Below are 72,089 nucleotides of genomic sequence, written 5' to 3'. Positions count from 1 at the left end.
TCTGTGGTGCATCGGAGTCTAACACTGAGCCCCCAGGGAAGAGCCAAAAAACAGACTCCCCTAAACGTTACTCTCGTCACTATAAATCAGTATTGTGAATTATGTATTGATTCCCAATGCAATTTCTGTGTTTCATCGTCAATGTGATTTTCTAAGGGATGCTGTAAACATGCTGTGGTGCATCGGAGTCTAACACTGAGCCTCCAGGGAATTGTGAATTTTGTATTGATTCCCAATGAAATTTCTGTGTTTCATCGTCAATGTGATGGTCTAAGGGTTGCAGTATACCTGCTGTGGTACATCAGAGTCTAACACTGAGCCCCCAGGGAAGAGCAAAAAAACAGACTCCCCTAAACGTTACTCTCGTCAATATGAATCGGAATTGGGAATTTTGTATTCAATCCGGAAACAATTATTGTGTTTCATCGTCAATGTGATGGTCTAAGTGATGCAGTAAACCTTCTGTGGTGCATCGGAGTCTAACACTGAGCCCCCAGGGAAGAGCCAAAAACAGACTCTGCGGAACTTTACTCTCGTCAATTTAATCGGCATTGTGAATTTTGTATTGATTCCCGATGCAATTTCTGTGTTTCATCGTCAATGTGATGGTCTAAGGGATGCAGTAAACCTTGTGTGGTGCATCGCTGTCTAACACTGAGCCCCCAGGGAAGAACCAAAAAACAGGCTCTCTGAAAAATTACTCTCGTATATATGAATCGGTATTGTGAATTTTGTATTGATTCCCGATGCAATTTCTGTGTTTAATCGTCAATGAGATGGTCTAAGGGATGCAGTAGACCTGCTGTGGTGCATCGGAGTCTAACACTGAGCCCCCAGGGAAGAGCAAAAGACCAGACTCCCCCAAACGTAATTCTCGTTCAATATAAATCGCTATTTTGAATTTTGTATTGGTTCCCGATGCAATTTCTGTGTTTCATCGTCAATGTAATGGACTAAGGGGTGCTGTAAACCTGCTGAGGTGCATCGCAGTCTAACACTGAGCACCCTGGGAAGAGCCAAAAAACGGACTCTCCGAAACGTTACTCTGGTCAATATAAATCGGTATCGTGAATTTTGTATTGATTCCCGATGCAATTTCAGTGTTTCATCGTCAATATATTGGTCGAAGGGATGCAGTAAACCTGCTGTGGTGCATCGGAGTCTAAAACTGAGCCCTCAGGGAAGAACCAAAAAACAGACTCCCTGAAACGTGACTCTTGTCAATATAAATCGGTATTGTGAATTTTGTATTGATTCCCGATGCAATCGTCAATGTGGTGGTTTAAGTCATGCAGTTAACTTTCTGTGGTGCATCGGAGTCTAACACTGAGCCCCCAGGGAAGAGCCAAAAAACAGACTCTCCGAAACGTTACTCTGGTCAATATAAATCGGTATTGTGAGTTTTGTATTGATTCCCGATGCAATTTTTGTGTTTCCTCGTCAATATGTTGGTCGAAGGGATGCAGTAAATCTGCTGTGGTGCATCGGAGTCTATCACTGAGCCCTCAGGTAAGAACCAAAAAACAGACTTCCTGAAACGTGACTCCCGTCAATACAAATCGGTTTTGTGAATTTTGTATTGATTCCCGATGCAATTTCTGTGTTTCATCGTCAATGTGATGGTCTAAGTGATGCAGTAAATCTTCTGTGGAGCATCGGAGTCTAACACTGAGCCCCCAGGGAAGAGCCAAAACAGACTCTCCGAAATGTTACTCTCGTCAATATAAATCGGTATTGTGAATTTTGTATTGATTCCCGATGCAATTTCTGTGTTTCATCGTCAATGTGATGGTCTAAGGGATGCAGTAAACCTGCTGTGGCGCATCGAGGTCTAATACTGAGGCCCCAGTTAAGATCCAAAGACCAGACTCCCCCAAACGTTGCTCTCGTTAACATAAATCGGTATTGTGAATTTTGTATTGATTCCCGATGCAATTTCTGTTTCATCGTCAATGTGATGGACTAAGGGGTGCCGTAAACCTGCTGAGGTGCATCGGAGTCTAACACTGAGCCCCCTGGGAAGAGCCAAAAAAAAGACTCTCCGAAACGTTAATCTCGTGAATATAAATCGGTATTGTGAGTTTTGTATTGATTCCCGATGCAATTTCTGTGTTTCATCGTCAATATGTTGGTCGAAGGGATGCAGTAAACCTGCTGTGGTGCATCGGAGTCTATCACTGAGCCCTCAGGTAAGAACCAAAAAACAGACTTCCTGAAACGTGACTCTCGTCAATACAAATCGGTATTGTGAATTTTGTATTGATTCCCGATGCAATTTCTGTGTTTCATCGTCAATGTGATGGTCTAAGTGATGCAGTAAACCTGCTGTGGTGAATCGGAGTCTAACACTGAGCCCTCAGGGAAGAACCAAAGAACAGACTCCCTGAAACGTGACTCTCGTCAATATAAATCGGTATTGTGAATTTTGTATTGATGCCCGATGCAATTTCCGTGTTTCATCGCCAATGTGATGGTCGAAGGGATGCAGTAGACCTGCTGTGGCGCATCGGAGTCTATCACTGAGCTCCCAGGGAAAAGCCAATGAACAGACCCTCCGAAACGTTAATCTCGTGAATATAAATCGGTATTGTGAATTTTGTATTGATTCCCGATGCAATTTCTGTGTTTCATCGTCAATATGTTGGTCGACGGGATGCAGTAAACCAGCTGTGGTGCATCTGAGTCTATCACTGAGCCCTCAGGTAAGAACCAAAAAACAGACTTCCTGAAACGTGACTCTCGTCAATACAAATCGGTTTTGTGTATTTTGTATTGATTCCCGATGCAATTTCTGTGTTTCATCGTCAATGTGATGGACTAAGGGGTGCGGTAAACCTGCTGAGGTGCATCGGAGTCTAACACAGAGCCCCCTGGGAAGAGCCAAAAAACAGACTCTCCGAAACATTACTCTGGTCAATATAAATCGGTATTGAAGATTTTATATTGATTCCCGATCCAATTTCTGTGTTTCATCGTCTATATGTTGTTCGAAGGAATGCAGTAAACCTGCTGTGGTGCATCGGAGTCTAATACTGAGCCCCCAGGGAAGATCCAAAGACCAGACTCCCCCAAACGTTACTCTTGTTAACATAAATCGGTATTGTGAATTTTGTATTGATTCCCGATGCAATTTCTGTGTTTCATCGTCGATGTGATGGACTAAGGGGTGCGGTAAACCTGCTGATGTGCATCGGAGTCTAACACTGAGCCCCCTGGGAAGAGCCAAAAAACAGGCTCTCCGAAACGTTACTCTGGTCAATATAAATCGGTATTGTGAGTTTTGTATTGATTCCCGATGCAATTTCTGTGTTTCATCGTCAATATGTTGGTCGACGGGATGCAGTAAACCAGCTGTGGTGCATCTGAGTCTATCACTGAGACCTCAGGGAAGAACCAAAGAACAGACTCCCTGAAACGTGGCTCTCGTCAATGTAAATCGGTATTGTGAATTTTGTATTATTGCCCGATGCAATTTCCGTGTTTCATCGTCAATGTGATGGTCGAAGGGATGCAGTAGACCTGCTGTGCTGCATCGGAGTCTAACACTGAGCTCCCAGGGAAAAGCCAAAGAACAGACGCTCCGAAACGTTAATCTCGTGAATATAAATCGGTATTGTGAATTTTGTATTGATTCCCGATGCAATTTCCGTGTTTCATCGTCAATATGTTGGTCGAAGGGATGCAGTAAATCTGCTGTGGTGCATCGGAGTCTATCACTGAGCCCTCAGGTAAGAACCAAAAAACAGACTTCCTGAAACGTGACTCTCGTCAATACAAATCGGTTTTGTGTATTTTGTATTGATTCCCAATGCAATTTCTGTGTTTCATCGTCAATGTGATGGACTAAGGGGTGCGGTAAACCTGCTGAGGTGCATCGGAGTCTAACACAGAGCCCCCTGGGAAAGGCCAAAAAACAGACTCTCCGAAACGTTACTGTGGACAATATAAATCGGTATTGAAGATTTTATATTGATTCCCGATCCAATTTCTATGTTTCATCGTCTATATGTTGTTCGAAGGAATGCAGTAAACCTGCTGTGGTGCATCGGAGTCTAATACTGAGCCCCCAGGGAAGATCCAAAAACCAGACTCCCCCAAACGTTACTCTCGTTAACATAAATCGGTATTGTGAATTTTGTATTGATTCCCCATGCAATTTCTGTGTTTCATCGTCGATGTGATGGACTAAGGGGTGCGGTAAACCTGCTGAGGTGCATCGGAGTCTAACACTGAGCCCTCAGGGAAGAACCAAAGAACAGACTCCCTGAAACGTGACTCTCGTCAATATAAATCGGTATTGTGAATTTTGTATTGATGCCCGATGCAATTTCCGTATTTCATCGTCAATGTGATGGTCGAAGGGATGCAGTAGACCTGCTGTGGTGCATCGGAGTCTAACACTGAGCTCCCAGGGAAAAGCCAATGAACAGACCCTCCGAAACGTTAATCTCGTGAATATAAATCGGTATTGTGAATTTTGTATTGATTCCCGATGCAATTTCTGTATTTCATCGTCAATATGTTGGTCGAAGGGATGCAGTAAATCTGCTGTGGTGCATTGGAGTCTATCACTGAGCCCTCAGGTAAGAACCAAAAACAGACTTCCTGAAACGTGACTCTCGTCAATACAAATCGGTTTTGTGTATTTTGTATTGATTCCCGATGCAATTTCTGTGTTTCATCGTCAATGTGATGGACTAAGGGGTGCGGTAAAACTGCTGAGGTGCATCGGAGTCTAACACAGAGCCCCCTGGGAAGAGCCAAAAAACAGACTCTCCGAAACGTTACTCTGGTCAATATAAATCGGTATTGAAGATTTTATATTGATTCCCGATCCAATTTCTGTGTTTCATCGTCTATATGTTGTTCGAAGGAATGCAGTAAACCTGCTGCGGTGCATCGGAGTCTAATACTGAGTCCCCAGGGAAGATCCAAATACCAGAATCCCCCAAACGTTACTCTTGTTAACATATATCGGTATTGTGAATTTTGTATTGATTCCCGATGCAATTTCTGTGTTTCATCGTCGATGTGATGGACTAAGGGGTGCGGTAAACCTGCTGATGTGCATCGGAGTCTCACACTGAGCCCCCTGGGAAGAGCCAAAAAACAGGCTCTCCGAAACGTTACTCTGGTCAATATAAATCGGTATTGTGAGTTTTGTATTGATTCCCGATGCAATTTCTGTGTTTCATCGTCAATATGTTGGTCGACGGGATGCAGTAAATCTGCTGTGGTGCATCGGAGTCTATCACTGAGCCCTCAGGTAAGAACCAAAAAACAGACTTCCTGAAACGTGACTCTCGTCAATACAAATCGTTATTGTGCATTTTGTATTGATTCCCGATGCAATTTCTGTGTTTCGTCGTCAATGTGATGGTCTAAGTGATGCAGTAAACCTGCTGTGGTGCATCGGAGTCTAACACTGAGCCCTCAGGGAAGAACCAAAGAACAGACTCCCTGAAACGTGACTCTCGTCAATGTAAATCGGTATTGTGAATTTTGTATTGATGCCCGATGCAATTTCCGTGTTTCATCGTCAATATGTTGGTCGAAGGGATGCAGTAAATCTGCTGTGGTGCATCGGAGTCTATCACTGAGCCCTCAGGTAAGAACCAAAAAACAGACTTCCTGAAACGTGACTCTCGTCAATACAAATCGGTTTTGTGTATTTTGTATTGATTCCCAATGCAATTTCTGTGTTTCATCGTCAATGTGATGGACTAAGGGGTGCGGTAAACCTGCTGAGGTGCATCGGAGTCTAACACAGAGCCCCCGGGGAAAGGCCAAAAAACAGACTCTCCGAAACGTTACTCTGGACAATATAAATCGGTATTGAAGATTTTATATTGATTCCCGATCCAATTTCTATGTTTCATCGTCTATATGTTGTTCGAAGGAATGCAGTAAACCTGCTGTGGTGCATCGGAGTCAAATACTGAGCCCCCAGGGAAGATCCAAAAACCAGACTCCCCCAAACGTTACTCTCGTTAACATAAATCGGTATTGTGAATTTTGTATTGATTCCCCATGTAATTTCTGTGTTTCATCGTCGATGTGATGGACTAAGGGGTGCGGTAAACCTGCTGTGGTGCATCGGAGTCTATCACTGAGCCCTCAGGTAAGAACCAAAAAACAGACTTCCTGAAACGTGACTCTCGTCAATACAAATCGGTATTGTGAATTTTGTATTGATTCCCGATGCAATTTCTGTGTTTCATCGTCAATGTGATGGTCTAAGTGATGCAGTAAACCTGCTGTGGTGAATCGGAGTCTAACACTGAGCCCTCAGGGAAGAACCAAAGAACAGACTTCCTGAAACGTGACTCTCGTCAATACAAATCGGTTTTGTGTATTTTGTATTGATGCCCGATGCAATTTCTGTGTTTCATCGTCAATGTGATGGTCTAAGTGATGCAGTAAATCTTCTGTGGAGCATCGGAGTCTAACACTGAGCCCCCAGGGAAGAGCCAAAACAGACTCTCCGAAATGTTACTCTCGTCAATATAAATCGGTATTGTGAATTTTGTATTGATTCCCGATGCAATTTCTGTGTTTCATCGTCAATGTGATGTTCTAAGGGATGCAGTAAACCTGCTGTGGCGCATCGAGGTCTAATACTGAGGCCCCAGGTAAGATCCAAAGACCAGACTCCCCCAAACGTTGCTCTCGCTAACATAAATCGGTATTGTGAATTTTGTATTGATTCCCGATGCAATTTCTGTTTCATCGTCAATGTGATGGACTAAGGGGTGCGGTAAACCTGCTGAGGTGCATCGGAGTCTAACACTGAGCCCCCTGGGAAGAGCCAAAAAAAAGACTCTCCGAAACGTTAATCTCGTGAATATAAATCGGTATTGTGAGTTTTGTATTGATTCCCGATGCAATTTCTGTGTTTCATCGTCAATATGTTGGTCGAAGGGATGCTGTAAACCTGCTGTGGTGCATCGGAGTCTATCACTGAGCCCTCAGGTAAGAACCAAAAAACAGACTTCCTGAAACGTGACTCTCGTCAATACAAATCGGTATTGTGAATTTTGTATTGATTCCCGATGCAATTTCTGTGTTTCATCGTCAATGTGATGGTCTAAGTGATGCAGTAAACCTGCTGTGGTGAATCGGAGTCTAACACTGAGCCCTCAGGGAAGAACCAAAGAACAGACTCCCTGAAACGTGACTCTCGTCAATATAAATCGGTATTGTGAATTTTGTATTGATGCCCGATGCAATTTCCGTGTTTCATCGTCAATGTGATGGTCGAAGGGATGCAGTAGACCTGCTGTGGCGCATCGGAGTCTATCACTGAGCTCCCAGGGAAAAGCCAATGAACAGACCCTCCGAAACGTTAATCTCGTGAATATAAATCGGTATTGTGAATTTTGTATTGATTCCCGATGCAATTTCTGTGTTTCATCGTCAATATGTTGGTCGAAGGGATGCAGTAAATCTGCTGTGGTGCATTGGAGTCTATCACTGAGCCCTCAGGTAAGAACCAAAAAACAGACTTCCTAAAACGTGACTCTCGTCAATACAAATCGGTTTTGTGTATTTTGTATTGATTCCCGATGCAATTTCTGTGTTTCATCGTCAATGTGATGGACTAAGGGGTGCGGTAAACCTGCTGAGGTGCATCGGAGTCTAACACAGAGCCCCCTGGGAAGAGCCAAAAAACAGACTCTCCGAAACGTTACTCTGGTCAATATAAATCGGTATTGAAGATTTTATATTGATTCCCGATCCAATTTCTGTGTTTCATCGTCTATATGTTGTTCGAAGGAATGCAGTAAACCTGCTGTGGTGCATCGGAGTCTAATACTGAGTCCCCAGGGAAGATCCAAATACCAGACTCCCCCAAACGTTACTCTTGTTAACATAAATCGGTATTGTGAATTTTGTATTGATTCCCGATGCAATTTCTGTGTTTCATCGTCGATGTGATGGACTAAGGGGTGCGGTAAACCTGCTGATGTGCATCGGAGTCTAACACTGAGCCCCCTGGGAAGAGCCAAAAAACAGGCTCTCCGAAACGTTACTCTGGTCAATATAAATCGGTATTGTGAGTTTTGTATTGATTCCCGATGCAATTTCTGTGTTTCATCGTCAATATGTTGGTCGACGGGATGCAGTAAATCTGCTGTGGTGCATCGGAGTCTATCACTGAGCCCTCAGGTAAGAACCAAAAAACAGACTTCCTGAAACGTGACTCTCGTCAATACAAATCGGTATTGTGCATTTTGTATTGATTCCCGATGCAATTTCTGTGTTTCATCGTCAATGTGATGGTCTAAGTGATGCAGTAAACCTGCTGTGGTGCATCGGAGTCTAATACTGAGCCCTCAGGGAAGAACCAAAGAACAGACTCCCTGAAACGTGACTCTCGTCAATGTAAATCGGTATTGTGAATTTTGTATTGATGCCCGATGCAATTTCCGTGTTTCATCGTCAATATGTTGGTCGAAGGGATGCAGTAAATCTGCTGTGGTGCATCGGAGTCTATCACTGAGCCCTCAAAGAAGAACCAAAAAACAGACTTCCTGAAACGTGACTCTCGTCAATACAAATCGGTTTTGTGTATTTTGTATTGATTCCCAATGCAATTTCTGTGTTTCATCGTCAATGTGATGGACTAAGGGGTGCGGTAAACCTGCTGAGGTGCATCGGAGTCTAACACAGAGCCCCCTGGGAAAGGCCAAAAAACAGACTCTCCGAAACGTTACTCTGGACAATATAAATCGGTATTGAAGATTTTATATTGATTCCCGATCCAATTTCTATGTTTCATCGTCTATATGTTGTTCGAAGGAATGCAGTAAACCTGCTGTGGTGCATCGGAGTCTAATACTGAGCCCCCAGGGAAGATCCAAAAACCAGACTCCCCCAAACGTTACTCTCGTTAACATAAATCGGTATTGTGAATTTTGTATTGATTCCCCATGCAATTTCTGTGTTTCATCGTCGATGTGATGGACTAAGGGGTGCGGTAAACCTGCTGTGGTGCATCGGAGTCTATCACTGAGCCCTCAGGTAAGAACCAAAAAACAGACTTCCTGAAACGTGACTCTCGTCAATACAAATCGGTATTGTGAATTTTGTATTGATTCCCGATGCAATTTCTGTGTTTCATCGTCAATGTGATGGTCTAAGTGATGCAGTAAACCTGCTGTGGTGAATCGGAGTCTAACACTGAGCCCTCAGGAAAGAACCAAAGAACAGACTTCCTGAATCGTGACTCTCGTCAATACAAATCGGTTTTGTGTATTTTGTATTGATTCCCGATGCAATTTCTGTGTTTCATCGTCAATGTGATGGACTAAGGGGTGCGGTAAACCTGCTGAGGTGCATCGGAGTCTAACACAGAGCCCCCTGGGAAGAGCCAAAAAACAGACTCTCCGAAACGTTACTCTGGTCAATATAAATCGGTATTGAAGATTTTATATTGATTCCCGATCCAATTTCTGTGTTTCATCGTCTATATGTTGTTCGAAGGAATGCAGTACACCTGCTGTGGTGCATCGGAGTCTAATACTTAGCCCCCAGGGAAGATCCAAAGACCAGACTCCCCCAAACGTTACTTTTGTTAACATAAATCGGTATTGTGAATTTTGTATTGATTCCCGATGCAATTTCTGTGTTTCATCGTCGATGTGATGGACTAAGGGGTGCGGTAAACCTGCTGATGTGCATCGGAGTCTAACACTGAGCCCCCTGGGAAGAGCCAAAAAACAGGCTCTCCGAAACGTTACTCTGGTCAATATAAATCGGTATTGTTAGTTTTGTATTGATTCCCGATGCAATTTCTGTGTTTCATCGTCAATATGTTGGTCGACGGGATGCAGTAAACCAGCTGTGGTGCATCTGAGTCTATCACTGAGACCTCAGGGAAGAACCAAAGAACAGACTCCCTGAAACGTGACTCTCGTCAATGTAAATCGGTATTGTGAATTTTGTATTATTGCCCGATGCAATTTCCGTGTTTCATCGTCAATGTGATGGTCGAAGGGATGCAGTAGACCTGCTGTGCTGCATCGGAGTCTAACACTGAGCTCCCAGGGAAAAGCCAAAGAACAGACGCTCCGAAACGTTAATCTCGTGAATATAAATCGGTATTGTGAATTTTGTATTGATTCCCGATGCAATTTCCGTGTTTCATCGTCAATATGTTGGTCGAAGGGATGCAGTAAATCTGCTGTGGTGCATCGGAGTCTATCACTGAGCCCTCAGGTAAGAACCAAAAAACAGACTTCCTGAAACGTGACTCTCGTCAATACAAATCGGTTTTGTGTATTTTGTATTGATTCCCAATGCAATTTCTGTGTTTCATCGTCAATGTGATGGACTAAGGGGTGCGGTAAACCTGCTGAGGTGCATCGGAGTCTAACACAGAGCCCCCTGGGAAAGGCCAAAAAACAGACTCTCCGAAACGTTACTCTGGACAATATAAATCGGTATTGAAGATTTTATATTGATTCCCGATCCAATTTCTATGTTTCATCGTCTATATGTTGTTCGAAGGAATGCAGTAAACCTGCTGTGGTGCATCGGAGTCTAATACTGAGCCCCCAGGGAAGATCCAAAAACCAGACTCCCCCAAACGTTACTCTCGTTAACATAAATCGGTATTGTGAATTTTGTATTGATTCCCCATGCAATTTCTGTGTTTCATCGTCGATGTGATGGAGTAAGGGGTGCGGTAAACCTGCTGAGGTGCATCGGAGTCTAACACTGAGCCCTCAGGGAAGAACCAAAGAACAGACTCCCTGAAACGTGACTCTCGTCAATATAAATCGGTATTGTGAATTTTGTATTGATGCCCGATGCAATTTCCGTATTTCATCGTCAATGTGATGGTCGAAGGGATGCAGTAGACCTGCTGTGGTGCATCGGAGTCTAACACTGAGCTCCCAGGGAAAAGCCAATGAACAGACCCTCCGAAACGTTAATCTCGTGAATATAAATCGGTATTGTGAATTTTGTATTGATTCCCGATGCAATTTCTGTATTTCATCGTCAATATGTTGGTCGAAGGGATGCAGTAAATCTGCTGTGGTGCATTGGAGTCTATCCATGAGCCCTCAGGTAAGAACCAAAAACAGACTTCCTGAAACGTGACTCTCGTCAATACAAATCGGTTTTGTGTATTTTGTATTGATTCCCGATGCAATTTCTGTGTTTCATCGTCAATGTGATGGACTAAGGGGTGCGGTAAAACTGCTGAGGTGCATCGGAGTCTAACACAGAGCCCCCTGGGAAGAGCCAAAAAACAGACTCTCCGAAACGTTACTCTGGTCAATATAAATCGGTATTGAAGATTTTATATTGATTCCCGATCCAATTTCTGTGTTTCATCGTCTATATGTTGTTCGAAGGAATGCAGTAAACCTGCTGTGGTGCATCGGAGTCTAATACTGAGTCCCCAGGGAAGATCCAAATACTAGACTCCCCCAAACGTTACTCTTGTTAACATAAATCGGTATTGTGAATTTTGTATTGATTCCCGATGCAATTTCTGTGTTTCATCGTCGATGTGATGGACTAAGGGGTGCGGTAAACCTGCTGATGTGCATCGGAGTCTAACACTGAGCCCCCTGGGAAGAGCCAAAAAACAGGCTCTCCGAAACGTTACTCTGGTCAATATAAATCGGTATTGTGAGTTTTGTATTGATTCCCGATGCAATTTCTGTGTTTCATCGTCAATATGTTGGTCGACGGGATGCAGTAAATCTGCTGTGGTGCATCGGAGTCTATCACTGAGCCCTCAGGTAAGAACCAAAAAACAGACTTCCTGAAACGTGACTCTCGTCAATACAAATCGGTATTGTGCATTTTGTATTGATTCCCGATGCAATTTCTGTGTTTCATCGTCAATGTGATGGTCTAAGTGATGCAGTAAACCTGCTGTGGTGCATCGGAGTCTAACACTGAGCCCTCAGGGAAGAACCAAAGAACAGACTCCCTGAAACGTGACTCTCGTCAATGTAAATCGGTATTGTGAATTTTGTATTGATGCCCGATGCAATTTCCGTGTTTCATCGTCAATGTGATGGTCGAAGGGATGCAGTAGACCTGCTGTGGTGCATCGGAGTCTAACACTGAGCTCCCAGGGAAAAGCCAAAGAACAGTTTCTCCGAAACGTTAATCTCGTGAATATAAATCGGTATTGTGAATTTTGTATTGATTCCCGATGCAATTTCCGTGTTTCATCGTCAATATGTTGGTCGAAGGGATGCAGTAAATCTGCTGTGGTGCATCGGAGTCTATCACTGAGCCCTCAGGTAAGAACCAAAAAACAGACTTCCTGAAACGTGACTCTCGTCAATACAAATCGGTTTTGTGTATTTTGTATTGATTCCCAATGCAATTTCTGTGTTTCATCGTCAATGTGATGGACTAAGGGGTGCGGTAAACCTGCTGAGGTGCATCGGAGTCTAACACAGAGCCCCCTGGGAAAGGCCAAAAAACAGACTCTCCGAAACGTTACTCTGGACAATATAAATCGGTATTGAAGATTTTATATTGATTCCCGATCCAATTTCTATGTTTCATCGTCTATATGTTGTTCGAAGGAATGCAGTAAACCTGCTGTGGTGCATCGGAGTCTAATACTGAGCCCCCAGGGAAGATCCAAAAACCAGACTCCCCCAAACGTTACTCTCGTTAACATAAATCGGTATTGTGAATTTTGTATTGATTCCCCATGCAATTTCTGTGTTTCATCGTCGATGTGATGGACTAAGGGGTGCGGTAAACCTGCTGTGGTGCATCGGAGTCTATCACTGAGCCCTCAGGTAAGAACCAAAAAACAGACTTCCTGAAACGTGATTCTCGTCAATACAAATCGGTATTGTGAATTTTGTATTGATTCCCGATGCAATTTCTGTGTTTCATCGTCAATGTGATGGTCTAAGTGATGCAGTAAACCTGCTGTGGTGAATCGGAGTCTAACACTGAGCCCTCAGGGAAGAACCAAAGAACAGACTCCCTGAAACGTGACTCTCGTCAATATAAATCGGTATTGTGAATTTTGTATTGATGCCCGATGCAATTTCCGTGTTTCATCGTCAATGTGATGGTCGAAGGGATGCAGTAGACCTGCTGTGGTGCATCGGAGTCTAACACTGAGCTCCCAGGGAAAAGCCAATGAACAGACCCTCCGAAACGTTAATCTCGTGAATATAAATGGGTATTGTGAATTTTGTATTGTTTCCCGATGCAATTTCTGTGTTTCATCGTCAATATGTTGGTCGAAGGGATGCAGTAAATCTGCTGTGGTGCATTGGAGTCTATCACTGATCCCTCAGGTAAGAACCAAAAAACAGACTTCCTGAAACGTGACTCTCGTCAATACAAATCGGTTTTGTGTATTTTGTATTGATTCCCGATGCAATTTCTGTGTTTCATCGTCAATGTGATGGACTAAGGGGTGCGGTAAACCTGCTGAGGTGCATCGGAGTCTAACACAGAGCCCCCTGGGAAGAGCCAAAAAACAGACTCTCCGAAACGTTACTCTGGTCGTTATAAATCGGTATTGAAGATTTTATATTGATTCCCGATCCAATTTCTGTGTTTCATCGTCAATGTGATGGACTAAGGGGTGCGGTAAACCTGCTGAGGTGTATAAAATAAATAAAATAAAATCAAATAAAATATTAATTATTTTAATGTTAATTATTCTGTATGATGGTGATTGTAATTGTAATTGATATTTGCTTATCTGGATAATTATTCGGTATCAGACGCTTGACAATGGCTTTTTCGTAAAGGCAATGTTACTCGTAGTTGACCGTGAAATAAAATTGAAATAATCGGACTTCGTAGTTAAATCGTTTCCAAAGACTGCTGCGGTAGGTGCGGACTCATAATCTAAATCTCAATATTACAATAATTTGCCAGCCATGCCAAAACGTCGTACAGAGGTGATTGTCTACTAAACATAAAAAAGTTACACTGTTAGTTAAATCAGATATATTCAATGAATAAGCCTACAGTTCATAATCCTACTTACTTTTATAAATATAAATTCTTTACAGAATCGAGTGCCTAGTGTGGTTGCAACTCGCAGTAATTTTCTATAACATGAAATATGGCGGTGTGCCAGACAATAAAATAAAATACGTGCTTCTCGCACCACTTCAACCAGAGCTCTCTTTTCTTAATCAAACATACGAGTAACGTAATTGTGCTTTTGTTTTATCAGCGACACAGCGCTGCAGTTGTGTGCCATAGGCTTTATTTATTTGTCACTGATTATTTATTTAATTAATATTTCGCGTTTCCGAGGAAACTCACGCTCGGCATGCAAATGTGCCTTTATATTGCCCCCTGAATTGCGAGGCGAAAGGACACACCTGCAGGCGAGCAATTCACCTAAAGGCACAAGAAAATCTAAGTTATCTACAACTATTTACATCACCTACATTATACACATTATATACAAACTTTGAATGACGCGGGTGCCCCGTAAAAGTTCTTATGTTGGCAGATAGAGTGAGCGCATGCGCAGAAGCGTCTGTGTGACTGCCGTTATGTCGTACAGTTAGATCACGCGGCACAGTATTGCAGTTCATATTGTTCGTGTGCGCGCGTCTCTCAGTCGTTGCACCAAGAAAATATTCAACCAAGATTACATATGAAGACTACATTCTATGACAGGTAACTTAGTTTTAAATTTACAATATTCGTTATAACACAATACAACTTAGATTGTTGAATGTTCTTAGTTACATAGTATTGTTTTGAAATACTTCAAAGAAAAATGTCCGTATGTTTCAGGTGCGTTGACCTATACACATCGTGTCGTTATCACAGTTCATATTCATCTGCTGCACAATAATTTTTTACAGGTTAGTATCGTCGTGGTAAAGTTTTTTGATCAGAGTAACATCGTTGTATAACAACGTGATTAATACATAAGCGTGTCCATTTCCTATTTCCATTATAGTCGTTGTGATGCAGTTCGTTGTGAGTAAAAGCATTGCTTATTACAGATCAGACGTGACCCGCCGAGTAATTGGTCCACGTGCAGTTCGTTTTTTACATTCTGTGGAAGCTTGGTTGTGGAACCTCGGACGGCACATAGCTGGCGTCGATCCTAGGACAGTCCAGGTAAGAGTGTCCGTCACATTTCGAGAACATTTCATTCCCTGAAGTTCCAACCAAAATTCTTCCACCCGTCGTGTTGTTTTCTGGACAGGCACTTTGTGTCCATTTAATCCAGTTAACATCTTGAAGTTAGGTACTGTAGTAATGTCACTAGACGATGCACGAATTATGCACTTCACATTTTCAGTTTTTTGCTGAATATAGCTCACCTAAATGTTCGTAGTTATTAATCAAGGAAATCGTTCATCGCGTTTACATAGGTACGATGCATAATGAATGGCATTAACCGTTTCCTTCACATAGGTTTCTGCGTAGTTGCAGAGTTAGTAATGTTCGTTAATGTCCGTGAATAGAGGTTCACTATGCAATGTCTTTTTGGCACTCGTTTTGTTCAAATTTTTACATGATACATCAGTTTAAAAAAAAGTAATTAAACATACACACGTCACATATTTTCTTAGTATAAACATAATACAGTTGCACATAAACATGTTTACATCATCATTACATCGCTATAGGTTATTACATTGTGTCACATTTGATTACATGAATTGCAGATATTTACGTCCTCTTTATCGGTTTTGTGATGTCACCTGAAATTAAGATAGGTTAGACACAACATTCATTACATCAGTAGGCAAGACCAGGCGTTTTCACTACTCAATAAATATTCAAAATAGTAAGAGAGAGAAAATGTTCGATTCCTCGCGTTTTGTGCGTGTGTGTAGAGTGTCTGTGTGGCCTTGACTACTGGTAGATGCTTTTCGTGTTGAGAGATGTGCGTCTAATCTATTTCTCAAAGTAAAAGATCGCTTCACAGATGACGTCTGTCAGTTCGTCAGGTGTCATACCAAGTCAGTGGTACCTACAGTCACAAATGTTCCGTGAAAAATTAATATATCATTCACTGCTACGTAATCATAAATTTTACTTTAATATTCAGTCTTCTCGGTGGAGCCGCGGCGTTGAAAGAAAAGTTCTTCTGTCTTCAACTGCGACTCTGGAACGCTGAAATGAAAATTTCTATACTACTTATTATCTGTGTTGTAACGAGTTGCTTAGCAATGTTTTGATGGGTATGACTTTGACATTATTCAGCATGAAATGCTCTAAGATCTCGGTGTGCGTATAGCCCAATAATTTTGTTAGTTCTACGATGTTGTAACAGATACGCACCAGGGTGCGGTATGTTAACAATTATATAAGGTCCTTCATATAGCAGACGCCACTTAGCGTTGCGTCGTTTGAGTGCAACAGATTTATGATGAGTACGAAGTAGTACAAGCATTCCTACCTCGAATTTTTGTTTTCTTTTTATTATGTTTCTGTGATGTTTGTTTCGTATTTGTGCGTGATGTGTCAATGTAGTCAATACTTCTTTTATTTTCTGTTCAGGTGTGATTTCCTTGTCTGACAACTTAGGTAATGGTTCTATCCACTGATCGTTCTGTTTGCAATTGAACATGATCTCGTTAGGTGTGTAATTTGTATCGTAAATATTTAAGTTATTGTGTACGTCTTCGAAAAGACTTAGGTAGGACACCCAATTAGTATGTTTTGATGAAATATAGGTCCTCATGAATCGATTTAATTCTCGGAAAAGTCTCTCAGTCGCGTTACATTGTGGACTAAACCTCGAAATAAATATACTTTTAATGTTATTGTCCTTCAAGAAATTTCTCCATTTGTACCCAGAGTAGTATGCTGCATTATCTGACAGAATTGCTTTAGGTTTTCCCACGTGCGTCAGGTAATCACTTGAGAATCTTCGTATTATAGCACTTGCAGTGGCGGATTTTAAAGCATAAAGTTTTACATGTTTAGAAAATACATCGTAAAAAGCTAAGATATATTTGACGCCTCCAGAGCTTGCTGGATGCGGTCCACTGATGTCAGTACACAGAATTTCCAGGGGTTTACTAGGTAAAATAGAATGTAAATCTGTTTTTGTGGATAAATTCTGAGGTTTTGATTTTTGACATATGACACATGTTTTCAGTTCCCTGTAAATTTTTCTTCTCATATTGCTAAAATAACAGTATGTGCTGAGCTTTGCCAAACACTTTTTCGTCCCATAATGACCCCAAACTAAGTGTGTGTGCCAAATTAAATTACGTTCAGACTCTTCGGGAATGCATACACACCAGTTAGTAGCATTTGGATGTCGTCGATAAAATAACACATCATTGTGTAACTTGTAATACTTAGTCGAAGGATGATTGTGTTTTTCTACCAGTAATGTTATTATCTTATACCAGTGTGGATCAGATTTTTGTAATTCAGCCATGTTTCTGCACATATCAATATAATATTGGTGATACTGCTTGTCTTGCATTAAGAGAATCCTGTAGTCATTTATATTTTCTAAGTCACTGTTGGTATCATTCATACCTTGTGGAAGTCTAGACAAAGTGTCCGCAATGGTGTTGTCCTTACCTCTTATGTACTTAATTTCAAAAGAGTAGTTCTGAAGTGTAACTGCCCATCGTGATAGTCTAGGATGTACAAGTTTACAAGTTAACAAAAATGTCAGGGCCTGGTGATCGGTGTAAATTACTGTATGTTTTCCAAATAAATAATAATTGAATTTCTTGAATGCCCATACTATGGAAAGTGTTTCTAACTCAGTAGTCGAGTATGTACGCTCACATTCAGTTAAAGTACGACTTGCAAACCCAATAATTCTTATCTGTTCCTTTTCTTTATTCTTTACAACTTGAAATAAGCAACAGCCCAAGCCAGTACGTGAAGCGTCACAAGTCATACAAAAATCTAAATTGAAATCTGGATGGCTCAATATGTTAGCATTCACTAAAGCATGTTTAATTGTATTAAAGTCATTCTGGCACTGTTCCGACCAGATCCAAACTTGATTCTTTCTGAGTAGATTTAGCAGATGTTTACTGTTCAAAAGTGGTTGTGGCAAAAAACGTCTGAAAAATGAACATAGCCCAAGGAATGATTTTAACTGCTTTTTAGTTCGAGGGCTAGGAAAGTTTCTGATAGCATCTAATTTACTGGGATCAGGACGTATGCCCTGTGAATTAATGATATGTCCTAAATATTTTATCTCACTGCAACCAAATTTTGATTTTCTTAGGTTGGCTGTGACTCCAGCTTGTGCAAATTTTTCTAAAATTCTTTGAAGTGTGTCAACGTGTTCATTCCAGGATTGTGTAGCTATCAGTATATCATCTACATAGTGTGTGACTGTCTCAACTAAATCGTCGCCTAGCACGGTATCCAGGGCTGTAATGAATACCCCAGAGCTGACATTCAGTCCGAAGGGTAGAACACAAAACTGATAGGTTCGCCCCCCGAACATAAATGCAGTATATTTCCGAGAATCAGGAGTGATACCCACCTGCCAAAACGAATTAGCGAGATCTATTGTGGAAAAATATTTTGCATCTAGAAATTTCTGTAATTGCTCTTCTAAATTTTCAGGTTTTGTGTGAACCGGTAAAATTATTTCATTAATAGCTCGTGCGTCTAACACTAACCTAATGCTTCCATTTGATTTTTTGACAACAAGTAGAGGACTACAGTAAGGTGAGGTGGATGGTTCAATGACCTTCCAGTCTAACATTTGTTTTAATTCTTGCCACACAGCAGGTCGTTGAGATAACGGTACGTTATATGTCTTGTGGTAGAAGATCTTGTGAGGCTTAACTTCAATCTTGTACACATACGTGTTGATAACACCTAATCGTTTGGTAAAAACTTGTAAATATTTGGATAACACTTCCTGTAGTTTTATACGTTCATGTACACTGAGAGCTGTAGCTTCACTTATCTTATGATCAAGCAATGTTTTCAAGTCCATTAGCTCTGCGTCAGATGAGTGTGTTTGCATGTCTTGAATGTCTTTGTCAAGTACTAACTGAACCTTGTACCCTGTACAGTGTTTGTCATGCTTTAGAGTTCTCCTGTCCAAATCAATAATAATTACCCTGCTTTTATCATTTAAAATACATTTACCTTTGGAGAAGTCTATAATGCAGTCCTTCTCGCTCATAATATCTATTCCTAATATGCAATTAGTCACAAGGTTTTGTACAACCAGGAATGGCCATTGTACGGTTCCATTACCTATTTTAACGTTTACAAAAACTTGCTTCGTAACCCTACATGACTTATTACCTAGTGCAGTAGTTATTTTACAGTTTTGGGCAGGAAACTCAGGCACAGGTTCCAATTCACACATCTTTTTATAAAAATTAAAAGATAAAACGCTCACAGCTGCACCTGTATCTAGGACAATAGTAGTTGGAATCCCACCTACTACACCAGTAGTGGATGCTAAAACAATTTCATTTGTGTTTAAACGACATTGTGTACTGTCTTGTAAAAGTTCATCTGATATATTGTTATTGTGGTTGTATCTTATAAATAAAACAGGTGGTTTTTGTTTAGAATTACTCGGCATATCATTATTCTGTTGTTCAAGTGTGGTGTCAAATAACTGATTAACATTGAAGCCGCCCCCAAGAATTCTTCAGCCACGACCTGGGGCAAAGTAGTGACTGTTTCTAGTTTGTTGGATTAGCATTTGTACTAGGTACTGACACAGATTGAGGTTGTGCATCAGGTGTCATTTCTATTATATTCACATTCGGATATTGCCTATTATGATCTCCAAACTTTTGCGGTTGTTGTTGCTGTTGCGCATTATAACTTACCTGTCGGTCGTAAGGTATGCTCCAATTTTGTCCTGGTGGCTGCTGTGGTAAAGCAGAGTTTGAATGAAAGTACTGATCGTTACGAGTCCAACCTTGATGCTGTCTTGGCTCATAGTTATTATTATTTCTATTTCTGTTTGTGTTTTTGTTATTACCTTTGTATCCGTTGTTACCGTTGTAGTTATTACCGCGGTGCCTTTTGTATGGATTGCCGCATGAAGTGTTATTACTGTTGTAACTATTGTTTGTATTGGAATACGCGTGTTGATTTTGATTTCCGTACTGAGACGGCATGTGAGTTTGCTGTTTTTGTTGTACCGCGTATCCAACTGTGGGCGCGCCAGAATTGTGTTGGCAAGCCTGCATGTTTTGCATACCACTAGTGTAAACATTGTGGCTGCTGTTTTGCCGCGCGAAGCGCTGGTCTTCAAGTAACATGTCAACCGAATCTAAAGCTGTTAAAAAATAATCTGAATCGTCATCCGGGATATGTAGAAGTTTTTCTTTAATGTTGAAAGGCAATTTGGCCTTCAACGCACGGAGTATATCACGCGTTGCGACTGGTTCGTCTAAAAAGTGTCCCATGTTCAAGTATTTTTCAAAATATCTGCGTAAGTTGCCATTTTTACTGTTAAAAGTTTCAGGTTCTAAAATTTGTCTTCTGAGTCGCTCCTGGACGGATTGCGACCAGAATTTGTTCAGAAAAGCACGCTCAAACTCACTGTACGTGGTACATACGTCAGCTTGACTGTATGCCCAGACAGCTGCATCGCCTTGGATGTAACCGACAATATATGAAATCTTTTTCCGGTCACTCCAAGTGCGTGGAAATGCGTTACTAAAAGATTTAAGAAAAATCACCGGATGAATGGTTCGTTTTTCTGGGATAAAAATCTGAAATTGCCTGTGTTTCATTAAGCTTTCGTCTTCCTTTGCATTATGATATGGATTTGTCCCACTGTAATTACTGCTATGTCCAGCTGGCGAGTAATTACGATAATGTTGCTGTGGTTTACCATGATAATAGCTTGTGTTTGTGTTTGCACATCGTGGTATGTGTTGTAGTCGTGGTGCGTTTTGTTCTTGTGTATTTGTCGTGTGCGGAATGTGTGTATCATACTCGAATGTATATTGGTTTCTGAACTGTACATTTTGACTGATATTTTCGTTACATTCAGACTGTGGTCGATCGGTGAATTGTCCCATGGGTGCAGTGACGGATTGTACTGCGTCACTGATCAGCTGTTTGTTATTAGTAATGTATTGCGCTACGGAGTCGTGCACAATTGTTGGTAAATTTTCACGTAAGCATGTATCAAAATGTTTGTCTTTGTTCACTACCCAATCATTAAATTCTTTATTAATATTTTCAAAATGAGCTGTGGCATCAGATTGTAAGATGTCAGTCAGGTGTTGTTCAACATTGTCAAATTTATTCTGTACGTCAGTAATTCGTTTTTCAAGGTTGTCATGTAGTGAAGGATATGTTTGAATTTGTTCAGTAAGAACTTCACACGTGACATTAAGGTTTTTTATTTGTGTCTGTAAAAGTGCTACGTCAGTTGTAGTCTTTTCTTGTCTCGTATTAAGCTGGGAAAATTTAGTACTGAGTTCAGTCATCTGTTTGGTCAGTGTGGCGTCTATAAGTTCCACACGTTTACATAAAGTGTCATTACCTGTCTTGAGTGCTATGAGGTCAGATTTAATTGCGTCATTTTGTGTCTTTAAGGTTGCCATGTTTTCGGCGTTCTGTTTGATTAACATTTGTAACATGTCGGCAATGTTTACCGTTTGCAAGGTCTCTGCCCCCGCCGCGTCATTAGACGTGACGTCATGCATTAACATGGGCTCTGATTGAGACTTTGAAATTTTTGTGGTGGACGGCCTATTGTCAAAATTTTCGTCAGCACTTGCGTCAATGTTTGATGAATCGTCACTACCGGTTGCTGTCGTAAAGTCATTTTCTAACACTTGCCTCACGTCCGAGTCGGATTGCGTCTGAATAGTACGTCCTTGCTGTTCCATTTTTGCGTATTGTTTTCTAGTTATTACCATGCCACACGTGATATATGTTTCAAGAAAATATTTGACACTGATTTTAAAATAAAATGCAGTTGAGCATGAATCGCTCGTAGCAACAATGGCTGTCTATTAATTTAAAAATATAAACTGAATTTGAGATTATTGGTAATGGCTGCTGTCCATGTTACTACGTATCGTACAGAAGTCGGCCATATTGTACACTCGTGTATTGGTATTGTTGCATACGTTATTGTTTAGGGAAAAGTACTGAGAATGAAATTTATCACTGAAACTGTTATGCGGAAAAGAAACACTACAGAATTTACTGAAAAGCTAATACACTGAATTATACGTCTGGTCAAGCCTGCCAATGCAAGGATGCTGCGTCTTACCTTATTTTGCTGGAAGCTTCTTTGCGTCTTCCGGCAAAATTTCAGAATTGCAATGTCTTCAAATTTTGTTATCTCTCATACATTGACGTCCAGGTCCAGAAAGTTGATTTTTTACATGAAACAAAGAGAACAATGTAACAAATGACAAAATAACAAGTCCGACACGCAGTCGCCAATATAAAATAAATAAAATAAAATAAAATAAAATATTAATTATTTTAACGTTAATTATTCTGTATGATGGTGATTGTAATTGTAATTGATATTTGCTTATCTGGATAATTATTCGGTATCAGACACTTGACAATGGCTTTTTCGTAAAGGCAATGTTACTCGTAGTTGACCGTGAAATAAAATTGAAATAATCGGACTTCGTAGTTAAATCGTTTCCAAAGACTGCTGCGGTAGGTGCGGACTCATAATCTAAATCTCAATATTACAATAATTTGCCAGCCATGCCAAAACGTCGTACAGAGGTGATTGTCTACTAAACATAAAAAAGTTACACTGTTAGTTAAATCAGATATATTCAATGAATAAGCCTACAGTTCATAATCCTACTTACTTTTATAAATATAAATTCTTTACAGAATCGAGTGCCTAGTGTGGTTGCAACTCGCAGTAATTTTCTATAACATGAAATATGGCGGTGTGCCAGACAATAAAATAAAATACGTGCTTCTCGCACCACTTCAACCAGAGCTCTCTTTTCTTAATCAAACATACGAGTAACGTAATTGTGCTTTTGTTTTATCAGCGACACAGCGCTGCAGTTGTGTGCCATAGGCTTTATTTATTTGTCACTGATTATTTATTTAATTAATATTTCGCGTTTCCGAGGAAACTCACGCTCGGCATGCAAATGTGCCTTTATAGGTGCATCGGAGTCTAACACTGAGCCCCCTGGGAAGAGCCAAAAAACAGACTCTCCGAAACGTTACTTTGGTCGATATAAATCGGTATTGTGAGTTTTGTATTGATTCCCGATGCAATTTCTGTGTATCATCGTCAATGCGATGGTCTAAGTGATGCAGTAAACCTGCTGTGGTGCATCGGAGTCTAACACTGAGCCCTCAGGGAAGAACCAAAGAACAGACTCCCTGAAACGTGACTCTCGTCAATATAAATCGGTATTGTGAATTTTGTTTTGATTCCCGATGCAATTTCTGTGTTTCATCGTCAATATGTTGGTCGAAGGGATGCAGTAGACCTGCTGTGGTGCATCGGAGTCTAACACTGAGCTCCCAGGGAAAAGCCAAAGAACAGACTCTCCGAAACGTTAATCTCGTGAATATAAATCGGTATTGTGAATTTTGTATTGATTCCCGATGCAATATCTGTGTTTCATCGTCAATGTGATGGTCTAAGGGATGCAGTAAACCTGCAGTGGTGCATCGGAGTCTAACACTGAGCACCCATGCAAGAGCCACAAACAGACTCACCGAAACGATACTCTGGACAATATAAATCGGTATTGTGAATTTTGTATTGATTCCCGATGCAATTTCTGTGTTTCAGCGTCAATATGTTGGTCTAAGTGATGCAGTAAACCTTCTGTGGTGCATCGGAGTCTAACACTGAGCCCCCAGGGAAGAGCCAAAAAACAGACTCCCCTAAACGTTACTCTCGTCACTATAAATCAGTATTGTGAATTATGTATTGATTCCCAATGCAATTTCTGTGTTTCATCGTCAATGTGATTTGCTAAGTGATGCAGTAAACCTGCTGTGGTGCATCGGAGTCTAACACTGAGCCCTCAGGGAAGAACCAAAGAACAGACTCCCTGAAACGTGACTCTCGTCAATATAAATCGGTATTGTGAATTTTGTTTTGATTCCCGATGCAATTTCTGTGTTTCATCGTCAATATGTTGGTCGAAGGGATGCAGTAGACCTGCTGTGGTGCATCGGGGTCTAACACTGAGCCCCCAGAAAAGAGCCAAAGAACAGACTCCCCGAAACGTTACTCTCGTCAATATAAATCGGCATTGTGAACTTTGTATTCAATCCGGATGCAATTCCTGTGTTTCATCGTTAATGTGATTGTCGAAGGGATACAGTAAATCTGCTGTGGTGCATCGGAGTCTAACACTGAGCACCCATGCAAGAGCCACAAACAGACTCACCGAAACGATACTCTGGACAATACAAATCGGTATTGTGAATTTTGTATTGATTCCCGATGCAATTTCTGTGTTTCAGCGTCAATATGTTGGTCTAAGTGATGCAGTAAACCTTCTGTGGTGCATCGGAGTCTAACACTGAGCCCCCAGGGAAGAGCCAAAAAACAGACTCCCCTAAACGTTACTCTCGTCACTATAAATCAGTATTGTGAATTATGTATTGATTCCCAATGCAATTTCTGTGTTTCATCGTCAATGTGATTTTCTAAGGGATGCAGTAAACATGCTGTGGTGCATCGGAGTCTAACACTGAGCCTCCAGGGAATTGTGAATTTTGTATTGATTCCCAATGAAATTTCTGTGTTTCATCGTCAATGTGATGGTCTAAGGGATGCAGTATACCTGCTGTGGTGCATCAGAGTCTAACACTGAGCCCCCAGGGAAGAGCAAAAAAACCGACTCCCCTAAACGTTACTCTCGTCAATATGAATCGGAATTGGGAATTTTGTATTCAATCCGGAAACAATTATTGTGTTTCATCGTCAATGTGATGGTCTAAGTGATGCAGTAAACCTTCTGTGGTGCATCGGAGTCTAACACTGAGCCCCCAGGGAAGAGCCAAAAACAGACTCTGCGGAACTTTACTCTCGTCAATTTAATCGGCATTGGGAATTTTGTATTGATTCCCGATGCAATTTCTGTGTTTCATCGTCAATGTGATGGTCTAAGGGATGCAGTAAACCTTGTGTGGTGCATCGGTGTCTAACACTGAGCCCCCAGGGAAGAACCAAAAAACAGGCTCTCTGAAAAATTACTCTCGTATATATGAATCGGTATTGTGAATTTTGTATTGATTCCCGATGCAATTTCTGTGTTTAATCGTCAATGAGATGGTCTAAGGGATGCAGTAGACCTGCTGTGGTGCATCGGAGTCTAACACTGAGCCCCCAGGGAAGAGCCAAAGACCAGACTCCCCCAAACGTAATTCTCGTTCAATATAAATCGCTATTTTGAATTTTGTATTGGTTCCCGATGCAATTTCTGTGTTTCATCGTCAATGTAATGGACTAAGGGGTGCTGTAAACCTTCTGAGGTGCATCGCAGTCTAACACTGAGCACCCTGGGAAGAGCCAAAAAAAAGACTCTCCGAAACGTTACTCTGGTCAATATAAATCGGTATCGTGAATTTTGTATTGATTCCCGATGCAATTTCGGTATTTCATCGTCAATATATTGGTCGAAGGGATGCAGTAAACCTGCTGTGGTGCATCGGAGTCTAAAACTGAGCCCTCAGGGAAGAACCAAAAAACAGACTCCCTGAAACGTGACTCTTGTCAATATAAATCGGTATTGTGAATTTTGTATTGATTCCCGATGCAATCGTCAATGTGGTGGTTTAAGTCATGCAGTTAACTTTCTGTGGTGCATCGGAGTCTAACACTGAGCCCCCAGGGAAGTGCCAAAAAACAGACTCTCCGAAACGTTACTCTGGTCAATATAAATCGGTATTGTGAGTTTTGTATTGATTCCCGATGCAATTTTTGTGTTTCATCGTCAATATGTTGGTCGAAGGGATGCAGTAAATCTGCTGTGGTGCATCGGAGTCTATCACTGAGCCCTCAGGTAAGAACCAAAAAACAGACTTCCTGAAACGTGACTCTCGTCAATACAAATCGGTTTTGTGTATTTTGTATTGATTCCCGATGCAATTTCTGTGTTTCATCGTCAATGTGATGGTCTAAGTGATGCAGTAAATCTTCTGTGGAGCATCGGAGTCTAACACTGAGCCCCCAGGGAAGAGCCAAAACAGACTCACCGAAATGTTACTCTCGTCAATATAAATCGGTATTGTGAATTTTGTATTGATTCCCGATGCAATTTCTGTGTTTCATCGTCAATGTGATGGTCTAAGGGATGCAGTAAACCTGCTGTGGCGCATCGAGTTCTAATACTGAGGCCCCAGGTAAGATCCAAAGACCAGACTCCCCCAAACGTTGCTCTCGTTAACATAAATCGGTATTGTGAATTTTGTATTGATTCCCGATGCAATTTCTGTTTCATCGTCAATGTGATGGACTAAGGGGTGCGGTAAACCTGCTGAGGTGCATCGGAGTCTAACACTGAGCCCCCTGGGAAGAGCCAAAAAAAAGACTCTCCGAAACGTTAATCTCGTGAATATAAATCGGTATTGTGAGTTTTGTATTGATTCCCGATGCAATTTCTGTGTTTCATCGTCAATATGTTGGTCGAAGGGATGCAGTAAACCTGCTGTGGTGCATCGGAGTCTATCACTGAGCCCTCAGGTAAGAACCAAAAAACAGACTTCCTGAAACGTGACTCTCGTCAATACAAATCGGTATTGTGAATTTTGTATTGATTCCCGATGCAATTTCTGTGTTTCATCGTCAATGTGATGGTCTAAGTGATGCAGTAAACCTGCTGTGGTGAATCGGAGTCTAACACTGAGCCCTCAGGGAAGAACCAAAGAACAGACTCCCTGAAACGTGACTCTCGTCAATATAAATCGGTATTGTGAATTTTGTATTGATGCCCGATGCAATTTCCGTGTTTCATCGTCAATGTGATGGTCGAAGGGATGCAGTAGACCTGCTGTGGCGCATCGGAGTCTAACACTGAGCTCCCAGGGAAAAGCCAATGAACAGACCCTCCGAAACGTTAATCTCGTGAATATAAGTCGGTATTGTGAATTTTGTATTGATTCCCGATGCAATTTCTGTGTTTCATCGTCAATATGTTGGTCGAAGGGATGCAGTAAATCTGCTGTGGTGCATTGGAGTCTATCACTGAGCCCTCAGGTAAGAACCAAAAAACAGACTTCCTGAAACGTGACTCTCGTCAATACAAATCGGTTTTGTGTATTTTGTATTGATTCCCGATGCAATTTCTGTGTTTCATCGTCAATGTGATGGACTAAGGGGTGCGGTAAACCTGCTGAGGTGCATCGGAGTCTAACACAGAGCCCCCTGGGAAGAGCCAAAAAACAGACTCTCCGAAACGTTACTCTGGTCAATATAAATCGGTATTGAAGATTTTATATTGATTCCCGATCCAATTTCTGTGTTTCATCGTCTATATGTTGTTCGAAGGAATGCAGTAAACCTGCTGTGGTGCATCGGAGTCTAATACTGAGCCCCCAGGGAAGATCCAAAGACCAGACTCCCCCAAACGTTACTCTTGTTAACATAAATCGGTATTGTGAATTTTGTATTGATTCCCGATGCAATTTCTGTGTTTCATCGTCGATGTGATGGACTAAGGGGTGCGGTAAACCTGCTGATGTGCATCGGAGTCTAACACTGAGCCCCCTGGGAAGAGCCAAAAAACAGGCTCTCCGAAACGATACTCTGGTCAATATAAATCGGTATTGTGAGTTTTGTATTGATTCCCGATGCAATTTCTGTGTTTCATCGTCAATATTTTGGTCGACGAGATGCAGTAAACCAGCTGTGGTGCATCTGAGTCTATCACTGAGACCTCAGGGAAGAACCAAAGAACAGACTCCCTGAAACGTGACTCTCGTCAATGTAAATCGGTATTGTGAATTTTGTATTGATGCCCGATGCAATTTCCGTGTTTCATCGTCAATGTGATGGTCGAAGGGATGCAGTAGACCTGCTGTGCTGCATCGGAGTCTAACACTTAGCTCCCAGGGAAAAGCCAAAGAACAGACGCTCCGAAACGTTAATCTCGTGAATATAAATCGGTATTGTGAATTTTGTATTGATTCCCGATGCAATTTCCGTGTTTCATCGTCAATATGTTGGTCGAAGGGATGCAGTAAATCTGCTGTGGTGCATCGGAGTCTATCACTGAGCCCTCAGGTAAGAACCAAAAAACAGACTTCCTGAAACGTGACTCTCGTCAATACAAATCGGTTTTGTGTATTTTGTATTGATTCCCGATGCAATTTCTGTGTTTCATCGTCAATGTGATGGACTAAGGGGTGCGGTAAACCTGCTGAGGTGCATCGGAGTCTAACACAGAGCCCCCTGGGAAAGGCCCAAAAACAGACTCTCCGAAACGTTACTCTGGACAATATAAATCGGTATTGAAGATTTTATATTGATTCCCGATCCAATTTCTATGTTTCATCGTCTATATGTTGTTCGAAGGAATGCAGCAAACCTGCTGTGGTGCATCGGAGTCTAATACTGAGCCCCCAGGGACGATCCAAAAACCAGACTCCCCCAAACGTTACTCTCGTTAACATAAATCGGTATTGTGAATTTTGTATTGATTCCCCATGCAATTTCTGTGTTTCATCGTCGATGTGATGGACTAAGGGGTGCGGTAAACCTGCTGAGGTGCATCGGAGTCTAACACAGAGCCCCCTGGGAAGAGCCAAAAAACAGACTCTCCGAAACGTTACTCTGGTCAATATAAATCGGTATTGAAGATTTTATATTGATTCCCGATCCAATTTCTGTGTTTCATCGTCTATATGTTGTTCGAAGGAATGCAGTAAACCTGCTGTGGTGCATCGGAGTCTAACACTGAGCCCTCAGGGAAGAACCAAAGAACAGACTCCCTGAAACGTGACTCTCGTCAATGTTGAGTGGTACTTAAGTAAATAAATTAGTGAAATCAAAGTGAACTAGAAATTAGAATATAAATGGAAAACTTGGTTTAGTTTGGAGAGTTACATACTGGCTCACAGCGGGCCGAACAGCAGAGACAATGACCGTGAAGTCAGCAAGTTCCACATAAGCGGGCGCTGTCGATTCAGCCGTCAGGGCATCGCCCGACCGGCTCACGTGTTTCTCAGTGGTCGCATGTGAGCAAAAGGCCCTCACCTACATTCCAAGAGCCAATGACCGACGTTAAGAAGAATCTTCGAGAATCTTTTCAACGTGACAGAAGAGGCAATGGCCGTGAAGTCGTTCACCTCCAGTAAACTGAAGTGAATAAATACGCGAGACGCAGTGGGCCCGAGGGATGTAGATGAAGATGTAGATGAAGACGAGAGGAAGACGAAGGCGAAGACGGAGACGAAGACGGAGACGAGCGACGAAGAAGACGAAGAAGAAGCGTAGCAGTTGTTTTAAGTTAGTTTCGGTGCTAAAGATCGTCACGCAAGAAGAGACTACATCATGCACAGACGCACCGAGTCCGCCGCTGTAATAGAATAGCAAGCAGCAGCCTCAGTACCAGAAGAAGAAGTTAAAAGGTATTTTGAAGTCTGATTTTACATACCCGGGTGACTCGTGAGGACGGGAAGGAGACGGCCTCACTTCAGCAGTCACCTGTGAGCTGGGATAAAGACCTGACAGCCGAAGACTGGCAAGCGGGAGTCCGTGGTTCGAGTCCGGGACACTGGCCTTCCCCCGCCGCGCCGCTCTGCTGGCCGACGCACAACACACGCGGCCGCTTAGAGAAGAGAAACACTGGGACGCCACATTCAAGGTATCACCATCCGAGGCACGACGCCGCTCGCAATAATTAAACAGGCCACCTCGCGCTGCGCGTCTCCGGTCAGCTGGGCGAGACGGCGACACGAGATACACACCGCTACGCGTAATCAGACGCCGCCGCCGCCGCCGCCGCTGCCGCAGCAGAAGGCTACGTAAACGACACAGCTGCCGCTCTCCGAACCAGAACATCCAGTAAGATAACAGCTGTACGAAACTTTCAATAAAAGTTATCTTTTGTAAAAATGATGTTTCATTCGACCTCATACCCGAGCCAAGGAAGAACCCACCCTGCCCACATTTTGTAAGAGAGAAAAGTTTATTTATTTAATATTTTCACCCTGACAGAATGCTTGAGAATGCTCATCCTGACAATTGACAGCATCAAAAGAGAAAACCCAGTTACATTGAGTGACAGAAGTGTCACATTTAGTAACACAGCTGTTACATTTGATGTCAGAAGCCGTAGTAACTGTTACATTTGGTGTCAGAGAAAAAACCCTTGGCTCAATATGAGGTGTGAATGACAGTCACTAAAGATCCACACTTAGTATTGTTTAATGTGTAAAAGGATAGAGGTTTGCATAGCAGTCGTAATATTTTCTTTATTTAGAAGTGTATTTTCTCTCATGATTTTAAGAGTTTGTCGAAAATATTTAAACATCCTTTTCATTCAGTGTGGTAAGATTGTGTAACTAACAGTTTGTAAAATGATGACACGAAATCGTACAAAGTCAGAGTCAGCACCACAAGCGGTTTCTACTGAGGAAGCTATTCAGAGCTTAGTTAATCAAATAGCACAGCTTAAAAATGATAATAATGCATTATTTAAACAGTTGTGTGAGGTTAGGCAAACCAGTTCAGTCCCTCCCACCCTAGATTCCTCAGCAGCAGCCTTGGTAACTCCTTTTTCAGGTAAACCTGGCGAAGACATAACAGCCTTTTTTGATGATTTAGTAGCAGCTGCAAAGTTAGGATCATGGTCAGATGAACAGCTCTTACAAATGACAAAGTTAAGATTGCTAGGAGAGGCTAAAGCACACGTATTATACCATGAAGAATTACGGAATGCTCCAACATTTGAGGAATTGATGAAAGGATTACTTAAACGTTTTCAAAAACAGAACAGCTGTAGATTTTATAGGGAACAGTTAAACACTATCACTCAGAGGCAAAACGAGTCATTAGAAAGCTTTGTAGATAGGATTAGAAAAGTTAATATTAACACCTATCAGTTGACAACTAGTGATGAAGCAAATAAAGTTATTTTACAAGAAGCAGAAGATAGAGCTCTAGATACATTTTTACGTGGGTTACCTCCTGAAACGTCCCGTCGTGTCAGGGCAGAGTTTCCTAAAAGTTTAGCGGAAGCTGTATCTGTGGCGACAGCTTTTGAAGAAATTGACATTGCCACCAGATACAAGGAGAAGCGAAATGTATTTTCAGCAGGAGTACGATGTTTTAGGTGCAATCGACAGGGCCATATAGCAAAAAACTGCAGACAACCTAAATGCACTAATTGTCAAAGAATAGGTCACACATTCAAGGAATGCAGGTCTAAGAAAGTTTTTGGAAATAGAAATCAGTTAAACTCAAACGGGAATGTCGGAGCCGCCGCCAGGCGTTCCCAATAAAATTTCATGCCATTAAGGCGAATGTGAAGGCGGAATGCTGGTTATCTGCTACCATACGGGATAAAGAGGTAAGGATACTGGTGGATACAGGCGCAAACGTATCAATAGTGAGTAATGAATGTATTGGAGAAAAGAAATATGACCCTCCAAGGTATAGATTGAGTGGAGTAGGAGGAGGTACAGTGAAGTCATTAGGATGTACATCATTGATTTTCTATATTCACGGTGTACAATTTCAAGAAGATGTAGAAGTGGTAACAAAGATAACTGACGGGTACGACGCGATCCTAGGGTTGGATTTCCTGAATAAACATCACGCTAAAATTGACCTCAGACAGCAAACTGTAGAACTTAGCGGAATAGTATTTCAGCTAGGTGACACCGCTGCAAAGGGCCCTCTGCCGCAAGATTTCCCTAACCGGAAGGCGAAATCAACTACACTGCGTGCAACGTCCTTGCAGGTTGATTCGCGGGATCAGATACCATCTGGCTCAGGAAAACTTCTCTGGATGACCGTTGACCCCGAGGTACCTATAAATACAGTATGTCTAATAGAGCCACTAGAGGAAAATGAGGAATTAGATGTATCACATTGTTTTGTACGTAGAAGTGTTGTACGGGTTCAAGACGTTGAGGGGGAAAGAAAAGTACCGGTACATATTGACAATTTCGGAGTGGAGGACAAAGAGTTGCATAAGGGAATATTAGTAGCTACAGTCAGTACTTTTGAAGAAGAAGATTTCATTTGGTCAGATATTAATGATGGTCAGAAACCAGACGCCTATAAAACCGCATTACGCCAGAAGATTGAGCATTTGCAAGGAAAGGATAGAGACACGATAGAAGCAGTTTTAGTTGAGTTTCAAGATTTATTTAATGCAGAAGGTCCACTGCCAGCAACAGATATCACACAGCATAGGATCCCAACAGGAAATAGCCCCCCAGTTTATAGAAAGCCTTATAGAGTTGCGCATCACTTACAGCCAGTACTGGATGAATTTTTAGAACAGCATCTAAAAGATGGAATCATAGAATATTCTGATTCGCCTTATAATTCAAATATTGTAATTATTCCAAAGAAGTCTCCCGACGGTACGAAACGATATAGATTTTGTTGTGACTACAGACACCTTAACAAACAAACTATCTCAGATGTTTATCCTCTTCCAAACATTACAGATATCATTGACAGTTTAGGTAACAGTAAATACTTTTCAACAATCGATTTACGTAGCGGATATCATCAATTGGAAGTTGCACCTGAAGATAGGCATAAAACAGCATTTTCTACCCCTGGAGGCCACTGGCAATTTAAAAGAATGCCTTTCGGTTTGAAAAATGCACCAGCAACTTTTCAAAGACTACTCGATGGAGTATTGCGAGGACTAAAAACTCAGCAATGTTGTGTATATCTAGACGATATTATTGTATTCTCCAAAGACATTAATGAACATGCTGTGCGTCTGCGTAATGTTTTTCAGAGACTTAGAAAAGCTAAATTAACATTAAATATGGAAAAATGTAGTTTTGCATTGACAGAGGTTACATACCTAGGGCATGTCATTAGTGAAAAAGGAATTAGAACAGATCCTCGATTAATTTCGGCAGTTAAGGACTTCCCAACACCACAACGCGTTAAGGAAGTACAAAGTTTCATTGGTCTCGCATCGTATTACCGAAAATATGTTCAAAATTTTGCTGAAATTGCCCGACCCTTAACCCAATTATTGAAAAAGGGTGCAAAATTTCATTGGTCTGAAGATTGTGAATCAGCATTTCAAACCCTTAAAGATAAGTTAACACACAGTCCAGTATTAGCCTACCCAGATTATAACAAAGAATTTATTTTATCCTGTGACGCAAGTGGTCATTCAGTAGGAGTTGTTTTGAGTCAGAATATTAATGGCGCGGAACACCCCATAGCCTACGCTTCGAGACAACTAACAACAGCAGAAAGAAATTATTCCACAACAGAGAAAGAATTGTTAAGTGTTATTTATGGTATCAAATACTTTAAATGCTACTTGTATGGTAGGAAATTCAAGGTTATTACCGACCACGCAGCTTTAAAATGGTTGCTTGGGTTAAAGGATCCATCTAGTCGTCTCACGCGTTGGGCCCTATGTCTTTCCGAAATGGATTTCGAAGTTATCCACAAACCAGGCAAAAAACACACGAATGCAGATTGTCTAAGTCGGAAAATAGCACTTTTGGAAGCAACAGGCCGAGATACTGAGGACTGGAGAAAGGCACAAGATGAGGATACAGATTGCAAAAAATACGCATCTCAAAAACAATTTTGCTTTGAAGATGGTGTATTATGCCGTAAAACAAAACTTGGACCGCGAATTGTTGTTCCCCAACACCTTAGACAAGAAATAATGGCAGAGGCCCACGATCATATCCTTGCAGGACACGGTGGACAGCGGACAACCGAAAGACGTGTAGCAGAGCGATTTTGGTGGCAAACCAGAAAGCAGGATGTTGCGCAGTACGTTCGCAATTGCATTGCGTGCGCACAACGAGCTGAACTTTCTCGTTCAAAAATACCCTTACAGAGGCTCCCCGAGGCTTCATGTCCATTTCAAATCTGCGGAGTGGATCTCTACGGGCCATTTCATAAAACACCTGCTGGTAATAAATATGTTCTTACGATTATAGATCACTTTTCACGCTATCTAGCTATGGTGAGTCTCCCAGATCAGCAAGCAAATACAGTTGCCCAAGCTTTAGTTAACAACTGGATACTTAAATTTGGCGTACCTGAAGCTATTATCACAGATCAGGGATCTAATTTTATGTCTGAACTAATGAAACAGCTATGCCACTTACTAAAAATACGCAAATTACGCACAACTCCGTTACACCCTCAGTGCAACGGACGCACAGAAAGAGTTCATCGGACAATTGGCAAGATGCTTAGTTATTATATTAACGAACAACATTCTAATTGGGATACGTATTTACCAATAATCGTGTCGGTATACAACGCCAAAACGCATGAAGCAACTGGCATGTCACCTTATGAAGTGGTTTATGGGAGAAAAATGCCGTCCCCTTTTGATGTAATCAGGCAGAAAAGCAGAAAAGTCGGAGAAACAGTAAGAGATTTCAGTCGAATGATGAAGGATGTGTGGAAAAAGGTTCAAAAATCTAATACAAAGGCTTTGGAACGACAGGAAAGATTAGGTAATACCCAAGCTAAATATTCAAATTACAAAATCGGTCAGTGGGTTATGCTTTTAACTCCATACGTTGCGAAAGGAAAAACAAAGAAATTTGTAACAAACTACAGAGGCCCTTATCAAATTATTGAGATCACGTCACCAGTCAACGTTAAATTGCAACTGCCCACCAGAACTACTGTTGTGCATGTCAGTCGTTTAAAACCTTTTAAGGGCGCTCCAGATGTAATTCCTTCAACAATAGTGTCTGCTTTTCCGAAGGGTGGAGGAAGTACCCGAAAAGGAAAAAGAGTGGCCACGCCAGCACAACATACAGACATGGCACCATACAATCTTCGACCAAGAGTGCGAATGTCCTAGTGGAATCTCAGTAGACTGTGGATAGTATACATATGTAAATAATTAATAAATGATAATGGTTTATTTTTTAAGAAAAAAAAAGTTGAACGTAGAAACATGTAGATCTTGTAGCTAACAATATATTTCCTCTTTTCTTTATTTTTGTTTTTACTAGGTTCGTAGGTCCATAACCATGTTGTTTGCTTTTTTCAGAAAACGCCATGCAAAGCATTTCCTACACAAAACCTATCCTACCTCAATGACTCCCTTGACAGTTCCCTTCTGAAGTCATTAGATATGTTCATAAACTCGCAACAAGGCAAAATTGATGCCAATGTTATAATGCAACATGTCTTAAAATTAAAAGGTGACCACAAAACTAAAATTATAATGCTAGGAACGGGTATATCTGGAACCTTTGTGTTGGTGTTTCTGCTCTGTACAGTTTTCTTTTATTTAAGACGAAAAAATAAGCCAAATAATAATATACCACTTCATCAAATCCCTGTTAACTGGATACCACACTCTTAACTGATGTACTTCAATGGCTACTTTTAAGCATTAGTGTATTAATTTTGTTTATTGTACTTCACTCTTTACTAAACAGTCTTATGTTAAAATAAACAATACTGTAGAATAGTTATTCTTGCATTAGTATAGCGTAGATTAAACAGCTGTTGCTATGTAATTTTCTAAGTGAAAAATCTATTTTTTGTTTATTCATTCTCATCAAGATTTGTTACTCTTATTATAACCATTTATGTGTAAACTATGTGATTCATGAGCGCACAGGGCTTTTATAAAGTGATACAGTATTTTCAACATACTTAATGTGATGCATGTGTAAGTCGAGAGTTTTCAGTGCTTGTGTTTTTTCCGTGTGAAGAGTGGAGGAATGTTGAGTGGTAAATTCGAGGGCGAATTTCTCCGAAGGGTGGAGGAATGTTGAGTGGTACTTAAGTAAATAAATTAGTGAAATCAAAGTGAACTAGAAATTAGAATATAAATGGAAAACTTGGTTTAGTTTGGAGAGTTACATACTGGCTCACAGCGGGCCGAACAGCAGAGACAATGACCGTGAAGTCAGCAAGTTCCACATAAGCGGGCGCTGTCGATTCAGCCGTCAGGGCATCGCCCGACCGGCTCACGTGTTTCTCAGTGGTCGCATGTGAGCAAAAGGCCCTCACCTACATTCCAAGAGCCAATGACCGACGTTAAGAAGAATCTTCGAGAATCTTTTCAACGTGACAGAAGAGGCAATGGCCGTGAAGTCGTTCACCTCCAGTAAACTGAAGTGAATAAATACGCGAGACGCAGTGGGCCCGAGGGATGTAGATGAAGATGTAGATGAAGACGAGAGGAAGACGAAGGCGAAGACGGAGACGAAGACGGAGACGAGCGACGAAGAAGACGAAGAAGAAGCGTAGCAGTTGTTTTAAGTTAGTTTCGGTGCTAAAGATCGTCACGCAAGAAGAGACTACATCATGCACAGACGCACCGAGTCCGCCGCTGTAATAGAATAGCAAGCAGCAGCCTCAGTACCAGAAGAAGAAGTTAAAAGGTATTTTGAAGTCTGATTTTACATACCCGGGTGACTCGTGAGGACGGGAAGGAGACGGCCTCACTTCAGCAGTCACCTGTGAGCTGGGATAAAGACCTGACAGCCGAAGACTGGCAAGCGGGAGTCCGTGGTTCGAGTCCGGGACACTGGCCTTCCCCCGCCGCGCCGCTCTGCTGGCCGACGCACAACACACGCGGCCGCTTAGAGAAGAGAAACACTGGGACGCCACATTCAAGGTATCACCATCCGAGGCACGACGCCGCTCGCAATAATTAAACAGGCCACCTCGCGCTGCGCGTCTCCGGTCAGCTGGGCGAGACGGCGACACGAGATACACACCGCTACGCGTAATCAGACGCCGCCGCCGCCGCCGCCGCTGCCGCAGCAGAAGGCTACGTAAACGACACAGCTGCCGCTCTCCGAACCAGAACATCCAGTAAGATAACAGCTGTACGAAACTTTCAATAAAAGTTATCTTTTGTAAAAATGATGTTTCATTCGACCTCATACCCGAGCCAAGGAAGAACCCACCCTGCCCACATTTTGTAAGAGAGAAAAGTTTATTTATTTAATATTTTCACCCTGACAGAATGCTTGAGAATGCTCATCCTGACAATTGACAGCATCAAAAGAGAAAACCCAGTTACATTGAGTGACAGAAGTGTCACATTTAGTAACACAGCTGTTACATTTGATGTCAGAAGCCGTAGTAACTGTTACATCAATATAAATCGGTATTGTGAATTTTCTATTGATGCCCGATGCAATTTCCGTGTTTCATCGTCAATGTGATGGTCGAAGGGATGCAGTAGACCTGCTGTGGTGCATCGGAGTCTAACACTGAGCTCCCAGGGAAAAGCCAATGAACAGACCCTCCGAAACGTTAATCTCGTGAATATAAATCGGTATTGTGAATTTTGTATTGATTCCCGATGCAATTTCTGTATTTCATCGTCAATATGTTGGTCGAAGGGATGCAGTAAATCTGCTGTGGTGCATTGGAGTCTATCACTGAGCCCTCAGGTAAGAACCAAAAAACAGACTTCCTGAAACGTAACTCTCGTCAATACAAATCGGTTTTGTGTATTTTGTATTGATTCCCGATGCAATTTCTGTGTTTCATCGTCAATGTGATGGACTAAGGGGTGCGGTAAACCTGCTGAGGTGCATCGGAGTCTAACACAGAGCCCCCTGGGAAGAGCCAAAAAACAGACTCTCCGAAACGTTACTCTGGTCAATATAAATCGGTATTGAAGATTTTATATTGATTCCCGATCCAATTTCTGTGTTTCATCGTCTATATGTTGTTCGAAGGAATGCAGTAAACCTGCTGTGGTGCATCGGAGTCTAATACTGAGTCCCCAGGGAAGATCCAAATACCAGACTCCCCCAAACGTTACTCTTGTTAACATAAATCGGTATTGTGAATTTTGTATTGATTCCCGATGCAATTTCTGTGTTTCATCGTCGATGTGATGGACTAAGGGGTGCGGTAAACCTGCTGATGTGCATCGGAGTCTAACACTGAGCCCCCTGGGAAGAGCCAAAAAACAGGCTCTCCGAAACGTTACTCTCGTCAATGTAAATCGGTATTGTGAATTTTGTATTGATGCCCGATGCAATTTCCGTGTTTCATCGTCAATGTGATGGTCGAAGGGATGCAGTAGACCTGCTGTGGTGCATCGGAGTCTAACACTGAGCTCCCAGGGAAAAGCCAAAGAACAGACTCTCCGAAACGTTAATCTCGTGAATATAAATCGGTATTGTGAATTTTGTATTGATTCCCGATGCAATTTCCGTGTTTCATCGTCAATATGTTGGTCGAAGGGATGCAGTAAATCTGCTGTGGTGCATCGGAGTCTATCACTGAGCCCTCAGGTAAGAACCAAAAAACAGACTTCCTGAAACGTGACTCTCGTCAATACAAATCGGTTTTGTGTATTTTGTATTGATTCCCGATGCAATTTCTGTGTTTCATCGTCAATGTGATGGACTAAGGGGTGCGGTAAACCTGCTGAGGTGCATCGGAGTCTAACACAGAGCCCCCTGGGAAAGGCCAAAAAACAGACTCTCCGAAACGTTACTCTGGACAATATAAATCGGTATTGAAGATTTTATATTGATTCCCGATCCAATTTCTATGTTTCATCGTCTATATGTTGTTCGAAGGAATGCAGTAAACCTGCTGTGGTGCATCGGAGTCTAATACTGAGCCCCCAGGGAAGATCCAAAGACCAGACTCCCCCAAACGTTACTCTCGTTAACATAAATCGGTATTGTGAATTTTGTATTGATTCCCCATGCAATTTCTGTGTTTCATCGTCGATGTGATGGACTAAGGGGTGCGGTAAACCTGCTGTGGTGCATCGGAGTCTATCACTGAGCCCTCAGGTAAGAACCAAAAAAACAGACTTCCTGAAACGTGACTCTCGTCAATATAAATCGGTATTGTGAATTTTGTATTGATGCCCGATGCAATTTCCGTGTTTCATCGTCAATGTGATGGTCGAAGGGATGCAGTAGACCTGCTGTGGTGCATCGGAGTCTAACACTGAGCTCCCAGGGAAAAGCCAATGAAAAGACCCTCCGAAACGTTAATCTCGTGAATATAAATCGGTATTGTGAATTTTGTATTGATTCCCGATGCAATTTCTGTGTTTCATCGTCAATATGTTGGTCGAAGGGATGCAGTAAATCTGCTGTGTTGCATTGGAGTCTATCACTGATCCCTCAGGTAAGAACCAAAAAACAGACTTCCTGAAACGTGACTCTCGTCAATACAAATCGGTTTTGTGTATTTTGTATTGATTCCCGATGCAATTTCTGTGTTTCATCGTCAATGTGATGGACTAAGGGGTGCGGTAAACCTGCTGAGGTGCATCGGAGTCTAACACAGAGCCCCCTGGGAAGAGCCAAAAAACAGACTCTCCGAAACGTTACTCTGGTCAATATAAATCGGTATTGAAGATTTTATATTGATTCCCGATCCAATTTCTGTGTTTCATCGTCTATATGTTGTTCGAAGGAATGCAGTAAACCTGCTGTGGTGCATCGGAGTCTAATACTGAGCCCCCAGGGAAGATCCAAAGACCAGACTCCCCCAAACGTTACTCTTGTTAACATAAATCGGTATTGTGAATTTTGTATTGATTCCCGATGCAATTTCTGTGTTTCATCGTCGATGTGATGGACTAAGGGGTGCGGTAAACCTGCTGATGTGCATCGGAGTCTAACACTGAGCCCCCTGGGAAGAGCCAAAAAACAGGCTCTCCGAAACGTTACTCTGGTCAATATAAATCGGTATTGTGAGTTTTGTATTGATTCCCGATGCAATTTCTGTGTTTCATCGTCAATATGTTGGTCGACGGGATGCAGTAAACCAGCTGTGGTGCATCGGAGTCTATCACTGAGCCCTCAGGTAAGAACCGAAAAACAGACTTCCTGAAACGTGACTCTCGTCAATACAAATCGGTATTGTGAATTTTGTATTGATTCCCGATGCAATTTCTGTGTTTCATCGTCAATGTGATGGTCTAAGTGATGCAGTAAACCTGCTGTGGTGCATCGGAGTCTAACACTGAGCCCTCAGGGAAGAACCAAAGAACAGACTCCCTGAAACGTGACTCTCGTCAATGTAAATCGGTATTGTGAATTTTGTATTGATTCCCGATGCAATTTCCGTGTTTCATCGTCAATATGTTGGTCGAAGGGATGCAGTAAATCTGCTGTGGTGCATCGGAGTCTATCACTGAGCCCTCAGGTAAGAACCAAAAAACAGACTTCCTGAAACGTGACTCTCGTCAATACAAATCGGTTTTGTGTATTTTGTATTGATTCCCGATGCAATTTCTGTGTTTCATCGTCAATGTGATGGACTAAGGGGTGCGGTAAACCTGCTGAGGTGCATCGGAGTCTAACACAGAGCCCCCTGGGAAAGGCCAAAAATCAGACTCTCCGAAACGTTACTCTGGACAATATAAATCGGTATTGAAGATTTTATATTGATTCCCGATCCAATTTCTATGTTTCATCGTCTATATGTTGTTCGAAGGAATGCAGTAAACCTGCTGTGGTGCATAGGAGTCTAACACTGAGCCCCCAGGGAAGAGCCAAAAAACAGACTCTCCGAAACGTTACTCTGGTCAATATAAATCGGTATTGTGAGTTTTGTATTGATTCCCGATGCAATTTCTGTGTTTCATCGTCAATATGTTGGTCGAAGGGATGCAGTAAATCTGCTGTGGTGCATCGGAGTCTATCACTGAGCCATCAGGTAAGAACCAAAAAACAGACTTCCTGAAACGTGACTCTCGTCAATACAAATCGGTTTTGTGTATTTTGTATTGATTCCCGATGCAATTTCTGTGTTTCATCGTCAATGTGATGGTCTAAGTGATGCAGTAAATCTTCTGTGGAGCATCGGAGTCTAACACAGAGCCCCCTGGGAAGAGCCAAAAAACAGACTCTCCGAAACGTTACTCTGGTCAATATAAATCGGTATTGAAGATTTTATATTGATTCCCGATCCAATTTCTGTGTTTCATCGTCTATATGTTGTTCGAAGGAATGCAGTAAACCTGCTGTGGTGCATCGGAGTCTAATACTGAGCCCCCAGGGAAGATCCAAAGACCAGACTCCCCCAAACGTTACTCTTGTTAACATAAATCGGTATTGTGAATTTTGTATTGATTCCCGATGCAAGTTCTGTGTTTCATCGTCGATGTGATGGACTAAGGGGTGCGGTAAACCTGCTGATGTGCATCGGAGTCTAACACTGAGCCCCCTGGGAAGAGCCAAAAAACAGGCTCTCCGAAACGATACTCTGGTCAATATAAATCGGTATTGTGAGTTTTGTATTGATTCCCGATGCAATTTCTGTGTTTCATCGTCAATATTTTGGTCGACGAGATGCAGTAAACCAGCTGTGGTGCATCTGAGTCTATCACTGACACCTCAGGGAAGAACCAAAGAACAGACTCCCTGAAACGTGACTCTCGTCAATGTAAATCGGTATTGTGAATTTTGTATTGATGCCCGATGCAATTTCCGTGTTTCATCGTCAATGTGATGGTCGAAGGGATGCAGTAGACCTGCTGTGCTGCATCGGAGTCTAACACTTAGCTCCCAGGGAAAAGCCAAAGAACAGACGCTCCGAAACGTTAATCTCGTGAATATAAATCGGTATTGTGAATTTTGTATTGATTCCCGATGCAATTTCCGTGTTTCATCGTCAATATGTTGGTCGAAGGGATGCAGTAAATCTGCTGTGGTGCATCGGAGTCTATCACTGAGCCCTCAGGTAAGAACCAAAAAACAGACTTCCTGAAACGTGACTCTCGTCAATACAAATCGGTTTTGTGTATTTTGTATTGATTCCCGATGCAATTTCTGTGTTTCATCGTCAATGTGATGGACTAAGGGGTGCGGTAAACCTGCTGAGGTGCATCGGAGTCTAACACAGAGCCCCCTGGGAAAGGCCCAAAAACAGACTCTCCGAAACGTTACTCTGGACAATATAAATCGGTATTGAAGATTTTATATTGATTCCCGATCCAATTTCTATGTTTCATCGTCTATATGTTGTTCGAAGGAATGCAGCAAACCTGCTGTGGTGCATCGGAGTCTAATACTGAGCCCCCAGGGACGATCCAAAAACCAGACTCCCCCAAACGTTACTCTCGTTAACATAAATCGGTATTGTGAATTTTGTATTGATTCCCCATGCAATTTCTGTGTTTCATCGTCGATGTGATGGACTAAGGGGTGCGGTAAACCTGCTGAGGTGCATCAGAGTCTAACACAGAGCCCCCTGGGAAGAGCCAAAAAACAGGCTCTCCGAAACGTTACTCTCGTCAATGTAAATCGGTATTGTGAATTTTGTATTGATGCCCGATGCAATTTCCGTGTTTCATCGTCAATGTGATGGTCGAAGGGATGCAGTAGACCTGCTGTGGTGCATCGGAGTCTAACACTGAGCTCCCAGGGAAAAGCCAAAGAACAGACTCTCCGAAACGTTAATCTCGTGAATATAAATCGGTATTGTGAATTTTGTATTGATTCCCGATGCAATTTCCGTGTTTCATCGTCAATATGTTGGTCGAAGGGATGCAGTAAATCTGCTGTGGTGCATCGGAGTCTATCACTGAGCCCTCAGGTAAGAACCAAAAAACAGACTTCCTGAAACGTGACTCTCGTCAATACAAATCGGTTTTGTGTATTTTGTATTGATTCCCGATGCAATTTCTGTGTTTCATCGTCAATGTGATGGACTAAGGGGTGCGGTAAACCTGCTGAGGTGCATCGGAGTCTAACACAGAGCCCCCTGGGAAAGGCCAAAAAACAGACTCTCCGAAACGTTACTCTGGACAATATAAATCGGTATTGAAGATTTTATATTGATTCCCGATCCAATTTCTATGTTTCATCGTCTATATGTTGTTCGAAGGAATGCAGTAAACCTGCTGTGGTGCATCGGAGTCTAATACTGAGCCCCCAGGGAAGATCCAAAGACCAGACTCCCCCAAACGTTACTCTCGTTAACATAAATCGGTATTGTGAATTTTGTATTGATTCCCCATGCAATTTCTGTGTTTCATCGTCGATGTGATGGACTAAGGGGTGCGGTAAACCTGCTGTGGTGCATCGGAGTCTATCACTGAGCCCTCAGGTAAGAACCAAAAAAACAGACTTCCTGAAACGTGACTCTCGTCAATATAAATCGGTATTGTGAATTTTGTATTGATGCCCGATGCAATTTCCGTGTTTCATCGTCAATGTGATGGTCGAAGGGATGCAGTAGACCTGCTGTGGTGCATCGGAGTCTAACACTGAGCTCCCAGGGAAAAGCCAATGAAAAGACCCTCCGAAACGTTAATCTCGTGAATATAAATCGGTATTGTGAATTTTGTATTGATTCCCGATGCAATTTCTGTGTTTCATCGTCAATATGTTGGTCGAAGGGATGCAGTAAATCTGCTGTGTTGCATTGGAGTCTATCACTGATCCCTCAGGTAAGAACCAAAAAACAGACTTCCTGAAACGTGACTCTCGTCAATACAAATCGGTTTTGTGTATTTTGTATTGATTCCCGATGCAATTTCTGTGTTTCATCGTCAATGTGATGGACTAAGGGGTGCGGTAAACCTGCTGAGGTGCATCGGAGTCTAACACAGAGCCCCCTGGGAAGAGCCAAAAAACAGACTCTCCGAAACGTTACTCTGGTCAATATAAATCGGTATTGAAGATTTTATATTGATTCCCGATCCAATTTCTGTGTTTCATCGTCTATATGTTGTTCGAAGGAATGCAGTAAACCTGCTGTGGTGCATCGGAGTCTAATACTGAGCCCCCAGGGAAGATCCAAAGACCAGACTCCCCCAAACGTTACTCTTGTTAACATAAATCGGTATTGTGAATTTTGTATTGATTCCCGATGCAATTTCTGTGTTTCATCGTCGATGTGATGGACTAAGGGGTGCGGTAAACCTGCTGATGTGCATCGGAGTCTAACACTGAGCCCCCTGGGAAGAGCCAAAAAACAGGCTCTCCGAAACGTTACTCTGGTCAATATAAATCGGTATTGTGAGTTTTGTATTGATTCCCGATGCAATTTCTGTGTTTCATCGTCAATATGTTGGTCGACGGGATGCAGTAAACCAGCTGTGGTGCATCGGAGTCTATCACTGAGCCCTCAGGTAAGAACCGAAAAACAGACTTCCTGAAACGTGACTCTCGTCAATACAAATCGGTATTGTGAATTTTGTATTGATTCCCGATGCAATTTCTGTGTTTCATCGTCAATGTGATGGTCTAAGTGATGCAGTAAACCTGCTGTGGTGCATCGGAGTCTAACACTGAGCCCTCAGGGAAGAACCAAAGAACAGACTCCCTGAAACGTGACTCTCGTCAATGTAAATCGGTATTGTGAATTTTGTATTGATTCCCGATGCAATTTCCGTGTTTCATCGTCAATATGTTGGTCGAAGGGATGCAGTAAATCTGCTGTGGTGCATCGGAGTCTATCACTGAGCCCTCAGGTAAGAACCAAAAAACAGACTTCCTGAAACGTGACTCTCGTCAATACAAATCGGTTTTGTGTATTTTGTATTGATTCCCGATGCAATTTCTGTGTTTCATCGTCAATGTGATGGACTAAGGGGTGAGGTAAACCTGCTGAGGTGCATCGGAGTCTAACACAGAGCCCCCTGGGAAAGGCCAAAAATCAGACTCTCCGAAACGTTACTCTGGACAATATAAATCGGTATTGAAGATTTTATATTGATTCCCGATTCAATTTCTATGTTTCATCGTCTATATGTTGTTCGAAGGAATGCAGTAAACCTGCTGTGGTGCATAGGAGTCTAACACTGAGCCCCCAGGGAAGAGCCAAAAAACAGACTCTCCGAAACGTTACTCTGGTCAATATAAATCGGTATTGTGAATTTTGTATTGATTCCCGATGCAATTTCTGTGTTTCATCGTCAATGTGATGGTCTAAGTGATCCAGTAAACCTGCTGTGGTGCATCGGAGTCTAACACTGAGCCCTCAGGGAAGAACCAAAGAACAGACTCCCTGAAACGTGACTCTCGTCAATGTAAATCGGTATTGTGAATTTTGTATTGATTCCCGATGCAATTTCCGTGTTTCATCGTCAATATGTTGGTCGAAGGGATGCAGTAAATCTGCTGTGGTGCATCGGAGTCTATCACTGAGCCCTCAGGTAAGAACCAAAAAACAGACTTCCTGAAACGTGACTCTCGTCAATACAAATCGGTTTTGTGTATTTTGTATTGATTCCCGATGCAATTTCTGTGTTTCATCGTCAATGTGATGGACTAAGGGGTGCGGTAAACCTGCTGAGGTGCATCGGAGTCTAACACAGAGCCCCCTGGGAAAGGCCAAAGATCAGACTCTCCGAAACGTTACTCTGGACAATATAAATCGGTATTGAAGATTTTATATTGATTCCCGATCCAATTTCTATGTTTCATCGTCTATATGTTGTTCGAAGGAATGCAGTAAACCTGCTGTGGTGCATAGGAGTCTAACACTGAGCCCCCAGGGAAGAGCCAAAAAACAGACTCTCCGAAACGTTACTCTGGTCAATATAAATCGGTATTGTGAGTTTTGTATTGATTCCCGATGCAATTTCTGTGTTTCATCGTCAATATGTTGGTCGAAGGGATGCAGTAAATCTGCTGTGGTGCATCGGAGTCTATCACTGAGCCATCAGGTAAGAACCAAAAAACAGACTTCCTGAAACGTGACTCTCGTCAATACAAATCGGTTTTGTGTATTTTGTATTGATTCCCGATGCAATTTCTGTGTTTCATCGTCAATGTGATGGTCTAAGTGATGCAGTAAATCTTCTGTGGAGCATCGGAGTCTAACACAGAGCCCCCTGGGAAGAGCCAAAAAACAGACTCTCCGAAACGTTACTCTGGTCAATATAAATCGGTATTGAAGATTTTATATTGATTCCCGATGCAATTTCTGTGTTTCATCGTCTATATGTTGTTCGAAGGAATGCAGTAAACCTGCTGTGGTGCATCGGAGTCTAACACTGAGCCCTCAGGGAAGAACCAAAGAACAGACTCCCTGAAACGTGACTCTCGTCAATATAAATCGGTATTGTGAATTTTCTATTGATGCCCGATGCAATTTCCGTGTTTCATCGTCAATGTGATGGTCGAAGGGATGCAGTAGACCTGCTGTGGTGCATCGGAGTCTAACACTGAGCTCCCAGGGAAAAGCCAATGAACAGACCCTCCGAAACGTTAATCTCGTGAATATAAATCGGTATTGTGAATTTAGTATTGATTCCCGATGCAATTTCTGTATTTCATCGTCAATATGTTGGTCGAAGTGATGCAGTAAATCTGCTGTGGTGCATTGGAGTCTATCACTGAGCCCTCAGGTAAGAACCAAAAAACAGACTTCCTGAAACGTGACTCTCGTCAATACAAATCGGTTTTGTGTATTTTGTATTGATTCGCGATGCAATTTCTGTGTTTCATCGTCAATGTGATGGACTAAGGGGTGCGGTAAACTTGCTGAGGTGCATCGGAGTCTAACACAGAGCCCCCTGGGAAGAGCCAAAAAACAGACTCTCCGAAACGTTACTCTGGTCAATATAAATCGGTATTGAAGATTTTATATTGATTCCCGATCCAATTTCTGTGTTTCATCGTCTATATGTTGTTCGAAGGAATGCAGTAAACCTGCTGTGGTGCATCGGAGTCTAATACTGAGTCCCCAGGGAAGATCCAAATACCAGACTCCCCCAAACGTTACTCTTGTTAACATAAATCGGTATTGTGAATTTTGTATTGATTCCCGATGCAATTTCTGTGTTTCATCGTCGATGTGATGGACTAAGGGGTGCGGTAAACCTGCTGATGTGCATCGGAGTCTAACACTGAGCCCCCTGGGAAGAGCCAAAAAACAGGCTCTCCGAAACGTTACTCTGGTCAATATAAATCGGTATTGTGAGTTTTGTATTGATTCCCGATGCAATTTCTGTGTTTCATCGTCAATATGTTGGTCGACGGGATGCAGTAAATCTGCTGTGGTGCATCGGAGTCTATCACTGAGCCCTCAGGTAAGAACCAAAAAACAGACTTCCTGAAACGTGACTCTCGTCAATACAAATCGGTATTGTGAATTTTGTATTGATTCCCGATGCAATTTCTGTGTTTCATCGTCAATGTGATGGTCTAAGTGATGCAGTAAACCTGCTGTGGTGCATCGGAGTCTAACACTGAGCCCTCAGGGAAGAACCAAAGAACAGACTCCCTGAAACGTGACTCTCGTCAATGTAAATCGGTATTGTGAATTTTGTATTGATGCCCGATGCAATTTCCGTGTTTCATCGTCAATGTGATGGTCGAAGGGATGCAGTAGACCTGCTGTGGTGCATCGGAGTCTAACACTGAGCTCCCAGGGAAAAGCCAAAGAACAGACTCTCCGAAACGTTAATCTCGTGAATATAAATCGGTATTGTGAATTTTGTATTGATTCCCGATGCAATTTCCGTGTTTCATCGTCAATATGTTGGTCGAAGGGATGCAGTAAATCTGCTGTGGTGCATCGGAGTCTATCACTGAGCCCTCAGGTAAGAACCAAAAAACAGACTTCCTGAAACGTGACTCTCGTCAATACAAATCGGTTTTGTGTATTTTGTATTGATTCCCGATGCAATTTCTGTGTTTCATCGTCAATGTGATGGACTAAGGGGTGCGGTAAACCTGCTGAGGTGCATCGGAGTCTAACACAGAGCCCCCTGGGAAAGGCCAAAAAACAGACTCTCCGAAACGTTACTCTGGACAATATAAATCGGTATTGAAGATTTTATATTGATTCCCGATCCAATTTCTATGTTTCATCGTCTATATGTTGTTCGAAGGAATGCAGTAAACCTGCTGTGGTGCATCGGAGTCTAATACTGAGCCCCCAGGGAAGATCCAAAGACCAGACTCCCCCAAACGTTACTCTCGTTAACATAAATCGGTATTGTGAATTTTGTATTGATTCCCCATGCAATTTCTGTGTTTCATCGTCGATGTGATGGACTAAGGGGTGCGGTAAACCTGCTGTGGTGCATCGGAGTCTATCACTGAGCCCTCAGGTAAGAACCAAAAAAACAGACTTCCTGAAACGTGACTCTCGTCAATATAAATCGGTATTGTGAATTTTGTATTGATGCCCGATGCAATTTCCGTGTTTCATCGTCAATGTGATGGTCGAAGGGATGCAGTAGACCAGCTGTGGTGCATCGGAGTCTAACACTGAGCTCCCAGGGAAAAGCCAATGAAAAGACCCTCCGAAACGTTAATCTCGTGAATATAAATCGGTATTGTGAATTTTGTATTGATTCCCGATGCAATTTCTGTGTTTCATCGTCAATATGTTGGTCGAAGGGATGCAGTAAATCTGCTGTGTTGCATTGGAGTCTATCACTGATCCCTCAGGTAAGAACCAAAAAACAGACTTCCTGAAACGTGACTCTCGTCAATACAAATCGGTTTTGTGTATTTTGTATTGATTCCCGATGCAATTTCTGTGTTTCATCGTCAATGTGATGGACTAAGGGGTGCGGTAAACCTGCTGAGGTGCATCGGAGCCTAACACAGAGCCCCCTGGGAAGAGCCAAAAAACAGACTCTCCGAAACGTTACTCTGGTCAATATAAATCGGTATTGAAGATTTTATATTGATTCCCGATCCAATTTCTGTGTTTCATCGTCTATATGTTGTTCGAAGGAATGCAGTAAACCTGCTGTGGTGCATCGGAGTCTAATACTGAGCCCCCAGGGAAGATCCAAAGACCAGACTCCCCCAAACGTTACTCTTGTTAACATAAATCGGTATTGTGAATTTTGTATTGATTCCCGATGCAATTTCTGCGTTTCATCGTCGATGTGATGGACTAAGGGGTGCGGTAAACCTGCTGATGTGCATCGGAGTCTAACACTGAGCCCCCTGGGAAGAGCCAAAAAACAGGCTCTCCGAAACGTTACTCTGGTCAATATAAATCGGTATTGTGAGTTTTGTATTGATTCCCGATGCAATTTCTGTGTTTCATCGTCAATATGTTGGTCGACGGGATGCAGTAAACCAGCTGTGGTGCATCGGAGTCTATCACTGAGCCCTCAGGTAAGAACCGAAAAACAGACTTCCTGAAACGTGACTCTCGTCAATACAAATCGGTTTTGTGAATTTTGTATTGATTCCCGATGCAATTTCTGTGTTTCATCGTCAATGTGATGGTCTAAGTGATGCAGTAAACCTGCTGTGGTGCATCGGAGTCTAACACTGAGCCCTCAGGGAAGAACCAAAGAACAGACTCCCTGAAACGTGACTCTCGTCAATGTAAATCGGTATTGTGAATTTTGTATTGATTCCCGATGCAATTTCCGTGTTTCATCGTCAATATGTTGGTCGAAGGGATGCAGTAAATCTGCTGTGGTGCATCGGAGTCTATCACTGAGCCCTCAGGTAAGAACCAAAAAACAGACTTCCTGAAACGTGACTCTCGTCAATACAAATCGGTTTTGTGTATTTTGTATTGATTCCCGATGCAATTTCTGTGTTTCATCGTCAATGTGATGGACTAAGGGGTGCGGTAAACCTGCTGAGGTGCATCGGAGTCTAACACAGAGCCCCCTGGGAAAGGCCAAAAATCAGACTCTCCGAAACGTTACTCTGGACAATATAAATCGGTATTGAAGATTTTATATTGATTCCCGATCCAATTTCTATGTTTCATCGTCTATATGTTGTTCGAAGGAATGCAGTAAACCTGCTGTGGTGCATAGGAGTCTAACACTGAGCCCCCAGGGAAGAGCCAAAAAACAGACTCTCCGAAACGTTACTCTGGTCAATATAAATCGGTATTGTGAGTTTTGTATTGATTCCCGATGCAATTTCTGTGTTTCATCGTCAATATGTTGGTCGAAGGGATGCAGTAAATCTGCTGTGGTGCATCGGAGTCTATCACTGAGCCATCAGGTAAGAACCAAAAAACAGACTTCCTGAAACGTGACTCTCGTCAATACAAATCGGTTTTGTGTATTTTGTATTGATTCCCGATGCAATTTCTGTGTTTCATCGTCAATGTGATGGTCTAAGTGATGCAGTAAATCTTCCGTGGAGCATCGGAGTCTAACACTGAGCCCCCAGGGAAGAGCCAAAACAGACTCTCCGAAATGTTACACTCGTCAATATAAATCGGTATTGTGAATTTTGTATTGATTCCCGATGCAATTTCTGTGTTTCATCGTCAATGTGATGGTCTAAGGGATGCAGTAAATGTGCAGTGGCGCATCGAGGTCTAATACTGAGGCCCCAGGGAAGATCCATAGACCAGACTCCCCCAAACGTTGCTCTCGTTAACATAAATCGATATTGTGAATTTTGTATTGATTCCCGATACAATTTCTGAGGTTCATCGTCAATGTCATGGACTAAGGGGTGCGGTAAACCTGCTGAGGTGCATCGGAGTCTAACACTGAGCCCCCTGGGAAGGGCCAAAAAACAGACTCTCCGAACGTTACTCTGGTCAATATAAATCGGTATTGAAGATTTTATATTGATTCCCGATTCAATTTCTGTGTTTCATCGTCTATATGTTGGTCGAAGGAATGCAGTAAACCTGCTGTGGTGCATCGGAGTCTATCACTGAGCCCTCAGGGAAGAACCAAAGAACAGACTCCCTGAAACGTGACTCTCGTCAATACAATTCGGTATTGTGAACTTTGTATTGATTCCCGATGCAATTTCTGTGTTTCATCGTCAATGTGATGGTCTAAGTGATGCAGTAAACCTTCTGTGGTGCATCGGAGTCTAATACTGAGCCCCCAGGGAAGATCCAAAGACCAGACTCCCCCAAACGTTACTCTCGTTAACATAAATCAGTATTGTGAATTTTGTATTGATTCCCGATGCAATTTCTGTGATTCATCGTCAATGTGATGGACTAAGGGGTGCGGTAAACCTGCTGAGGTGCATCGGAGTCTAACACTGAGCCCCCTGGGAAGAGCCAGAAAACAGACTCTCCGAAACGTTACTCTGGTCAATATAAATCAGTATTGTGAGTTTTGTATTGATTCCCGATGCAATTTCTGTGTTTCATCGTCAATATGTTGGTCGAAGGGATGCAGTAAATCTGCTGTGGTGCATCGGAGTCTATCACTGAGCCCTCAGGTAAGAACCAAAAAACAGACTTCCTGAACGTGACTCTCGTCAATACAAATCGGTTTTGTGTATTTTGTATTGATTCCCGATGCAATTTCTGTGTTTCATCGTCAATGTGATGGTCTAAGTGATGCAGTAAATCTTCTGTGGAGCATCGGAGTCTAACACTAAGCCCCCAGGGAAGAGCCAAAACAGACTCTCCGAAATGTTACTCTCGTCAATATAAATCGGTATTGTGAATTTTGTATTGATTCCCGATACAATTTCTGTGTTTCATCGTCAATGTGATGGACTAAGGGGTGCGGTAAACCTGCTCAGGTGCATCGGAGTCTAACACTGAGCCCCCTGGGAAGAGCCAAAAAACAGACTCTCCGAAACGTTACTCTGCTCAATATAAATCGGTATTGTGAATTTTGTATTGATTCACGATGCAATTTCTGTGTTTCATCGTCAATGTGATGGACTAAGGGGTGCGGTAAACCTGCTGAGGTGCATCGGAGTCTAACAATGAGCCCCCTAGGAAGAGCCAAAAAGAGACTCTCCGAAACGTTACTCTGGTCAATATAAATCGGTATTGTGAGTTTTGTATTGATTCCCGATGCAAATTCTGTGTTTCATCGTCAATATGTTGGTCGAAGGGATGCAGTAAACCTGCTGTGGTGCATCGGAGTCTATCACTGAGCCCTCAGGTAAGAACCAAAAAACAAACTTCCTGAAACGTGACTCTCGTCAATACAAATCGGTATTGTGAATTTTGTATTGATTCCCGATGTAATTTCTGTGTTTCATCGTCAATGTGATGGTCTAAGGGATGCAGTAAACCTGCTGTGGCGCATCGAGGTCTAATACTGAGGCCCCAGGGAAGATCCAAAGACCAGACTCCCCCAAACGTTGCTCTCGTTAATATAAATCGGTGTTGTGAATTTTGTATTGATTCCCGATACAATTTCTGTGTTTCATCGTCAATGTGATGGACTAAGGGGTGCGGTAAACCTGCTGAGGTGCATCGGAGTCTAACACTGAGCCCCCTGGGAAGCGCCAAGAAACAGACTCTCCGAAACGTTACTCTGGTCAATATAAATCGGTATTGAAGATTTTATATTGATTCCCGATTCAATTTCTGTGTTTCATCGTCTATATGTTGGTCGAAGGAATGCAGTAAACCTGCTGTGGTGCATCTGAGTCTATCACTGAGCCCTCAGGGAAGAACCAAAGAACAGACTCCCTGAAACGTGACTCTCGTCAATACAATTCGGTATTGTGAACTTTGTATTGATTCTCGATGCAATTTCTGTGTTTCATCGTCAATGTGATGGTCTAAGTGATGCAGTAAACCTTCTGTGGTGCATCGGAGTCTAATACTGAGCCCCCAGGGAAGATCCAAAGACCAGACTCCCCCAAACGTTACTCTCGTTAACATAAATCGGTATTGTGAATTTTGTATTGATTCCCGATGCAATTTCTGTGTTTCGTCGTCAATGTGATGGACTAAGGGGTGCGGTAAACCTGCTCAGGTGCATCGGAGTCTAACACTGAGCCCCCTGGGAAGAGCCAAAAAACAGACTCTCCGAAACGTTACTCTGCTCAATATAAATCGGTATTGTGAATTTTGTATTGATTCACGATGCAATTTCTGTGTTTCATCGTCAATGTGATGGACTAAGGGGTGCGGTAAACCTGCTGAGGTGCATCGGAGTCTAACACTGAGCCCCCTGGGAAGAGCCAAAAAGAGACTCTCCGAAACGTTACTCTGGTCAATATAAATCGGTATTGTGAGTTTTGTATTGATCCCGATGCAAATTCTGTGTTTCATCGTCAATATGTTGGTCGAAGGGATGCAGTAAACCTGCTGTGGTGCATCGGAGTCTATCACTGAGCCCTCAGGTAAGAACCAAAAAACAGACTCCCTGAAACGTGACTCTCGTCAATACAAATCGGTATTGTGAATTTTGTATTGATTCCCGATTCAATTTCTGTGTTTCATCGTCAATGTGATGGTCTAAGTGATGCAGTAAACCTGCTGTGGTGCATCGGAGTCTAACACTGAGCCCTCAGGGAAGAACCAAAGAACAGACTCCCTGAAACGTGACTCTCGTCAATATAAATCGGTATTGTGAATTTTGTATTGATGCCCGATGCAATTTCCGTGTTTCATCGTCAATGTGATGGTCGAAGGGATGCAGTAGACCTGCTGTGGTGCATCGGAGTCTAACACTGAGCTCCCAGGGAAAAGCCAAAGAACAGACTCTCCGAAACGTTAATCTCGTGAATATAAATCGGTATTGTGAATTTTGTATTGATTCCCGATGCAATTTCTGTGTTTCATCGTCAATGTGATGGTCTAAGGGATGCAGTAAACCTGCAGTGGTGCATCGGAGTCTAACACTGAGCCCCCAGAAAAGAGCCAAAGAACAGACTCCCCAAAACGTTACTCACGTCAATATAAATCGGCATTGTGAACTTTGTATTCAATCCGGATGCAATTCCTGTGTTTCATCGTTAATGTGATGGTCGAAGGGATACTTTAAACCTGCTGTGGTGCATCGGAGTCTAACACTGAGCCCCCATGGAAGAGCCAAAAACAGACTCACCGAAACGATTCTCTGGTCAATATAAATCGGTATTGTGAATTTTGTATTGATTCCCGATGCAATTTCTGTGTTTCATCGTCAATATGTTGGTCTAAGGGATGCAGTAAACCTGCTGTGGCGCATCGAGGTCTAATACTGAGGCCCCAGGGAAGATCCAAAGACCAGACTCCCCCAAACGTTGCTCTCGTTAACATAAATCGGTATTGTGAATTTTGTATTGATTCCCGATGCAATTTCTGTGTTTCATCGTCAATGTGATGGTCTAAGGGATGCAGTAAACCTGCTGTGGCGCATCGAGGTCTAATACTGAGGCCCCAGAGAAGATCCAAAGACCAGACTCCCCCAAACGTTGCTCTCGTTAATATAAATCGGTGTTGTGAATTTTGTATTGATTCCCGATACAATTTCTGTGTTTCATCGTCAATGTGATGGACTAAGGGGTGCGGTAAACCTGCTGAGGTGCATCGGAGTCTAACACTGAGCCCCCTGGGAAGGGCCAAAAAACAGAATCTCCGAAACGTTACTCTGGTCAATATAAATCGGTATTGAAGATTTTATATTGAATCCCGATTCAATTTCTGTGTTTCATCGTCTATATGTTGGTCGAAGGAATGCAGTAAACCTGCTGTGGTGCATCTGAGTCTATCACTGAGCCCTCAGGGAAGAACCAATGAACAGACTCCCTGAAACGTGACTCTCGTCAATACAATTCGGTATTGTGAACTTTGCATTGATTCCCGATGCAATTTCTGTGTTTCATCGTCAATGTGATGGTCTAAGTGATGCAGTAAACCATCTGTGGTGCATCGGAGTCTAATACTGAGCCCCCAGGGAAGATCCAAAGACCAGACTCCCCCAAACGTTACTCTCGTTAACATAAATCGGTATTGTGAATTTTGTATTGATTCCCGATGCAATTTCTGTGTTTCATCGTCAATGTGATGGACTAAGGGGTGCGGTAAACCTGCTCAGGTGCATCGGAGTCTAACACTGAGCCCCCTGGGAAGAGCCAAAAAACAGACTCTCCGAAACGTTACTCTGCTCAATATAAATCGGTATTGTGAATTTTGTATTGATTCACGATGCAATTTCTGTGTTTCATCGTCAATGTGATGGACTAAGGGGTGCGGTAAACCTGCTGAGGTGCATCGGAGTCTAACACTGAGCCCCCTGGGAAGAGCCAAAAAGAGACTCTCCGAAACGTTACTCTGGTCAATATAAATCGGTATTGTGAGTTTTGTATTGATTCCCGATGCAAATTCTGTGTTTCATCGTCAATATGTTGGTCGAAGGGATGCAGTAAACCTGCTGTGGTGCATCGGAGTCTATCACTGAGCCCTCAGGTAAGAACCAAAAAACAGACTTCCTGAAACGTGACTCTCGTCATTACAAATCGGTATTGTGAATTTTGTATTGATTCCCGATTCAATTTCTGTGTTTCATCGTCAATGTGATGGTCTAAGTGATGCAGTAAACCTGCTGTGGTGCATCGGAGTCTAACACTGAGCCCTCAGGGAAGAACCAAAGAACAGACACTCTGAAACGTGACTCTCGTCAATATAAATCGGTATTGTGAATTTTGTATTGATGCCCGATGCAATTTCCGTGTTTCATCGTCAATGTGATGGTCGAAGGGATGCAGTAGACCTGCTGTGGTGCATCGGAGTCTAACACTGAAAAGAGCCAAAGAACAGACTCCCCAAAACATTACTCTCGTCAATATAAATCGGCATTGTGAACTTTGTATTCAATCCGGATGCAATTCCTGTGTTTCATCGTTAATGTGATGGTCGAAGGGATACTTTAAGCCTGCTGTGGTGCATCGGAGTCTAACACTGAGCCCCCATGGAAGAGCCAAAAACAGACTCACCGAAACGATTCTCTGGTCAATATAAATCGGTATTGTGAATTTTGTATTGATTCCCGGTGCAATTTCTGTGTTTCATCGTCAATGTGATGGTCTAAGGGATGCAGTAAACCTGCTGTGGCGCATCGAGGTCTAATACTGAGGCCCCAGGGTAGATCCAATGACCAGACTCCCCCAAACGTTGCTCTCGTTAACATAAATCGGTATTGTGAATTTTGTATTGATTCCCGATGCAATTTCTGTGTTTCATCGTCAATGTGATGGTCTAAATGATGCAGTAAACCTTCTGTGGTGCATCGGAGTCTAACACTGAGCCCCCAGGGAAGAGCCTAAAAACAGGCTCCCTTAAACGTTACTCGCGTCAATATAAATCGGAATTGGGAATTTTGTATTCAATCCGGATACAATTATTGTGTTTCATCGACAATGTGATGGTCGAAGGGATACAGTAAACCTGCTGTGGTGCATCGGAGTCTAACACTGAGCCCCCAGGGAAGAGCCAAAAAACAGACTCTCCGAAACGTTACTCTCGACAATATAAATTGGTATTGTGAATTTTGTATTGATTCCCGATGCAATTTCTGTGTTTCATCGTCAATGTGATGGTCTAAGTGATGCAGTAAACCTTCTGTGGTGCATCGGAGTCTAACTCTGAGCCCCCAGGGATGAGCCAAAAAACAGACTCCCCTAAACGTTACTCTCGTCAATATAAATCAATATTGTGAATTCTGTATTGATTCCCAATGCAATTTCTGTGTTTCATCGTCAATGTGATTTTCTAAGGGATGCAGTAAACATGCTGTGGTGCATCGGAGTCTAACACTGAGCCCCCAGGGAATTGTGAATTTTGTATTGATTCCCAATGAAATTTCTGTGTTTCATCGTCAATGTGATGGTCTAAGTGCTGCGGTAAACCTTCTGTGGTGCATCGGAGTCTAACACTGAGCCCCCAGGGAAGAGCCAAAACAGACTCTGCGGAACTTTACTCTCGTCAATTTAATCGGCATTGTGAATTTTGTATGGATTCCCGATGCAATTTCTGTATTTCATCGTCAATGTGATGGTCTAAGGGATGCAGTAAACCTTCTGTGGTGCATCGGTGTCTAACACCGAGCCCCCAGGGAAGAACCAAAAAACAGGCTCTCTGAAACATTACTCTCGTATATATAAATCGGTATTGTGAATTTTGTATTGATTCCCGATGCAATTTCTGTGTTTAATCGTCAATGAAATGGTCTAAGGGATGCAGTAGACCTGCTGTGGTGCATCGGAGTCTAACACTGAGCCCCCAGGGAACAGCCAAAGACCAGACTCCCCCAAACGTAATTCTCGTACAATATAAATCGCTATTTTGAATTTTGTATTGATTCCCGATGCAATTTCTGTGTTTCATCGTCAATGTAATGGACTAAGGGGTGCTGCAAACCTGCTGAGGTGCATCGGAGTCTAACACTGAGCACCCTGGGAAGAGCCTAAAAACAGACTCTCCGAAACGTTACTCTGGTCAATATAAATCGGTATCGTGAATTTTGTATTGATTCCCGATGCAATTTCTGTGTTTCATCGTCAATATATTGGTCGAAGGGATGCAGTAAACCTGCTGTGGTGCATCGGAGTCTAAAACTGAGCCCTCAGGGAAGAACCAAAAAACATACTCCCTGAAACGTGACTCTTCTCAATATAAATCGGTATTGTGAATTTTGTATTGATTCCCGATGCAATCGTCAATGTGGTGGTTTAAGTCATGCAGTAAACTATCTGAGGTGCATCGGAGTCTAACACTGAGCACCCAGGGAAGTGCCAAAAAACAGACTCTCCGAAACGTTACTCTCGTCAATATAAATCGGTATTGTGAATTTTGTATTGATTCCTGATGCAATTTCTGTGTTTCATCGTCAATGTGATGGTGTAAGGGATGCAGTAAACGTGCAGTGGTGCATCGGAGTCTAACACTGAGCCCCCAGGGAAGAGCCAACAAACAGTCTCTCTGAAACGTTACTCTCGTCAATATAAATCGGCATTGTGAATTTTGTATTGATTCCCATTGTAATTTCTGTGTTTCATCATCAATGTGATGGTCTAAGGGATGCAGTAAACCTCCTGTGGTGCATCGGAGACTAACACTGAGCCCCCAGGAAAGCGCCAAAGACAGACACCCGAAACGTTACTCTCGTCAATATAAATCGGCGTTGCGAATTTTGTATTCAATCCCGATACAATTCCTGTGGTTCATCGTCAATGGGATGGTCGAAGGGATACAGTAAACCTGCTGTGGTGCATCGGACTGTAACACTGAGCCCCCAGGGAAGAGCCAAAAAACAGACTCTCCGAAACGTTACTCTCGACAATATAAATTGGTATTGTGAATTTTGTATTGATTCCCGATGCAATTTCTGTGTTTCATCGTCAATGTGATGGTCTAAGTGATGCAGTAAACCTTCTGTGGTGCATCGGAGTCTAACACTGAGCCCCCAGGGATGAGCCAAAAAACAGACTCCCCTAAACGTTACTCTCGTCAATATAAATCAATATTGTGAATTCTGTATTGATTCCCAATGCAATTTCTGTGTTTCATCGTCAATGTGATTTTCTAAGGGATGCAGTAAACATGCTGTGGTGCATCGGAGTCTAACACTGAGCCCCCAGGGAATTGTGAATTTTGTATTGATTCCCAATGAAATTTCTGTGTTTCATCGTCAATGTGATGGTCTAAGTGCTGCGGTAAACCTTCTGTGGTGCATCGGAGTCTAACACTGAGCCCCCAGGGAAGAGCCAAAACAGACTCTGCGGAACTTTACTCTCGTCAATTTAATCGGCATTGTGAATTTTGTATGGATTCCCGATGCAATTTCTGTATTTCATCGTCAATGTGATGGTCTAAGGTATGCAGTAAACCTTCTGTGGTGCATCGGTGTCTAACACCGAGCCCCCAGGGAAGAACCAAAAATCAGGCTCTCTGAAACATTACTCTCGTATATATAAATCGGTATTGTGAATTTTGTATTGATTCCCGATGCAATTTCTGTGTTTAATCGTCAATGAAATGGTCTAAGGGATGCAGTAGACCTGCTGTGGTGCATCGGAGTCCAACACTGAGCCCCCAGGGAACAGCCAAAGACCAGACTCCTCCAAACGTAATTCTCGTACAATATAAATCGCTATTTTGAATTTTGTATTGATGCCCGATGCAATTTCTGTGTTTCATCGTCAATGTAATGGACTAAGGGGTGCTGCAAACCTGCTGAGGTGCATCGGAGTCTAACACTGAGCACCCTGGGAAGAGCCTAAAAACAGACTCTCCGAAACGTTACTCTGGTCAATATAAATCGGTATCGTGAATTTTGTATTGATTCCCGATGCAATTTCTGTGTTTCATCGTCAATATATTGGTCGAAGGGATGCAGTAAACCTGCTGTGGTGCATCGGAGTCTAAAACTGAGCCCTCAGGGAAGAACCAAAAAACATACTCCCTGAAACGTGACTCTTCTCAATATAAATCGGTATTGTGAATTTTGTATTGATTCCCGATGCAATCGTCAATGTGGTGGTTTAAGTCATGCAGTAAACTTTCTGAGGTGCATCGGAGTCTAACACTGAGCACCCAGGGAAGAGCCAAAAAACAGACTCTCCGAAACGTTACTCTCGTCAATATAAATCGGTATTGTGAATTTTGTATTGATTCCTGATGCAATTTCTGTGTTTCATCGTCAATGTGATGGTGTAAGGGATGCAGTAAACGTGCAGTGGTGCATCGGAGTCTAACACTGAGCCCCCAGGGAAGAGCCAACAAACAGTCTCTCTGAAACGTTACTCTCGTCAATATAAATAGGTATTGTGAATTTTGTATTGATTCCCGATGCAATTTCTGTGTTTCATCGTCAATGTGATGGTCTAAGGGATGCAGTAAACCTGCTGTGGTGCATTGGAGTCTAACACTGAGCCCCCAGGGAAGAGCCAAAAAAAAGACTCTCCGAAACTTTACTTTAGTCAATATAAATCGGCCTTGTGAATTTTGTATTGATTCCCGATGCAATTTCTGTGTTTCATCGTCAATGTGATGGTCGAAGGGATGCAGTAAACCTGCTGTGGTGCATTGGAGTCTAACACTGAGCCCCCAGGGAAGAGCCAAAAACAGACTCCCCGAAACGCTACTCTCGTCAATATATATCGGCATTGCGAATTTTGTTTTCAATCCGGATACAATTCCTGTGTTTCATCAACAAAGTGATGATCGAAGGGATACAGTAAACATGCTGTGGTGCATCGGACTGCAACACTGAGCCCCCAGGGAGGAGCCAAAAAACAGACTCTCCAAAACGTTACTCTCGTGAATATAAATCGGCATTGTGAATTTTGTATTGATTCCCATTGTAATTTCTGTGTTTCATCATCAATGTGATGGTCTAAGGGATGCAGTAAACCTCCTGTGGTGCATCGGAGACTAACACTGAGCCCCCAGGAAAGCGCCAAAAAACAGACACCCGAAACGTTACTCTCGTCAATATAAATCGGCATTGCGAATTTTGTATTCAATCCCGATACAATTCCTGTGGTTCATCGTCAATGGGATGGTCGAAGGGATACAGTAAACCTGCTGTGGTGCATCGGACTGTAACACTGAGCCCCCAGGGAAGAGCCAAAAAACAGACTCTCCAAAACGTTACTCTCGTCAATATAAATCGGTATCGTGAATTTTGTATTGATTCCCGATGCAATTTCTGTGTTTCATCGTCAATGTGATGGTCAAAGGGATGCAGTAAATCTGCTGTGGTGCATCAGAGTCTAACACTGAGCCCCCAGGGAGAGCCAAAAAACAGACTCTCCAAAACGTTACTCTCGTCAATATAAATCGGCATTGTCAATTTTGAATTGATTCCCGATGCAATTTCTGTGTTTCATCGTCCATGTGCTGGTCTAAGGGATGCAGTAAACCTGCTGTGGTGCATCGGAGTCTAACACTGGGCCCCCAGGGAAGAGCCAAAAGACAGACTCTCCGAAACGTTACTCTGGTCAATATAAATCGGTATTGTGAATTTTGAATTGATTCCCGATGGAATTTCTGTGTTTCATCGTTAATGTGATGGTCTACGGGATGCAGTAAACCTGCTGTGGTGCATCGGAGTCTAACACTGAGCCCCCAGGGAAGAGCCAAAAAACAGTCTCCCCGAAACGTTACTGTCGTCAATATAAATCGGTCTTGTGAATTTTGTATTGATTCCCGATGCAATTTCTGTGTTTCATCGTTAATGTGATGGTCTAAGGGATGCAGTAAACCTGCTGTGGTGCATCGGTGTCGTACACTGAGCCCCCAGGGAAGAGCCAAAATTCAGACTCCCTGAAACGTAACTCTCGTCAAAATTAATCGGTATTGTGAATTTTGTATTGATTCCCGATGCAATTTCTGTGTTTCATCGTCAGTGCGATGGTCTAAGGGATGCAGTAAACCTGCTGTGGTGCATCGGAGTCTAACACTGGGCCCCCAGGGAAGAGCCAAAGACAGACTCTGCGAAACGTTACTCTCGTCAATATGAATCGGTATTGTGAATTTTGTATTGATTCCCGATGCAATTTCTGTGTGTCATCGTCAATGTGATGGTCTAAGGGATGCAGTATTTCTTCTGTGGTGCATCGTTGTCTAACACTGAGCCCCCAGGGAAGAGCCAAAGAACAGACTCCCCGAAACGTAACTCTCGTCAATATAAATCGGTATTGTGAATTTTGTATTGATTCCCGATGCAATTTCTGTGTTTCATCGCCAATGTGATGGTCTAAGGGATGCAGTAAACCTGCTGTGGTGCATCGGAGTCTAACACTGAGCCCCCAGGGAAGAGCCATAAAACAGACTCCCCCAAACGTTACTCTCATCAATATAAATCGGCATTAAGAATTTATTATTCAATCCGGATGCAATTCCTGTTTTTCATCGTTAATGTGATGGTCGAAGGGATGCAGTAAACCTGCTGTGGTGCATCGGAGACTAACACTGAGCCCCCAGGGAAGAGCCAAAAAACAGACTCCCCGTAACGTTACTCTCATCAATATAAATCGGCATTATGAATTTATTATTCAATCCGGATGCAATTCCTGTGTTTCATCGTCAATATGATGGTCGAAGGGATACAGTAAACTTGCTGTGGTGCATCGGAGACTAACACTGAGCCCCCAGGGAAGAGCCAAAAAACAGACTCCCCGAAACGTTACACTCTTCGATATAAATCGGCATTATGAATTTATTATTCAATCCGGATGCAATTCCTGTGTTTCATCGTTAATGTGATGGTCGAAGGGATACAGTAAACCTGCTGTGGTGCATCGGAGGCTAACACTGAGCCCCCAGGGAAGAGCCAAAAAACAGACTCCCCGAAACGATACTCTCATCAATATAAATTGGCATTATGAAATTATTATTGAATCCAGATGCAATTCCTGTGTTTCATCGTCAATATGATGGTCGAAAGGATATAGTAAACCTGCTGTGGTGCATCGGAGACTAACACTGAGCCCCCAAGGAAGAGCCAAAAAATAGACTCCCCGAAACGTTACTCTCATCAATATAAATCGGCATTATGTATTTATTGTTCAATCCGGATGCAATTCCTGTGTTTCATCGTTAATGTGATGGTCGAAAGGATACAGTAAACCTGCTGTGGTGCATCGGAGACTAACACTGAGCCCCCAGGGAAGAGGAAAAAAACAGACTCCCCGAAACGTTACTCTCATTAATATAATTCGGCATTATGAATTTATTATTCAATCCGGATGCAATTCCTGTGTTTCATCGTTAATGTGATGTTCGAAGGGATACAGTAAACCTGCTGTGGTGCATCGGAGACTAACACTGAGGCCCCAGGGAAGAGCCAAATAACAGACTCCCCGAAACTTTACTCTCATCAATATAAATCGGCATTATGAATTTATTATTCAATCCCGATGCAATTCCTGTGTTTCATCGTTAATGTGATGGTCGAAGGGATGCAGTAAACCTCCTGTGGTGCATCGGAGACTAACACTGAGCCCCCAGGGAAGAGCCAAAAAACAGACCCCCGAAACGTTACTCTCATCAATATAAATCGGTATTGTGAATTTTGTATCGATTCCCGATGCAATTTCTGTGTTCCATTGTCAATGTGATGGTCTAAGAGACGCAGTAAACATGCTGTGGTGCATCGGAGTCTAACACTGAGCCCCCAGGGAAGAGCCAAAAAACACACTCTCCGAAACGTTACTCTCGTCAATATAAATCGGCATTGTGAATTTTGTATTGATTCCCGAAGAATTTTTCTGTATTTCGTCGTCAATGTTGTGGTCAAAGGGACGCAGTAAATCTTCTGTGGTGCATCGGTGTCTAACACTGAGCCCCCAGGGAAGAGACAAAAAAAAGACTCCTCGTAACGTAACTCTCGTCAATATAAATCAGTATTGTGAACTTTGTATTTATTCCCGAAACAATTTCTGTGTTTCATCGTCAATGTGATGGTCTAAGGGATGCAGTAAACCTGCTGTGGTGCATCGGTGTCTAACACTGAGCCCCCAGGGAAAAGCCAAAACATAGTTTCTCCAAAACGTTACTTTCGTCAATATAAATCATTATTACGAATTTTGTATTGATTCCCTGTGCAATTTCTGTGTTTCATCATCAATGTGATGGACTAAGGGATGCAGTAACCCTGCTGTGGTGCATCGGAGACTAACACTGAGCCCCCAGGAAAGAGCCAAAAAACAGACTCCCCCAAACGTTACTCTCGTCAATATAAATCGGCATTGTGAATTTTGTATTGATTCCCGATGCAATTTCTGTGTTTCATCGTCCATGTGATGGTATAAGGGATGCAGTAAACCTGCTGTGGTGCATCGGAGTCTAACACTGGGCCCCCAGGGAAGAGCCAAAAGACAGTCTCTCCGCAACATTACTCTGGTCAATATAAATCGGTATTGTGAATTTTGAATTGATTCCCGATGGAATTTCTGTGTTTCATCGTCAATGTGATGGTCTACGGGATGCAGTAAACCTGCTGTGGTGCATCGGAGTCTAACACTGAGCCCCCAGGGAAGAGCCAAAAAACAGACTCCCCGAAACGTTACTGTCGTCAATATAAATCGGTCTTGTGAATTTTGTATTGATTCCCGATGCAATTTCTGTGTTTCATCGTCAATGTGATGGTCTAAGGGATGCAGTAAACCAGCTGTGGTGCATCGGTGTCGTACACTGGGCCCCCAGGGAAGAGCCAAAATTCAGACTCCGTGAAACGTATCTCCCGTCAATATAAATCGGTATTGTGAATTTTGTATTGATTCCCGATGCAATTTCTGTGTTTCATCGTCAATGTGATGGTCTAAGGGTTGCAGTGAACATGCTGCAATGCATAGGAGTCTAACACTGAGCCCCCAGGGAAGACCCAAAAAACAGACTCCCCGAAACGTTACTCTCGTCAATATAAATCGGCATTGTGAATTTTGTATCGATTCCCGATGCAATTTCTGTGTTTCATCGTCAATGCGATGGTCTAAGGGATGTAGTAAACCTGCTGTGGTGCATCGGAGTCTAACACTGGGCCCCCAAGGAAGAGCCAAAGACAGACTCTGCGAAACGTTACTCTCGTCAATATGAATCGGTATTGTGTATTTTGTATTGATTCCCGATGCAATTCCTGTTTTTCATCGTTAATGTGATGGTCGAAGGGATGCAGTAAACCTGCTGTGGTGCATCGGAGACTAACACTGAGCCCCCAGGAAAGAGCCAAAAAACAGACTCCCCGAAACGATACTCTCATCAATATAAATCGGCATTATGAAATTATTATTGAATCCAGATGCAATTCCTGTGTTTCATCGTCAATATGATGGTCGAAAGGATATAGTAAACCTGCTGTGGTGCATCGGAGACTAACACTGAGCCCCCAAGGAAGAGCCAAAAAATAGACTCCCCGAAACGTTACTCTCATCAATATAAATCGGCATTATGTATTTACTGTTCAATCCGGATGCAATTCCTGTGTTTCATCGTTAATGTGATGGTCGAAAGGATACAGTAAACCTGCTGTGGTGCATCGGAGACTAACACTGAGCCCCCAGGGAAGAGCCAAAAAACAGACTCCCCGAAACGTTACACTCATCAATATAAATCGGCATTGTAAATTTTGTATTGATTCCCGATGCAATTTCTGTGTTTCATCGTCAATGTGATGGTCTAAGGGATGCATTAATTCTTCTGTGGTGCATCGTTGTCTAACACTGAGCCCCCAGGGAAGAGCCAAAGAACAGACTCCCCGAAACGTAACTCTCGTCAATATAAATCGGTATTGTGAATTTTGTATTGATTCCCGATGCAATTTCTGTGTTTCATCGTCAATGTGATGGTCTAAGGGTGCAGTAAACCTGCTGTGGTGCATCGGAGTCTAACACTGAGCCCTCAGGTAAGAGCCATAAAACAGACTCCCCGAAACGTCACTCTCATCAATATAAATCGGCATTATGAATTTATTATTCAATCCGGATGCAATTCCTGTGTTTCATCGTTAATGTGATGGTCGAAGGGATACAGTAAACCTGCTGTGGTGCATCGGAGACTAACACTGAGCCCCCAGGGAAGAGCCAAAAAACAGACTCCCCCAAACGTTACTCTCATCAATATAAATCGGCATTATGAATTTATTATTCAATCCGGATGCAATTCCTGTGTTTTATCGTTAATGTGATGGTCGAAGGGATGCAGTAAGCCTGTTGTGGTGCATCGGAGACTAACACTGAGCCCCCAGGTAAGAGCCAAAGAACAGACTCACCGAAACATTACTCTCATCAATATAAATCGGCATTATGAATTTATTATTCAATCCGGATGCAATTTCTGTTTTTCATCGTTAATGTGATTGTCGAAGGGATACAGTAAACCTGCTGTGGTGCATCGGAGACTAACACTGAGCCCCCAGGGAAGAGCCAAAAGACAGACTCTCCGAAACGTTACTCTGGTCAATATAAATCGGTATTGAGAATTTTGTATTGATTCCGAATGCAATTTCTGTGTTTCAACGTCAATGTGATGGTCTAAGGGATGCAGTAAACCTGCTGTGGTGCATCGGTGTCGTACACTGAGCCCCCAGGGAAGAGCCAAAATTCAGACTCCCTGAAACGTAACTCTCGTCAATATAAATCGGTATTGTGAATTTTGTATTGATTCCCGATGCAATTTCTGTGTTTCATCGTCAATGCGATGGTCTAAGGGATGCAGTAAACCTGCTGTGGTGCATCGGAGTCTAACACTGGGCCCCCAGGGAAGAGCCAAAGACAGACTCTGCGAAACGTTACTCTCGTCAATATGAATCGGTATTGTGAATTTTGTATTGATTCCCGATGCAATTTCTGTGTTTCATCGTCAATGCGATGGTCTAAGGGATGCAGTAAACCTGCTGTGGTGCATCGGAGACTAACACTGAGCCCCCAGGGAAGAGCCAAAAAACAGACTCCCCGAAACGATACTCTCATCAATATAAATCGGCTTTATGAAATTATATTGAATCCAGATGCAATTCCTGGGTTTCATCGTCAATATGATGGTCGAAAGGATATAGTAAACCTGCTGTGGTGCATCGGAGACTAACACTGAGCCCCCAAGGAAGAGCCAAAAAATAGACTCCCAGAAACGTTACTCTCATCAATATAAATCGGCATTATGTATTTATTGTTTAATCCGGATGCAATTCCTGTGTTTCATCGTTAATGTGATGGTCGAAAGGATACAGTAAACCTGCTGTGGTGCATCGGAGACTAACACTGAGCCCCCAGGGAAGAGCCAAAAAACAGACTCCCCGAAACGTTACTCTCATTAATATAATTCGGCATTATGAATTTATTATTAAATCCGGATGCAATTCCTGTGTTTCATCGTTAATGTGATGGTCGAAGGGATACAGTAATCCTGCTGTGGTGCATCGGAGACTAACACTGAGCCCCCAGGGAAGAGCCAAAAAACAGACTCCCCGAAACTTTACTCTCATCAATATAAATCGGCATTATGAATTTATTATTCAATCCCGATGCAATTCCTGTGTTTCATCGTTAATGTGATGGTCGAAGGGATGCAGTAAACCTCCTGTGGTGCATCGGAGTCTAACACTGAGCCCCCAGGGAAGAGCCAAAAACCAGACTCCCCGAAACGTTACTCTCATCAATATAAATCGGCATTGTGAATTTTGTATTGATTCCCGATGCAATTTCTGTGTTTCATCGTCAATGTGATGGTCTAAGGGATGCATTAATTCTTCTGTGGTGCATCGTTGTCTAACACTGAGCCCCCAGGGAAGAGTCAAAGAACAGACTCCCCGAAACGTTACTCTGGTCAATATAAATCGGTATTGAGAATTTTGTATTGATTCCGAATGCAATTTCTGTGTTTCATCGTCAATGTGATGGTCTAAGGGATGCAGTAAACCTGCTGTGGTGCATCGGAGTCTGACACTGAGCCCCCAGGGAAGAGCCAAAAACCAGACTCCCCGAAACGTTACTGTCGTCAATATAAATCGGTATTGTGAATTTAGTATTGATTCCCGATGGAATGCCTGTATTTCTCCGTCAATGTGATGGTCTAAGGTATGCAGTAAACCTGCTGTGGTGCATCGGAGTATAACACTGCGCCCCCAGGGAAGAGCCATAAAACAGTCTCCCCGAAACGTTACTCTCGTCAATATAAATCAACATTATGAATTTATTATTCAATCCAGATGCAATTCCTGTCTTTCATCGTTAATGTGATGGTCGAAGGGATACAGTAAACCTGCTGTGGTGCATCGGAGACTAACACTGAGTCTCCAGGGAAGAGTCATAAAACAGACTCCCCGAAACGTTACTCTCATCAATATAAATCGGCATTATGAATTTATTATTCAATCTGGATGCAATTCCTGTGTTTCATCGTTAATGTGATGGTCGAAGGGATACAGTAAACCTGCTGTGGTGCATCGGAGACTAACACTGAGCCCCCAGGGAAGAGCTAAAAACAGACTCCCCGAAACGTTACTCTCATCAATGTAAATCGGCATTATGAATTTATTATTCAATCCAGATGCAATTTCTGTTTTTTCATCGTTAATGTGATGGTCGAAGGGATACAGTAAACCTGCGGTGGTGCATCGGAGACTAACACTGAGCCCCCAGGGAAGAGCCATAAAACAGTCTCCCCGAAACGTTACTCTCATCAATATAAATCAACATTATGAATTTATTATTCAATCCAGATGCAATTCCTGTCTTTCATCGTTAATGTGATGGTCGAAGGGATACAGTAAACCTGCTGTGGTGCATCGGAGACTAACACTGAGTCTCCAGGGAAGAGTCATAAAACAGACTCCCCGAAACGTTACTCTCATCAATATAAATCGGCATTATAAATTCATTATTCAATCTGGATGCAATTCCTGTGTTTCATCGTTAATGTGATGGTCGAAGGGATACAGTAAACCTGCTGTGGTGCATCAGAGACTAACACTGAGCCCCCAGGGAAGAGCCAATAACAGACTCCCCGATACGTTACTCTCATCAATGTAAATCGGCATTATGAATTTATTATTCAATCCAGATGCAATTTCTGTGTTTCATCGTTAATGTGATGGTCGAAGGGATAAAGTAAACCTGCGGTGGTGCATCGGGGACTAACACTGAGCCCCCAGGAAGAGCCATAAAACAGACTCCCCGAAACGTTACTCTCATCAATATAAATCAACATTATGAATTTATTATTCAATCCGGATGCAATTCCTGTCTTTCATCGTTAATGTGATGGTCGAAGGAATACAGTAAACCTGCTGTGGTGCATCGGAGACTAACACTGAGCCTCCAGGGAAGAGTCATAAAACAGACTCCCCGAAACGTTACTCTCATCAATATAAATCGGTATTGCGAATTTTGTATTGATTCCCGATGCAATTCCTGTGTTTCATCGTCAATATGATGGTCGAAGGGATACAGTAAACCTGCTGTGGTGCATCGGAGTCTAACACTGAGCCCCCAGGGAAGAGAAAATATACAGACTCCCCGAAAGGTTACTCTCATCAATATAAATCGGCATTGCGAATTTTGTATTGATTCCCGATGAAATTTCTGTGTTTCATCGTCAATATGATGGTCGAAGGGATACAGTAAACCTGCTGTGGTGCATCGGAGTCTAACACTGAGCCCCCAGGGCAGAGCCAAATAACAGATTCCCCGAAACGTTACTCTCATCAATATAATTCGGCATTATGAGATTATTATTCAATCCGGATGCAATTCCTGTGTTTCATCGTTAATGTGATGGTCAAAGTGATGCAGTAAACCGGCTGTGGTGCATCGGAGACTAACACTGAGCCCCCAGGGAAAAGCCAAAAAACAGACTCCCCGAAACGTTACTCTAATCAATCTAAATCGGCATTATGAATTTATTATTCAATCCGGATGCAATTCCTGTGTTTCATCGTTAATGTGATGGTCGAAGGGATACAGTAAACCTGCTGTGGTGCATAGGAGACTAACACTGAGCCCCCAGGGAAGAGCCAAAAACAGACTCCCCGAAACGTTACTCTCATCAATGTAAATCGGCATTATGAATTTATTATTCAATCCGGATGCAATTTCTGTTTTTCATCGTTAATGTGATGGTCGAAGGGATACAGTAAACCTGCGGTGGTGCATCGGAGACTAACACTGAGCCCCCACGGAAGAGCCATAAAACAGACTCCCCGAAACGTTACTCTCATCAATATAAATCGGCATTATGAATTTATTATTCAATCCGGATGCAATTTCTGTGTTTCGTCGTTAATGTGATGGTCGAAGGGATGCAGTAAACCTGCTGTGGTGCATCGGAGACTAACACTGAGCCCCCAGGGAAGAGCCAAAAAACAGACTCCCCGAAACGTTACTCTCATCAATATAAATCGGCATTATGAATTTATTATTCAATCTGGATGCAATTACTGTGTTTCAACGTTAATGTGATGGTCGAAGGGATACAGTAAACCTGCTGTGGTGCATCGGAGACTAACACTGAGCCCCCAGGGAAGAGCCAAAAACAGACTCCCCGAAACGTTACTCTCATCAATATAAATCGGCATTATGAATTTATTATTCAATCCGGATGCAATTTCTGTTTTTCATCGTTAATGTGATGGTCGAAGGGATACAGTAAACCTGCGGTGGTGCATCGGAGACTAACACTGAGCCCCCAGGGAAGAGCCATAAAACAGACTCCCCGAAACGTTACTCTCATCAGTATAAATCTGCATTATGAATTTATTATTCAATCCGGATGCAATTTCTGTGTTTCATCGTTAATGTGATGGTCGAAGGGATACAGTAAACCTGCTGTGGTGCACCGGAGACTAACACTGAGCCCCCAGGGAAGAGCCAAAAAACAGACTCTCCGGAACGTTACTCTCATCAATATAATTCGGCATTATGAATTTATTATTCAATCCGGATGCTATTTCTGTGTTTCATCGTTAATATGATGGTCGCAGGGATACAGTAAGCCTGCTGTGGTGCATCGGAGACTAACACTGAGCCCCCAGGGAAGAGCCAAAAAACAGACTCCCCGAAACGTTACTCTCGTCAATATAAATCGGCATTGTGAATTTTGTGTTGTTTCCCAATGCAATTTTTGTGTTTCATCGTCAATGTGATGCTCTAAGGGATACAGTAAACCTGCTGTGGTGCATCGGAGTCTAACACTGAGCCCCCAGGGAAGAGCCATAAAACAGACTCCCCGAAACGTTACTCTCATCAATATAAATCGGCATTATGAATTTATTATTCAATCCGGATGCAATTCCTGTGTTTCATCGTTAATGTGATGGTCGAAGGGATACAGTAAACCTGCTGTGGTGCATCGGAGACTAACGCTGAGCCTCCAAAGAAGAGTCATAAAACAGACTCCCCGAAACGTTACTCTCATCAATATAAATCGGTATTGCGAATTTTGTATTGATTCCCGATGCAATTTCTGTGTTTCATCGTCAATATGATGGTCGAAGGGATACAGTAAACCTGCTGTGGTGCATCGGAGTCTACCACTGAGCCCCCAGGGGAGAGCCAATAAACAGACTCCCCGAAAGGTTACTCTCATCAATATAAATCGGCATTGCGTATTTTGTATTGATTCCCGATGCAATTTCTGTGTTTCATCGTCAATATGATAGTCGAAGGGATACAGTAAACCTGCTGTGGTGCATCGGAGTCTAACACTGAGCCCCCAGGGCAGAGCCAAATAACAGATTCCCCGAAACGTTACTCTCATCAATATAATTCGGCATTATGAGATTATTATTCAATCCGGATGCAATTCCTGTGTTTCATCGTTAATGTGATGGTCAAAGTGATGCAGTAAACCGGCTGTGGTGCATCGGAGACTAACACTGAGCCCCCAGGGAAAAGCCAAAAAACAGACTCCCCGAAACGTTACTCTAATCAATCTAAATCGGCATTATGAATTGATTATTCAATCTGGATGCAATTCCTGTGTTTCATCGTTAATGTGATGGTCGAAGGGATACAGTAAACCTGCTGTGGTGCATCGGAGACTAACACTGAGCCCCCAGGGAAGAGCCAATAACAGACTCCCCGATACGTTACTCTCATCAATGTAAATCGGCATTATGAATTTATTATTCAATCCAGATGCAATTTCTGTGTTTCATCGTTAATGTGATGGTCGAAGGGATAAAGTAAACCTGCGGTGGTGCATCGGGGACTAACACTGAGCCCCCAGGAAGTGCCATAAAACAGACTCCCCGAAACGTTACTCTCATCAATATAAATCAACATTAAGAATTTATTATTCAATCCGGATGCAATTCCTGTCTTTCATCGTTAATGTGATGGTCGAAGGGATACAGTAAACCTGCTGTGGTGCATCGGAGACTAACACTGAGCCTCCAGGGAAGAGTCATAAAACAGACTCCCCGAAACGTTACTCTCATCAATATAAATCGGTATTGCGAATTTTGTATTGATTCCCGATGCAATTCCTGTGTTTCATCGTCAATATGATGGTCGAAGGGATACAGTAAACCTGCTGTGGTGCATCGGAGTCTAACACTGAGCCCCCAGGGAAGAGAAAATAAACAGACTCCCCGAAAGGTTACTCTCATCAATATAAATCGGCATTGCGAATTTTGTATTGATTCCCGATGCAATTTCTGTGTTTCATCGTCAATATGATGGTCGAAGGGATGCAGTAAACCTGCTGTGGTGCATCGGAGTCTAACACTGAGCCCCCAGGGCAGAGCCAAATAACAGATTCCCCGAAACGTTACTCTCATCAATATAATTCGGCATTATGAGATTATTATTCAATCCGGATGCAATTCCTGTGTTTCATCGTTAATGTGATGGTCAAAGTGATGCAGTAAACCGGCTGTGGTGCATCGGAGACTAACACTGAGCCCCCACGGAAGAGCCATAAAACAGACTCCCCGAAACGTTACTCTCATCAATATAAATCGGCA

The sequence above is a fragment of the Schistocerca cancellata genome, chromosome 10 (genome assembly GCF_023864275.1).
Source record: "Schistocerca cancellata isolate TAMUIC-IGC-003103 chromosome 10, iqSchCanc2.1, whole genome shotgun sequence".
Taxonomy (NCBI): domain Eukaryota; kingdom Metazoa; phylum Arthropoda; class Insecta; order Orthoptera; family Acrididae; genus Schistocerca; species Schistocerca cancellata.
This window is presented reverse-complemented; position numbering follows the sequence as displayed.